The following is a 72,089-nucleotide window of genomic DNA, read 5'->3' as shown; positions in this document are numbered from 1 at the left end:
CCGACGAGCTCCGTCGTTAAAGATCGAGAGCCGCGTCGACCGGCTATAAATATCCGCGCCGACGAGCTCCGTCGTTAAAGATCGAGCGCCGCGCCATAAATATCGCGCCGACGAGCTCCGTCGTGCCGTTCGGCTATAAATATCCGCGCCGACGAGCTCCGTCGTTAAAGATCGAGAGCCGCGCCGTCCGGCTATAAATATCCGCGCCGACGAGCCCCGTCGTTAAAGCTCGAGAGCCGAGCCGGCGTCTATAAATAATCCGAGCGGACGATCGTCTAAATCGAGAGCCGCGTCGTCGGCTATAAATATCCATGCCGTCGAGCTCCGACGTTAAATATCGAGAGACGCTAAGTTCCGCTCAGGCTCGAGGTATATAGGTCCTGATCGGCTTATGACGAGCGATTCTTACTAGCAACACAGAATGATATGCGGCCGAATGGAAGGGCTGGGGAAAACAGTGATAGCAGACGAGCGGACAGCACAAGTATTAGCAAGGGGACAGTGCAAAAAGGTCGAACACACGAAAGGAAAGCATTTCATTAAAATTAAAACCTTAGGCCGAGTGGCCTAAGTACAAAAAGGTTCATGTTCGTCCGAGCGACGATATTACAAGAATTACTCGATGTAGTCGTAGAGGTCCCTCGGAATGTTGTTGAGGAGCTCCACCTGATCGCCGGCCGGAATATTGGTGGAATCCGGAAGAAGGCCCTTCGTAATGGCCAAGTCGAAAGCCGAGTACATCCGCTCGCAAATTTTCTCCGAGAACTCGGGCGATCGGATGTGGCTTTGTCGGAGAGCGGCGACTCGGCCCGGCTCGGCATCCTGGTATTCTTTGAAGGTCGCCTGGGAGCTTGTGAGGGCCTCATTCAGACGTTCAATCTTCTCCGCATCGGCCGAGCGGCCTGCCTTCTCCCGGTCAAGCTTCTCCGTCAGCTCCTTTATCCTCAACTCCAAGCCCCGGGCCTCCACGTTTTTCTTCTCCAGATCGGAGATGGCTGTGTTCTTCCGAGTGGTGGCCAGAGTTATCTTTGTGTCAAGCGACTTGACTTGTCGCTCGGACTCGGCTAGGGCGTGGGCCTGGTTTGCTCGCCAGCAGAGTTTGAGCTTTCTTTAGTTCTTTTGCAGCTCGAGTAGGAAGGGACTTGGGAGCCGCTCGGACCGCCTGCCGCCCTCAGTTGCCTTATCTCGGCTGGCAACTGCTATCTCTTCCACCCATCTCTGAAACAAGGCGCAATTGTTAAAAGCCGAGCGGAAATATTCAGGCAAAACTTCAAAAACAACAAACTTACCCCGTAGCCGCTGGGGGATCATTGCTACGTGCGCCCGAGTGTCAGCCCACATCTCGGCGAGGGCCCTTTCAAAGTAATGGTGTGCTCGGGCGCGGTGGGGGCTTCTGGTAGCAACTCTTCAATTGGAAGATGAAGAGTAACTCGTACCGTGCGGCCATAGCTGGCGCAGAAATTCGCGAATGGATGGTTGAGCGTTGGGTGAGCAGCTAGCGGGGAGAGTGTCGGCGGAGTGGCCTCGACCGAGTAGGCTCGTCCAGTAAGGAGTCGGTCGGACGAGATGGTCTCGCATGGCGCCTTGCCTTTAGCCATGTCGGAAGGTTGGACCATGGAGGTAGCCGTGAGTCTCCAGACGTCTCTTTTGCTGTCCTCCTCCCGACGGACCCTTCCTCTGGGCCGTTGGTTCCCTGGAGGGGAGCTCCGCTGGCCACCTGCCGTTGAGAGGCGGAGCGGCCGATTCAGCCTGGGTGCCGCTCTCTCCTTCGTGTCAGAACGCCGGCCATCACCGAGTCCATGGCGATGTCAGTGCATGAAAAGGAGAAGAAATCGGTTAGCAATTAAAGCAAGCGCCCAAGCAAAATTCTTACCGAAGCCGGTCGGAAGTGGGGTCCGTATAGGACTCAGCCAAAATGTACATCACTCCCTCGTGGAGAAGTTTGTTGATGTCAAGCCGTAGACCGGCTAGTACATTTCTGGCGTGAAGATAATCCGGTCGGGTCTTGAATTTCTTCAACTCGGGAGTAGGAGGTAGATTGACCTGCCACTGGGTCGGAAAGTTGGGCTGACCGGGCATGCGAATATAGAAATAATAGTCCTTCCAGTGTTTATTGGAAGTGGGTAGTTTATTGAAGAAGACTGGCCGAGCTTGGAACATAAAGGTGCCCGACTCGGCTTGCTTAGGATAATAGAAATAAAAGAAGACCTCCGGTTGGAGGGAATGTTGTGAATCTTAAACAAAACGACAACGCCGCAGAGGAGACGGAAGGTATTTGGTACTAAACTTCCGAGCGACACGCAAAAATAATTACGGACGTCTGCTATAAAGGGATGCACGGGAACCGCATGGAATTGGTCGCGAAGACACGAAACCACCACGCGTGGCGGCGGCGGGGACCACTAGGCGAACTCGATATCCTCGGGATTTGAAATTGTCGACCAGAAGATCAAAATCGAAACGGGATCGCATGGTAGTATACCATGGGCCTAAGGATTGTTCTTCGGGATGAGAGGAACTGGCCATGATCCGGATAGGGGAAATCAAAAAAGGAAGTTCCAAAGACGAAGAAAGGGAATTTCAAAGACTGAAGCTAGGGGAAGAAAGGCGAATTAGATACCGGAAAGGAAGGAGGAAAGACCTAAAACCTTACTGAGGGGAGATGGATCGCCGGAGCTCCAAAGCGCAGAGAGCAGCAGCAGAGGTAATGGGGGCGTGTGAAGGTGAGAAGGAAACGAAGAGTTTTTAGGGTGAGGGCCGGGCGGCCTCCACCGTCGGATCCAGGTCACGGGAATCAAAGCATACATCTAGCCGTTTATTTCGAATTGCTTCGATCACATCAAAATATCATGCAACCGCCTCCGTACTCTGGTGGCATTGCTCCACGTGGCAGTCAATCATTCGGAGCATTTAATGAAGGTATGATCGACCTTGATGTCGAAGATTGGCGCAGAACGCGAGGAGATCCGGTGAAGGCCATCGTTGATTCATTCAAGGATATTTCCTCGGCTGACCGAGCGGAGAGTATTAGCATGGAGGAGCCGTTCGGCTAGACTCACAGTCCAGTCAGTCGGACTATTCGCCTCCTTCGACTAGACTTGAAAGGGAGGCAAGTGATCCGGTGGTAAGAGCGGGCCCCCCCTCTCTCTTGCAATGTCAACGCCGAGTGGAATTCACCGAAGTAGCCGCCCATCCGGGAGGAGTGGGCCGGCCGATGGAATCGAATACCCGGACGGGTCTGGCCGGCTCGCACTTATGGTTGGAAGGCACCCTGTCAAATCGGGGTTCCGACGCTCAGTTAAAAAGGTCATGGACCGAACTGACCTTTTGACTGACCACAGTCATAAAGCACCCCTGTTTATTAGTCTCCACAAAGCACAAGTAAACCACTGCGGATGTCCGGCCGGATGTTGAGGGAGTTGTCCGCCCGGACGCTAGATCTGAAGCAAAGGGGAAAAGGACAAGGGAGGTCTTTTTCTGACAGCAGGTATGTTTTACGTGTAGGCCATGCTCCAAATCTTGTGACAGGGGATTCTGCTGTCCCATCGAGGACATGCTTTGACTGTAGCGGTATGGGTCAGGTGAGCTTTTTGACAACTGCATACCGAGGAAAGGACAGAGGACACATATGCACCTCGGTATGCGTGCTCTAACCCTTCACAACTCTATATAAAGAGCCTCAGACTTCGCCGGAGGTACGCATTCAGGGACTTTGGAAGCCACTTCGTTCATCGTAGCTTACCTGACTTGAGCGTCGGAGGGTCGCCGCCGGGAACCCCTTCCCGGCTCGACTTCTGTGCAGGCTAGCCGGAGCGTCGCGCCACCAGTGGGAGGTCTACATCAGCGAGCCGAAGAGCGCCACATGCCCAGCGTCTGTTGACTTCTGGTTCGGACAGGATCATTTGTATTAGTGCCTGATAAAATAAGTATAGTAACGTCCTAGAGTAGAAAGGTTCTTACCTATATCAATCGATTGGTTGAATCGATAGTGAGATGATATAGGGAACACTACTCTAAATCATTCCTAGTCGAGTATTAACATTCAGGGACAATGTTAATACAATAAGACTAGCATGTAGGTCAACTCGATGACTTGATCTCACAAGTCATGGATATAGAGATATCAAGCTGACACATGGGTATACATTAGAGAATGTATACTGAATGACCCGCCATGAGAAAGTATCATGGATCGTTATATGAGTGTCATATACTTTCTCATGTGGCTATTAGTATAACTATTAGTCCTTTGACCTGAAGTCACCATGGATCCCTACATAAGGAGTTATGTACTTTGGTTTCGTCAAACGTCACCCGTAACAGGGTGGACTATAAAGGCGATTACTGAGTATGTAATAAATTATGCAGAGGGATGTGAGTGATGTAGATGGGATCTATCCCTCCCATATGACGGGAGCCACATCAATATTCTTGATAGAGTTAGACCACGAAGTGCATGGCCATGCCCAAATGAGTCAACATGAGATGTTGAGCTCATATGATCGAGTGAGTCTACTTGGAGTTCAAGATTTAGATTGATTAGAGGATGACACGGTCTATGCCTCACATTGATCAATCTAGATGTCAAGGATAGAAGGACATTTGACATATTTTGTGAGGAGTCACAATTGGTAGTCACAAGGTGATGTCGGATCTCGACATTCTTGTAACTTGGGTAGTAATGATGTGTTGCTAGATACCGCTCATTACTTATGCTCCTAAATGGGTTTAGGGCATTGCCAACGTTACAAGAACCTATAGGGTCACACACTAAGGACAATTAGATGGAGATTTGGTTCATATAATGAACCAAGAGGATTAGATTCATTTGATGAATCATATTGGATTAAGAGTAATCCAAATTGGGCTAATTGAGTTGGACTCAAGTTGATTCATGTATTCAATGAGTCTAATTTAGATTATGACTCTTTAAATCAACTTAATTTAATGAATTAGATTCATTATATTAAGTTGGCTTGAATCATATGGTTGGATTAGATCAACCATGAGAGAGATTTGATCAAGTTTGACTTGATTTGAGAGGAAGAGAAAAAGTCATGTTTGACTTGACTTTTTGCCACATCACTAGTGAGTTGGCAAGATGTGGACCAATAGGATTGCTCCACATCATCAATGTGTGCCACCTCATGGAGGTTACAAGCCTCCATAGCATTTAATGTGTCCGGCCCACATTAAATGAGGAGGTTACACTTGTTGCCATGTCATTTAGTGAGGTGGCAAGATGTGGACCAATAGTGTTGATCCACATCATCCTAGAGTGCCACCTCATGGGGGTTACAACTCTTAATGGTCTCCACATTAATTGGAATTAATGTGGGGGTTACACCTCCTAGAGTGGCCGGCCACTTGATGGCTAAGGTGTTTTTTGAATTTCCTCTCAATTGATTCATTCACTCTTCTTCTCCCTTGGGTGCTCTCTCTTCTCCTTCTCCCATTCCTTGGCCGAACACTCCATTGGTGCTAGCACACCTTGTGTTTTGGTCATCTCCTTCTACTTGTGTCTGTGTGGATACATATAGAGGTTGTCTACTTTGACAACTAGAGATCCGGCGACATCTTGGACAAGCGGGAACGCGAAGGGCTTCGCTACAAGGGTAATGATATTAACTTTAGTGTAGATCTAAAGTTTTACAAACTCGTACAAGAAAAGGTTTTTCGAAAATTTTGTTTACGAATCTTTGCACGAGATCCATGGCTTTGGGTGACTCGGGGTTTCCGCGACGCGAAAAAGCGGTGTTATCGAGCCACGTGCAAAGACTTGTACGAGTTCGTTTGTATTTTTATGAAAATATACCTTCTGTGATTTTCTGTAAAAATTGAGTTTTATGAGTAATTTTTCCGTAGAAGCGAAGCACGTGTCGGCTACCGGAAAGTTTTCTTTAAACGGCTTCGTTTTACCCCAAATCCGTTTGGGACAGCGGGGTCGGGTGCCATTAGATCGCAAAGGAGCAACTCACGATGGTTAGATCATGGGTAGGGGCATTGCCCCTACCCCGCAAGGGAATTTGCTCGCTAAAAACGAACCCGCCGGGAAGATTTTTCCGAAACGGCAATGTCTCGACCCAAATCGTTTTGGGACAGTGGGTTTAAGCGCTGGATCGCAAAGGAACCCTCGCGATGGTTAGATCGGCGGCGCTGCCCTGGGCCCCCAAGGGATCCGTTCCACGAAACCGCTAAACGGGACCCGAGAAATTTTACTCATAAAAATTATAAAATTATTTTAAAATTACAAAAAATTATGAAAATATATAATTTTGAATTATATATTAATTTGTGATAGTCATGGTCAAAATACCCAATAAGATTGGATTTGTGTTGTAATTTATAATACGGCCTGTAAATCGTATTCGTATTTTATTTTTATTTTTTCCACGGCCGTCGTGCCTTTCTCTTATTCTGGTTGTAAATTAGATTTAGACTCGAATGTAACTCGAGTTTCAAATTGTAATGTACAAATTGGAGCGGTGGAGGGTCCACACGAGACGGAGTTTCGAGGCGGGCACGAGCAACACAAGATTGTCAAAGGGAGGAGCTTGGAGAAGTTGTTGACCCTAGGTTGACCATTCGATCTTCTCATTGGCTTGAGAAGATCGTAGTAGGGCCATGACTAAATCACAAATAGATTAATTAATTAATTGTTATGTATCTGATGCATGTTTAATAATTAATTAATTAATTAGTGCCTTAACGATTAGATTAGATCTAAGTCATGCACATGATGCACCCTTGCGATTAGATTAGATCTAAGTCGTGCACAAGATGCATCCTTCTCGATTAGATTAGATCTAGATCGAACCAACTCTAAATGCCTAACCGTGCCGTGATACCTATCACTACCTCGATCACATGTATTGTTGAATCTGCCAAAGCAGAGCAATACATATTATCTTGGTAGGGTACGGAGGGACAATCTTGGTCCCGCCTATCAACGCATGGGTGAATACAAACTCAATTAGATTGAGTATTCCTAGTTACTCGGTTGGATCGAGTCAACTATAGGCATTCTTCCAATAGTTGGAAAGGTAGGACAAAATCACGTTTATATTAACTCTCGGGCGTATTAGCCAAAGCTAACTCGAGTTTTAATATAAATGCGGATATTGATTCTATAAACAAGAGTTGCATAGAGATGTAATTGGTAATCGTTACCTACTGATCATACTAAGCCTTGGACGTATTAGCCAAAGCTAACTCAAGGGTTAGTATGATATGGATCTTGTCCCACAAGAATTATAGAATTCAGTGGGAGCATCATTTAATTAAAGGCCTAATTAAATGATTTTTAATGAATATGATATTTATTTCTGCAAATTTTCTGTTGTAGATAACCATGACGTCGAACACGAATTCCTTCTCTCTGCGATCTGTCCTGGACTGGTACAGGAACCTGAGAATAGTTCTCACTCAGGAACGTAAATTGTACGTTCTGGAGCAGCTCATTCCGGAGGCTCCTCCTTCTACTGCCACGCGAGCTGACCGGGATGCTTACAAGAAGCATCAAGATGACGCATTAGATATGTCCTGTCTAATGCTCGCAACCATGAACTCTGAGCTTCAGAAGCAACATGAGTTGATGGGTGCTTACGATATGGTTGCACATCTTCGTCAACTATATCAAGGACAAGCAGGGCACTGGAAGAGGAACTTCACAGGACACCTGGAAGATCTTAACAAGAAGAGAAATAAGATTTCTACTTCAGGTATAAATGTTATAAAAGTCAACCTCTCTATTTCTTCGTCGTGGGTATTAGATACCGGATGTGCTTCGCACATTTGTACTAATGTACAAGCACTGAGAAATAGCAGACCTACGAGTAGACAATGGAGCACGGGTTGCTGCTGTTGCTGTAGGGACTTATTTTCTATCTCTGCCCTCTGGGCTTATACTAGAGTTAGACGATTGTTGTTATGTGCCTGCATTGACTAAGAACATTATATCAGTTTCTTGTTTGGACAAGAAATGATTCTCGTTTATAATAAAGAACAAATGTTGTTCTGTCTATTTAAACGATATGTTCTATTGTAGTGCACCTCTGATGAATGGACTCTATATTCTAGACCTTGAGAGCTCTATCTATAACGTTAGTACTAAGAGGTTCAAATTGAACGATATGAACTACACCTATCTCTGGCACTGTCGCTTAGGTCATATAAATGACAAGCGCTTATCCCAGCTCCATAAGGATGGTTTGCTGGACTCATTTGATTTAGAATCATATGAGATATACGAGTCATGCCTACAAGGCAAGATGACCAAGACTCCCTTTAGTGGGCACAGCGAGAGAGCGACTGATCTGTTAGAACTCATATATAGTGATGTATGTGGCCCTTTCAATGTCGCTGCTAGAGGCGGTTATAGGTACTTCATCACATTTACTGATGATTTCAGTAGATACGGTTATGTGTACTTGATAACACATAAGTCGGAATCCTTTGAAAAGTTCAAAGAATTCAAGAATGAAGTACAGAACCAGCTTGGCTAGAGTATTAAGATACTTCGATCAGATCGAGGTGGTGAATACTTAAGCCATGAGTTTCGTGACTATTTAGCTGAGTGTGGAATTCTATCCCAACTCACTCCTCCTAGAACACCACAGTGGAATGGTGTATCCGAAAGGAGGAATCGTACCTTATTAGATATGGTACGATCTATGATGAGTCACACAGATCTTCCGACATACCTTTGGGGCTATGCTCTAGACACGGCAGCTTTCATTCTCAACCGAGTTCCATCCAAGGCCGTGATAAAGACACCATATAGGATATGGACTGGGAGAGATGCTCAGGTGTCTTTCATGAGGATTTGGGGCTGTGAGGCTTACGTACGACGTCAAGTCTCAGACAAATTAGGACCCAAATCCAACAAGTGCTATTTCATCGGATATCCCAAGGAAACTAAGGGATATTACTTCTACACTCCCAGTCACCACAAGGTTGTTGTGGCAAAGACTAGAGTCTTTCTAGAAAGGGACTTTGTTTCTAGAAAGACTAGTGGGAGCACGTTCGATCTTGAAGAAGTTCAAGATGCGAACAATAGAACTGATGCCTCGATGGAAATTGAACTGGAACCACAAAGTGTTGTGGATGATGTTCCACAAGGAGTTGAGGAACAACAACCAGTTCAAGTAGACATACCTCTTCGCAGGTCTGATAGGGTACGTCGTCAGCCTGAGAGATACTCTTTTCTCTTGTCTGACCATGATGACATTGTGCTCATAGAGGATGAGCCTACCACCTATCAAGAAGCTGTGATGAGACCAGATTCCGAGAAATGGCTAGAAGCCATGAGATCCGAGATGGAATCCATGTACACCAACCAAGTATGGACTTTGGTTGATCCACCTGAAGGGGTAAAATTCATTGGGTGCAAGTGGGTCTTTAAGAGAAAGACTGACATGGATGGACTTATCTATAAGGGTCGCTTGGTAGCTAAAGGTTTCAAGTAGATTCATGGTATTGACTATGATGAAACCTTTTCTCCAGTGGTGATGTTTAAGTCCATTCGGATCATGCTTGCTATTGCAGCCTACCATGACTATGAGATATGGCAGATGGATGTCAAAACCGCGTTTCTGAATGGAAACCTACTCGAGGATGTGTACATGACACAACCTGAGGGTTTTGTAGATCCACAGCATATTAGTAGAGTATGCAAGCTGCATAGGTCCATTTATGGACTAAAGCAAGCTTCTCGGAGCTGGAATCTTCGATTCGATGATGCGATCAAATAGTTTGGTTTCATCAAGAACGAAGATGAGCCTTGTGTCTACAAGAAGGTTGTAGAAAACATAGTTATCTTCCTCATATTGTATGTGGATGACATACTACTCATTGGGAAGGACATCCCTATGCTTCAGTCTGTCAAGACCTGGCTAGGGAGTTGCTTCTCAATGAAGGACTTAGGTGAGGCATCCCGCATTCTTGGGATACAGATCTATTGAGATAGATCTAAGAGATTGTTTGGCCTAAGTCAGAGTACATACATTGATGAGGTACTCCTACGGTTTGCCATGCAGAACTCCAAGAAGGGATTTCTGCCGATGTCACATGGCGTGAGTCTTTCGAAGACTCAAGGTCCCTCTTCTAGAGAGGAGAGAGATCGCATGGATCAGATCCTTTATGCCTCAGCCATAGGATCGATCATGTACGCCATGCTATGTACTCGACCTGATGTCTCGTATGCTTTGAGCATGACTAGCAGATACCAGTCAGATCTAGGTGAAAGTCACTGGATAGCGGTCAAGAATATTCTTAAGTACTTAAGAAGGACTAAAGAATATTTCTTGATATATGGAGGCAATGATAAGCTAGCTGTAAAGGGTTGCAGTGATGCTAGCTTCCAGACCGATCAGGATGATTAAAGATCACAGTCGAGGTTCGTGTTTTGCTTGAATGGTAGTGCTATGAGCTGGCAGAGTTCACAGCAATTCTACAACGTTTCCATCTCATTCGATAGATTATCGATAGAGGAGATGTGAAGATTTGCAGAGTACCTACAGAGACTAACATCGCAGATCCCTTGACCAAGGCTTTGGCACAGAGGAAGCATGATGGTCACACTAGGTCATTAGGCCTTAGAGCCTATACTGATTGGCACTAGTGCTAGTGGGAGATTGTTAGTTAGAGCCCTAGAGCCAATCATTTGATGATTGTATGGACTCATGTATATCATATTCATGTATATATATTAACGCATTTGGTTTTTGGTTATTATGCTTATTTGTATTAGTGCCAGATAAAATAAGTATAGTAACGTCCTAGAGTAGAAAGGTTCTTACCTATATCAATCGATTGGTTGAATCGATAGTGAGATGATATAGGGAACACTACTCTAAATCATTCCTAGTCGAGTATTAACATTCAGGGACAATGTTAATACAATAAGACTAGCATGTAGGTCAGCTCGATGACTTGATCTCACAAGTCATGGATATAGAGATATCAAACTGACACATGGGTATGCATTAGAGAATGCATACTTAATGACCCGCCATGAGAAAGTATCATGGATCGTTATATGAGTGTCATATACTTTCTCATGTGGCTATTAGTATGACTATTAGTCCTTTGACCTGAAGTCACCATGGATCCCTACATAAGGAGTTATGTACTTTGGTTTCGTCAAACGTCACCCGTAACAGGGTGGACTATAAAGGCGATTACTAGGTATGTAATAAATTATGCAGAGGGATGTGAGTGATGTAGATGGGATCTATCCCTCCCATATGACGGGAGCCACATCAATATTCTTGATAGAGTTAGACCACGAAGTGCATGGCCATGCCCAAATGAGTCAACATGAGATGTTGAGCTCATTTGATCGAGTAAGTCTACTTGGAGTTCAAGATTTAGATTGATTAGAGGATGACACGGTCTATGCCTCACATTGATCAATCTAGATGTCAAGGATAGAAGGACATTTGACATATTTTGTGAGGAGTCACAATTGGTAGTCACAAGGTGATGTCGGATCTCGACATTCTTGTAACTTGGGTAGTAATGATGTGTTGCTAGATACCGCTCATTACTTATGCTCCTAAATGGGTTTAGGGCATTGCCAACGTTACAAGAACCTATAGGGTCACACACTAAGGACAATTGGATGGAGATTTGGTTCATATGATGAACCAAGAGGATTAGATTCATTTGATGAATCATATTGGATTAAGAGTAATCCAAATTGGGCTAATTGAGTTTGACTCAAGTTGATTCATGTATTCAATGAGTCTAAGTTAGATTATGACTCTTTAAATCAACTTAATTTAATGAATTAGATTCATTATATTAAGTTGGCTTGAATCATATGGCCGGATTAGATCAACCATGAGAGAGATTTGATCAAGTTTGACTTGATTTGAGAGGAAGAGAAAAAGTCATGTTTGACTTGACTTTTTGCCACATCACTAGTGAGTTGGCAAGATGTGGACCAATAGGATTGCTCCACATCATCAATGTGCCACCTCATGGAGGTTACAAGCCTCCATAGCATTTAATGTGGCCGGCCCACATTAAATGAGGAGGTTACACTTGTTGCCATGTCATTTAGTGAGGTGGCAAGATGTGGACCAATAGTGTTGATCCACATCATCCTAGAGTGCCACCTCATGGGGGTTACAACTCTTAATGGTCTCCACATTAATTGGAATTAATGTGGGGGTTACACCTCCTAGAGTGGCCGGCCACTTGATGGCTAAGGTGTTTTTTGCATTTCCTCTCAATTGATTCATTCACTCTTCTTCTCCCTTGGGTGCTCTCTCTTCTCCTTCTCCCATTCCTTGGCCGAACACTCCATTGGTGCTAGCACACCTTGTATTTTGGTCATCTCCTTCTACTTGTGTCCGTGTGGATACATATAAAGGTTGTCTACTTTGACAACTAGAGATCCGGCGACATCTTGGACAAGCGGGAACGCGAAGGGCTTCGCTACAAGGGTAATGATCTTAACTTTAGTGTAGATCTAAAATTTTTACAAACTCGTACAAGAAAAGGTTTTTCGAAAATTTTGTTTACGAATCTTTGCACGAGATCCATGGCTTTGGGTGACTCGGGGTTTCCGCGACGCGAAAAAGCGGTTTTCGCGGCCCGAAGAACCCAACATTCTCCACCTTCAATGTTGTTCCGAGAAGGGGAGTTTATAGTGGAATATGTGATTACTGATATAGACCCTTATATTAGTCATCTCAAGGAGGTGGATTCTAAGTAAATCAAGGTGTTAGCATTGTGGTGTGCTCAACTTCAAATATCTGCTATAAAATCAAGAAGGATCAAAGTGAACTATTCACTCCCCTATAGCTCTCAAGTGTTATAGCAAGTGGTATCAAAGTAAGGTTGCTTTGGAGGACTTACATCCAAAGGAGTAAACTTTTTGAGTTGCAAAGATGTTTTTGAAAGAGAGTCATAACACTACCTGACCGCCCTACTATGAAGGAAACAATTTCACCTAATGGAAGAGTTGTATCGAGAACTACCTTATAACTAAAATTAGCAACTGGTTCTCTATGACTGAGGGCTTTATTGTGTCAACTCAAGATGGGATATTCTGGAATTTTCAAAATGGTTTGAAGATCAAAAGTGGAAGGCACAAACAATCGCTAAGACTACCATAATCCTTCAATGCAAACTGATTTCGGAGTAACTAAACAAAGTTGGTTCATTTAAAAGTGCCAAAGAATTGTGAGACAATTGTATGATTGATGATGAGCTAGAGGGGGGGGGGGGGGGAATAACACTCGTGGCTAATTCATTCATTTCGAAAAACTCAGAATAATGCAGAAGAATAAAGAAAAGAAACAAACACAATCACTAACTTGTTTCTTTTACTTGGTTTGGGCAATAACTAATAGCTCAGAAATTATTTACAAGTAAGTAATTGAAGGCGCTAGAATTCTGTTCTGTTTCAATTTCCCCTGTACAAAAATTGTACAAGTACAGAACTTTTCCTAGCAACCTGTATGTTCGATCAGACATGTATTTGATCAGTCGAGCAAGTACTTGACGGATCAAAGCACACCTTGATCGAAATACAAGATCGCTGGCCTCTTGTGTTGGTATTCAGGATCGATACAAAGAAAACTAAACTAATTACACAGCGGAATCAAAGAACTAGTTGTATCTTTCTTTTGTAGCCAAAGACCTTTTGATCTTCTGTTGTATTCCTCAGCTCTTCTTGGACGTCGTGTGGGTGACGATCTACCAAGACAACAAACATCCTTCCCTTCTTTTCTCCCAAACTGCCGGCCACCAAGAGAGGCTCTAGGATGGGGCTCCTTCTCCTCTTCTTCCTCTTTTCCAAGCCGCCACCCACAAGGAGAAGAAGAGGCGCCGACCCTAGCAAGGAGGACGCGCCGACCCTAGCAAGGAAGAGAAGAGAATTGTGGGAAAATTATATTTTAGGGGGCACCACCTACTCCCTTTTATAACCCTTGCCACCGACCCTAGGAAAGTAAGATTAACCAAATTGTGGATGGGTGGATGTGAGACTTTATATAGAGGCTACAACAGAGACCTAGAGGAGGAATTGATTTAGGCCTCCTGATGGGTTTGGGCTTCCTGTGTTTGACCCGAACACTCAACTCAAGTCCATCAATAATAACTCATACCACTAAAGGGTTTTAATTGAACTACCAATCCCATATTATAATATGGGTTTCTTCTTATCATGAGTGTGTTAATCTCCCTGTGTTTAAAATATCGTATATCCGTTAATTAAATGAGTTACTGACAACTCAATTAATTAACATCTGATTCCAAGAGTAATACCACTCAACTTTATTATCATGCCGGACTAAGTCCACTTGCTGAGTTTACATGATAATCCTTATGAGCTCCTCAAGGGGACATCATCAGCCTAAATAATTAGGACACAGATTCCTTCTATAATCAACAACACACCATATAAACAGTACTATCTCCCAACTCATCGGACCTATTGATTTAACGAATAAATCTCACCCATTGATAAATTAAAGAAATAAATACTAAGTATACGTGCTTGCTATTATATAGGGATTAAGAGGACGCACATCTATAATAACAGAGGTTTTGTTCTTTTATTTAGTCAATACAAATCAAACAACCTCAAACGGTCCTGCTCAATACACACATAGTGTACTAGTATAATTTTATAGTCAAGATAGACTAATACCAAATTACACTACAACTGTTCCAATGGTTTATCCCAATCCATCTTGGTTGTGAGCTACTATTTATAATTTATAAGGAACCGATAACATGATCTTCTGTGTGACACCACACACCATGTTATCTACAATATAAATTAAATGGACAACTGCATTGACATATATATAAATATAAAATGTAAACATTTGACCAAAGTGATTCTCATTTCAAAATATTTCAAAATATATGTTCATACAAAAGCTATGCTTATAGTATATATCCCAACAATCTCTCACTTATACTAAAAGACTATGCTGTCATAAATGCTGCCATACATCTGATTCTCATCCCCTCAACATGCCTATCAAAAGCTCTCTTCGGAAGGGCCTTAGTGAAAGGATCTGCCAGGTTATCTGCTGATGTAATCTTGGCGACAACAACCTCTCCTCGTTTTACGATGTCTCGTATCAGGTGGTACTTACGCTCAATGTGTTTACTTGCCTTATGGGCTCGTGGTTCCTTCGAGTTTGCTATTGAACCACTGTTATCACAATAAATTGTGATAACTTTGGGCAAACCAGGAATCACATCTAAGTCCATCAAGAAGTTTCTAAGCCATACAGCTTCTTGGCTGCCACAGAGACTGCCACATACTCAGCTTCCATGGTGGAGTTTGAAATGCATTTCTGTTTAACACTCCTCCATGCTATGACTGAACCTCCCAAAGAAAACACATACCCCGAGGTTGATTTACTATTATCCCTATCTGATTAGAAGTCCGAATTCGTATAACCCACAAGGAGCAAATCATCTACCTAGTAAACCAGCATATAATCTCTAGTCCTTTTCAGGTACTTTAATATATGCTTTACGTCAGTCCAATCTCCCTGTCTTGGGTTACTTTGATATCTGCTAACCATGCCCATGACAAAATAGATATCTGCTCTCGTACATAGCATCGGATACATTAGGCTTCCTACAGTCGAATCATAATGAACTGCCTTCATCTCCTCTATCTCCTTTGGTATCTTAGGACATATCTTTTTATATAAAGGTACTCCATACTGAAAAGGTAGAAAACCTTTCTTGGAGTTTTGCTTGCTAAAATGAGCTAGGATAATATCGATGTATGAAGCTTGGGATAAACACAACATCCTTTTCTTGCGATTCCTTATTACTTTGATCCCAAGAATATGTCCACATTCTCCCAAGTCCTTCATATTAAACTGCTTGGGTATCCATACCCTTACGTCTGACAACACTTTAACATTGTTGCCAATGAGCAAAATGTCATCTACGTATAGTACAAGAAATACCACCATATTTTCATCACTTTTCTTGTATACACAAGACTCATCCGGATACTGAATGAATCCATGAGACTGGATCACTTCATCAAACCGGATGTTCCAAGATCTCGAAGCTTACTTCGGTCCATAAATGGACCGATTGAGCTTACATTCAAGATACTCTTTGCCCTTCGCAATTAATCCCTCTGGTTGCTTCATGTAGATATTTTCTTCAAGACTTCCGTTAAGGAAAGCTGTCTTGACATCCATTTGCCAAACCTCATAATCTATATGAGAAGCAATAGATAAAAGAATCTGGATCACTTAAGCATGACTACCGGCGAAAAAATTTCCTCATAATCGATTCCCTCTTTCTGAGTATACCCCTTCACAATAAGCCTCGCTTTAAAGGTTTCCACCTTCCCGTCTATTCCTCTTTTCCTTTTGTAGACCCATTTACATCCAATGGCTTTTGCACCATTTGGTGGTTCTACAAGCTCCCAGACCTGATTAGAATGGATAGATTTTATTTCAGAGTTCATTGCACTTTGCCAAGATGCTACATCTTTATCTTGGAGTGCTTCATCATATGTCCAGGGATCAGCTTCATGTTCACCAGGGATCAAGTCCAAAGACTCTCCCAAAAACATGAATCTATCAGGTTGTCTAATAACCCTCCCACTACGATGAGGCACTACCTGTAATTGTGCATCATTTGTGACACATGTTGCAGTTACTTATGGTATCTCATCTTGTACCGTTGGTACTAAAGTAGAAGTGCCCTATCTTATTTCCTCAAGAACAATTTTACTCATGGGCCTGTGGTTCATTACATAGTCCTCTTCTAAAAATCGGACATTGGTGCTAACAATGACCTTCTGATCTTTAGGACTATAAAATAAACCACCTTTCTTTCCTCTAGGATATCCCACGAACAAGAGAACTTCTATATGTGATTCCAACTTATCAGCGTCTCCCTTCAGTACATGTGCTAGACTACCCCAAATCTGAATGTGTTTCAAACTAGGCTTACTCTCATTCCATAATTCTATGGGAGTAGAGGGTACTGACTTAGAATGTATCAAGTTCAGAATGTATGCCGCCGTTTCCAGAGCATATCCCCCAAAAAAATTTGGTAATTCTGAATAACTCATCATTGATCTAACCATTTCCATAAGAGTCCTATTCCTTCATTCCGCCACACCATTCTGTTGGAGTGTACCAGGTGCAGACAATTGGGATTGAATCTCAGCCTCTGATATGTAACTCCTAAACTCAACTAAGAGGTGCTCTCCACCATGATCAGAACATAGTGTCTTGAAACTTTTACCATGACATTTCTCCACATCAGTCTTGTACTCTTTGAACTTATCAAAGCACTCAGACTTGCGGCGCATCAAGTAAATATACCCATATCTCGAATAGTCATCTATAAAAGAGACAAAATATTCGAAACCACCTCTTGCCTGGATAGTCATAGGCCCATATAAATCAGAATGAACCAATTCCAACACTTCTTTAGCTCTATAACCCTTTACCTTAAAAGGCCTCTTAGTCATTTTTCCTTCCAAGAAAGACTCGCAGGTCGGAAAGTTTTCCACTACCAATGAACCCAAAGGTCCATCAGCTATTAACCTTTGAATCCTACTCAAGTTAATATGCCCCAACCTTAGATGCCAAAGATGTGTTTGGTTCATTTCCGAAGGTTGCTTTCTCTTATTAGAATTAGAAGATGTGTTATTAATTTCCATTTGTTACATCGTGGGAGTTATTGGATTAAGAGTATATAAATTGTCAACCAACGCACCAGAACAGATAACCACCCTATTTTTCTTGACAACCACTTTGTCATCAAAAGAAATAGAATATCCATCCATAAATAATTTATAAACTGAAATCAAGTTCTTTCTAAAACATAGTATGCAAAGATAATTTTTCAAAATCAAAGTTTTATTCCTATCAAAAGATAAATAAACATCTCCCACTGCAACAACCGCCACTCTTGTAGCATTGCCCATGTAGACGATGATCTCCCCTTCATGTAGTCGTCTGGTTTCCTGGAACCCTTGCAATGAATGGTAGACATGATCAGTGGCTCCCGTATCTATACACCAGGTACCGGTAGATAACACCGCTAAATATGTTTCAACAACTAATGAATAAGATATACCTTTATTATTCTCCTTTCTGCGAGGACAACCCACCTTCCAATGTCCAGACTACTTGCATGTGAAGCACTTGCCCTTCGTCTTCTTCACACCTGCCTGCGGCCCAGTCCCTTGAGGTTGAATCACTTTCTTTGCCGAACCAACTTGTTTCTTCTTGTTCTTTTCATCTTTCAGCTTAGAGGTAGAAACGTTTTCAGCAATGTGAACTTGAGAACTTTGATGAAATAGCACTACAACAAAAACCCTCATAGACATCGGTTTTCCACCGATGTCTATTACATTTTCGACCGATGTCTATGAAGGCGATGTAAAAGGTCTGCCATTTTAGACATCGGGTTAAAACCGATGTAGTATCACTTAATGACATCGGGTGTAAAATCGATGTAATATTATATGTTAATAACACCAGTTTTGACAACGGTATACGACCGATGTAATATTAGTTAAGGACACCGGTTTTGCAGCGGTGGAAAATCGATGTAATATCAGTATTGTTTAACGACATAAATTCGATTTCCGAAATAGTGAAACACCAATATTATCTCCAAGAAAATCATAAAATTAAGTTAATATTATTAATTCACTAAGAAAATCACAAATAAAAATGCACCGATGTATTTAAACACACCAAGTCAATATCCATATAACCAACACATAAATATTCTTCTTACAACATAAAAAGATAATAGATATTGTGCACATCAAGTCAGTATCCACAAATTACACATAACTATTCTTCTTACAACATCAAAAGGTAATAGATAGTACACAAAAATTCTTCTTACTGGTGCCAACGTTATCCTTCTTGCTCTGTGCAGAGATTTAACTAAATCTTCCCCAGTAATTTTATTTGTTAATAGACAATTCTCTTTATCTATTACTGGATGGGCACCTCTGCTTGTTTGATGTCCTGAGGGTGACAACTGATTGATGATTCTTTGTAAAGGAGACATCCATCTTAAAGGAGCCACTAGAGGCTTTGGGAACTTTACAACATCCTTCATGGTTGTCCTCTCACCATTTAATTGATTCTCCAAAACAATTCAAGTTTATCCAGTTCTGCATATAATACAAATAATCATTTAAGTAATCTTCATCATGAAATCTTTGTAAACACGAATAAAGAGATTAAATAAAGTAGCTTGCATGTGAAATTTTCCTACTGCAATAGAGTAATGGAGATTCGAAAAGGTTGCATTTACCATCGATTAAGCAACAGCCAAGCATGTTGCGATTGAATTTAGGATCATCAGAATAACTATTTGTCAGCAGGTTAGGTAAGATAAGATGTCCACACCAAGTTTCCCTTGCTTGGCAAGAGGAGATAGTATCTTTTGCAGCTCGCATATAACCCGTTCAATATAGAGAGTATATAGCCCATTCCTTGACTCGAACAACTCTGAAGCCTTGTGTGTTTGTATAACTGATCTTATCCACTCTTCAAGAAGTCCTGCAAAACATAATGATAAGTCAGGAAATTTTCCTTCAACAACACAAGATGACAAGAATGCAAGAAAAAAAACACAATGATTTCTGTGTTCTGCTTTTGTGTAATGTAGGAAACCAAGTATATTTACGATATTGGAGTAAAAACATTGTAAAGCTTCGATAAGACATTGCACAAGATATGGAAAAAAGGAAGCTATCATCCCCGAAAACTATAAAAAAAATAATATAAAGATTAAGAAACTTAGGTGCAATCCATATCAAACCTTTAAACGATTGCACACAATCATGACATCAGAAATCAGAAAGGTTGCAAAATGTGATTGATTTGATAATCTAATAAAAAAGGAATATCAAACTACATTTAGTCAGCCAGTGTCGTATAAAACCACCTACTTGTGTCAAAAACTTCAATACTTATCCAGCTTCTCACATAATCTGATATAAAAAACTCCATGAGTTCAATCCTGCATTTGGGCAGGCATGTTAGAAATATTTTCATTTAAATCAGGAATGAGAAGTGCATTATTTTTGCTAAGCAGGAACCAAAAATTTCCAAAACGTTAAAAAAAAGGTATTCAAGTATTGCATGTAAGCAATCAAAAGCCTGACTCCTGTAAGGCATTCAAGCAAATGCACTAGGAACTCAGAAAAAGTACTAGTTCACCTTGACCAAACATAAAAAATCTAAGGGAACTTTAGAGAGAATACAATATTTGCATCTTCCTTTTTGAATCTTTGGTTAATTGCAAGAAAACCTTATTTCAACACAAACAAACAAATAAGAAATTGTGTGTTTGTAAACTTGCATAATCAACAAAAGAAAGAAGGAAGAAGGCTTACCGCCCATGTCCAGAATCAGATATTGACCCACAAGAAAGAAGGCTTACCGCCCAACTATGCAATCTAATAATATCCAATATCTAGCTTGTTCATATTCATATAGTTCTCATGCGTGTTCAATATTCTCCCAGATATGATGAGTACAATAATTCAAACTACATGTCATAATCATGCGATCGAAAAAATCAAGATCTTTGTTTGCACAACATGGAATTACTGTATAATAAGACACCTGAAAGAACAGAAAATGATTAAGCAACATATGTTGGCATCAATCACATCATATGGTAATGCTCAAATACTCAGCATTAAATCCATAAAACCATCACATTTTAAAGCAATAAACTTATGTTTACAGAGTGCTATTACAACTTGCTAAGTTGTTAGTAACGGGGCCAGCAATAGCATACCTTTTCTATATTGTCCATCATTATTCCTTTAACCTCAGTTATATGAGCTTTCAGTTTTGAAAGTTTGCTCATTTCCTCTGGATGATTTATGCAATACTCCATATGCTCCTTCAGCCTTGGACTGTAAAAAGCAGTCACATGTTAAAGTATGACCAAACAACTACAACTAAACTAACAAACTGTAAAATCCCACTATTTCTAGTTGCAAATATTTTTAACTGAAAATTCCAATCAACCCTGTGAAGATCATCTCATGTTATACCAAGGGCAAAGAAATTGATAAACTGGAAGCTTAAGTGCAACAATGTTATACAGGTGGGTATTTTACTATTGTACTTATATTAGATTTCTGATCATTTAGACTTGCAAAATTTAATTTGATGGTAGGACATAACTACTTTTTAAATGATTCTATATAGTTTATCAGGAAAATTGATATATATCTATGTGTGTGTGTATCACAAAATGCGTGTAACATTTGGCTACATAATGTGAATTTGGCCCAAGTGCTTAAACTAAAAAAGTTAGCAAATTATAATCAGATGACTTGTACATCTTATAAGCAAGATTGCATCGTTGGGAAATCCTAAAAATTCCAAATCATAGACTAAATCTCCATGAACTCTAATAGAAACACCAAGTCTGGATATTTAATGACAACATACCACAGCAATGATAATAACAAGATCATTCCAATGAGATTCTGGGGCAAGGGGAACTGCAATGCTATCACTTCCGCTAGCATCCTGAAAAATAGCACTATCAAGTCATCAACTGATAAAATTTGAACATACCATCAACTGAAACATCCTGACTTATCATTTTTAACTTACATCACCCATCGCCCATTTAACAAAACCACCATACAGACTACGACACGCGCTACCTGATCCCTGCCTACACAACAATGTCACACAAATTTGCACCATGTATTACATGTCTACTGTAATTGGCATTTCACCATATTACTAAGCCCTGGATTCTTTTACACAAGATAGCAGTAGAATAAATCTACAGTGGAGGCCAATGAACAAACATTTACACTATGAGCACCACAGGTAAATGAGATCATTGACAACTGTAAATTCATAGTAGGAACACAAACCTCGCTATAGATTAAAGCTTTCCATGATCCTGGTCTACGTTCATTAGCTTTGCCAGGGTGAAAACTATCATAAATACATTTCATTAGAGCCATTTTCGAAGCAATAATCATACACTGCAGGGAAGACAAGTTCTAACCAAGGCAAGCAAAGCCAGCAGCTGAAGAAGCCAACCCTGCAGTAGTGGGGAAGTTATTATAAGAAGCAATGTGGACATGCAGTTTATGCCAATCTTCCTTCTTGATCAGGACGCCTTTGTCCACATCCTCCACATCTCTCACAAGCTTCCTGATTTCCCTCAAACAATTCTGGAACCTGTCCTCGGAAACAGAAATCTCTACAAAATCAGAAAAAAGTTACTAGATTTAATCCCATCAAAATCATCAGCTCACTCAGACTAAGAGTTGCAGACCAAGATTTAAGTGGGGGGAGTTTACCTGGCCATTAAGCCACATCCGATCGCGATCGAAGGTGGGGCTAACGGCAACGGTGGTAGTGGTAGAGAGGTGGTTGGGATCGAGGGTGACGCTGATGCTATCGTTCCCGGGGAGGATGAGGGCCTCGTCGCGCTTCCCCTAGCAATCAAAATGAAAAAAAAATTAAGCACTCGTCTCGGCGCACCCACCTGTAGGGGTCCTCCTCCTCCGGGTCGGTGGGCTCGATGCCGGTGTTTTCATGGGAAGCCGGAGGGAGACTGCGGAAGATATTGATGTCCACAGTACGGACAAGCTCTTCCTGTACCTGCTCGTTGAGCCGACCGGAGCCGGATTGCACGAAGTCGATGAGCTCCGACAGCGTCTGCCGCTTCACCTCCTTCTCGCGGGCCGACTTAAGCATGTCAGAGAAGTCAAAGAGCATAGAGCAGATCTGGAGTTTGTGGAGAAAGAGCGCCTGGCGCTCGAGTACGGGCACATCGCGAAAGAGCGGGAGGGACTCGATTTGCGGGACGACACCGGGGGCTGTGGAGGAGTGTAGTTGGCGGGGGGAGCTGGGATCGGCGCCTGAGGAGCGGGAGGCAAAAGAAAGCGCCTGAGGAGTGAGATCGATGCCTTGAGGATTAGGGTTTCGATTTATGATGGGTGAGGAGAAGCCCAAAAGAAAGCGCGCTAAGAAAGTCCGCCAGAATTTTGGTTCATAGACACCGAATTTTAAAAACCGCTGTTAAAATCGATGTCTATTAACTAAAAAAAGGCGCTCATAGACATCGCCTAAAAACCCGATGTCTATGAGCGAAAATCTACGCTCATAGACATTGGTTTTTGGAAAAATCGGTGTAAAATACTCAAAGACATCGATTTTTGCTTAAAACCGTTGTTGTTCCACCGATGTCTATGAGGATTTTTCTTGTAGTGTAGCCCTTCTGCCACTTGGAGTTCTGTCAGAAGTTCCACCAACGAATAAACCCTTTTGTTCATGTTGTAGTTCAGGCGGAACTGCTCAAAACTCTTGGGCAGCGTTTGCAGAATGATATCGACCTGGGTTTCCCCATCGATTTCAGCTCCAAGGACTTCCATCTCATTCAAATGAGCCATCATCTTGAGGATATGATCCCTTATGGGTGTCCCCTCAGTCATGGTGGTCGTCATTAAGTTTCTCATGGCCTCTTGCCTGGCAGCCCGATTCTGGTGTCCGAAGAGTTCCTTGAGATTGAGCATCATGTCATAGGCAGTGGGTATGGCCTGATGCTAATGTTGCAGCACATTTGACATATAAGCCAAAATGTAACACCGCGCCATCTCATCTGCCTTAACCCATTTCCTATGTCTCTCTATCTCCTCTTCACTAGAATCCTTATCAGACACGCTAGGGCAAACCTCAAAAAGTATGAACTTGTATTCTTCAGTAGTTAAGACAATGTCCAAGTTCCGTTTCCAATCAATATAATTTGGACCAGTAAGTTTGTTTTCTTTTAAAATAATAACAAGAGGGTTGAAAGCCATTTTGAAATCCTGAGAATCACAAAATAAAATATTTGGTCAAAACTTTAGAATTTAAAATAATATTGATTTTTCAAGTAATATAATTTAAATTCACCAACACCTTAAAACACCGTGAATTTCGTATGCCATGATAGTGTGGACGTATACTAATTCAAATATTTGTAAGAGGAGGTTTTACCCATTAATTTTATTATCTTATCAACCTAACTTTATGACAAATAAAATTAATAGTTGGTTTATCTTCGACCACACAAATAATAGCAGTGACTCTGATGGGGAGGATACTATTAAATGTGCCTAAGTGTATACCATTACTTGATACTTAGTCCATTAATTAGGATTGTGCCCCTTCTGATGGAGAAGATCACACATACCTAAATAATTTCCTATAATCATCCATAGAGGAAGTTTGATCTAGTGATCCGCAAACAAACTCATCCGATATGGAGGAAGGCACTTAAAGCCAACGGACAAGTTTTAATGCATCACTTACAAACCAATAATGGAGACCGTGGAATTTATTTAAATAATTCCTCTCCTACTTAGTTATTTAAATTGAGGAATTTTAACATGCACACACATCACAACACATAAAAATAGCATATAAAGGCAATAAATATGAAAATAAAATTTCCAACTATTATGGCTTCATCCATCGCTGTCCTCTAATATCCTGCCAATGTCAATGGATCAAATCGTCACGTCTATCTTGCTTCCTTCTTTGCCGTGCCTTCGATCTTCAAAATAGCACCACGCATAGCAATGATACAAGCCGCAACAAAAAAAATAAAAATTTACATTTATCGATCCTATATTCCACAAAGGAATTTACATGTACTCTAGATCGAATAGAATGTAAAAAATAATACAGCAACCGGTTGTATTTAATTATTACAATCATGCACAACACAAAACAACCTCGACATGCTCAAGGGTTCAAATCATACATAAACACAAAAAGCCATAATAGTTGGACCTAGGACGTCTGTAACCACAGAGTTAATCTTTCTTGCACATCCTACTATTATTCTACCTACACTTATATATGAGCAATGCATAATTTAACCGAAAATCAATCATAAAGAGCCAGAACCCTCGCTCTGATACCACTTGAAGGCATTGAAATTATGTTCTGTTTCAATTTCTCCTATATAAAAATTATACAAGTACAGAACTTTTCCTAGCAACCCGCATGTTCGATCAGACATGCGTTTGATCAATCGAGCAAGTACTTGACGGATCAAAGCACACCTTGATTGAATACAAGATCGCTGGCCTCTTGTGTTGGTATTTAGGATCGATACAAATAAAACTAAACTAATTACACAGCGGAATCAAAGAACTAGTTGTACCTTTCTTTTGTAGTCAATGACCGCTTGATCTTCTATTGTATTCCTCTCCTCTTCTTGGACGTCGTGTGAGCAACGATCTACCAAGACAACAAACACCCTTCCCTTCTTTTCTCTCAAACCGTCGGCCACCAAGAGAGGCTCTAGGATGGGGCTCCTTCTCCTCTTCTTCCTCTTTTCCAAGCCGCCGCCCACAAGGAGAAGAAGAGGCGCTGGCCCTAGCAAGGAGGAGGCGCCGACCCTAGCAAGGAGGAGGCGCCGACCCTAGCAAAGTAGAAAAGAGAATTGTGGGAAAATTAGGTTTTAGGGGGCGCCACCTACTCCCTTTTATAACCCTTTCCGCCGGCCCTAGGAAAGCAAGATTAACCAAATTATGGATGGGTGGATGCGAGGCTTAATATAGAGGCTACAATAGAGACCTAGAGGAGGAATTGGTTTAGGCCTCCTGATGGGCTTGGGCTTCCTGTGTTCGGCCCGAACACTTAACTCAAGTCCATCAATAATAACTCATACCACTAAAGAGTTATTATTGAACTACCGCACCAATCCCATATTATAATATGGTCTCATTCTTATCGTGAGTGCGTTAATCTCCCTGTGTTTAAGATATCGTATGTTCATTAATTAAATGAGTTACTAACAACTCAATTAATTAACATCTGATTCCAAGATTAGTACCACTCAACTTTATTATCATGCCGGACTAAGTCCACCTGCAGGGTTTACATGATAATCCTTATGAGCTTCTCAAGGGGACATCATTAGCCTAAATAATTAGGACACATATTCCTTTTATAATCAACAACACACCATATAAACAGTATGATCTCTCAACTCATCGGGCCTATTGATTTAACGAATAAATCTCACACATTGATAAGTCAAAGAAATAAATATTAAGTATACAAGCTTGCTATTATATAGGGATTAAGAGGGCGCACATCCATAATGACAGAGGTTTTATTCTTTTATGCAGTCAGTACAAATCAAACAACCTCAAAGGTCCTGCTCAATACACACATAGTGTACTAGTGTAATTTTATAGTCAAGATAGACTAATACCAAATTACACTACAACCGTTCCAATGGTTTGTCCCAATCCATCTTGGTTGTGGGCTACTATTTATAATTTATAAAGAATCGATAACATGATCTTTTGTGTGGCACCACACACCATGTTATCTACAATATAAATTAAATAGACAACTGCATTGACATATATATAAATAGAAAATGCAAACATTTGAGCAAAGTGATTCTCATTTCAAAATATTTCAAAACAGATGTTCATACAAAAGCTAGGCTTATAGTATATATCCCAAAAGTAATTACAAGTATAAAACTAAACAAAGTATACTAACAATATAAGGATGAGTAAAAGATGTTAGTTAGAGCCCTAGGGCCAATCATATGATGATTGCTGTATGACTCGATGTATCATATTCCTATATATTTATAAAGGCATTTCTTTATGAAGCATGTACTTGTTTATATTTTATTTTTTTTGAAAAGATATCAGATCTGTAAGTTTCTGTAAGTTTATTATTTTTATGGATTTTGTGAGTATTTTTCTCGTAGAGGCGAAGTAACAAGTGTTTGGACACTTGTAGGCTTCAACTACCGAGAAAAACCTTCCGAAACGGCAAGGTCTCGCCCAAATTGTTTTGGGACAGCGGCTTAAGGTACTGTTAGATCAAGATGGGACACTCGCGATATTTATTTCACGAGAAGGGGCACTGCCCCTAACCCCACAAGGGGCATTGTCCCGCGATCGCGCCCGAAAATCGCTAAATGGGACCGCCGGGAAGTTGTGACTCATAAAATTGATAAAAATAGTAGTAAAATTATAGAAATTTATGTAAAATACATAATTTAGAATTATGTGTGATATTGTGATGGTCATGGCCCAAAACCCCCAATTTGATTGGATAAAATGTGTTGTAATTCATAATATGGCATGCGCGCCATTTTTGTGTTGTGCGTGTTGTATTGATATGCGACCTGCGCGTCGCACCTTCTTTTTATGTTCCTGTTGTAAATAGTTTTTAGACTCGAATGTAACTTGAGTTTCATATTTGTAATGTACAAAATAAAGCGGTGGAAGGTCCATTCAAAAGGAGTTACGAGGAGGGTGCGATCAACACATGGCGGTCAAAAGGAGGCGCTTTAATAAGCCGTTTACCCTAGGTTGACCGTCCGATCTTCTCATTGGCTTGAGAAGATCGTAGTAGGGCCATGACCTCATCACAATATATATATATATATATATATATATATATATATATATATATATATATATATATATATATATATATATATATATATATATATATATATATATATCTTGATATATTTGCTTGTGTGTATGTGATGCATGCTAGTGTAGGGTAATTAGTGCCTTAATGTGTATATGATACACATTCATGATTAGATTAGATCTTAATCAAATCAACTCGAAATTCCTACCAAGTTTTGATACCCATCACTACCTCGATTATTTATTGTTGTTGAATCTGTCAAAGTAGAACAACACATATTATCTTGGTAGGGTGCAGAGGGACAATCCTGGTCCCGCCTATCAAAGCTTGGGTGAGTACAAATTTAATTAGATTGAGTATAACTAGTTAACTTAATTTGATCGGGTATATCTATAGGTATTTTTCCAACGGTTGGAAGATAGGATAAAAAACACATTTATACTAAATCTTGGGTGATTTAGCCAAAGCTAACTCAAGTTTTAATATAAATGACGATCTTGATCCTATAAACAAGAGTTGCATAGAGATGTAATTGATAATTAGTTATCTACCGATCATACTAAGTCTTGGGTGGTTTAGCCAAAGCTAACTCAAGACATAGTATGATGTGGATCTTGTCCAGCGAGAATTATAGCTAATCGGTATGAATCTAGTAGTGTGGTTTGACCACATCCATGACTTGATTCTACAAAAGTTCTATAATTCAGTAAGAGCATCATTTAGTTAAAGGCCTAATTAAATGATAAATGGAATATGATATTTATTCTCTGCTTTATTTATGTTGTAGATTGTCATGTCGACAAACACGAACACTTTCTCCCTGCGTTCTGTCCTTGACAAGGATAAGCTCAATGGAGCTAATTTCCTGGACTGGTACAGGAATCTGAGAATCATTCTCACACAAGAAAGAAAACTGTACGTCCTGGAGCAGCCCATTCGTGAGGCACCTCCTGCCACTGCCACGCGAGCTGACCGAGATGCTTATAAGAAGTATCAAGATGATGTATTAGATGTGTCATGCCTCATGCTCGCGACCATGAACTCTGAGCTTCAGAAGCAACATGAATTGATGTCTTCTTATGATATGGTTGAACATCTTCGTCAAATATATCAAGGACAAGCGAGGAACGAGAGATTCGAGATCTCCTAGGCACTGTTTCAGTGCAAGATGCAAGATGGGACTCCCGTAGGTCCATATGTGCTCAAGATGATTGGGTACATAGAGAACCTACAGAGGTTGGGATTCCCACTTGGCCAAGAGCTGGCCACTAACTTGATCTTGCAATCCTTGCCAGAGAGCTACAGTCAATTTGTCATGAATTACAACATGAACAAAATTGACAAGCCACTGCCTGAGCTGCTAAGCATGTTGAGAAATGCTGAGCTCAACCTTAAGAAGGTAAAGCCCAACTCCAATTTGATGGTGCAAAAGCATAAAGGCAAGGGTAAGCCTAAAGGTAAGGGAAAGTCCCAAGCCAAGGGCAAAAGCAAGATAATGAAACCTAAAGGAGGGGTTGCCAAGGATGCTACCTGCTTCCACTGCGTCAGACCGGGCATTGGAAGAGGAACTGCAAAGTATATCTAGAAGATCTTAAGAAGAAAAGAAGTGAGACTTCTACTTCAGGTATATATGTTATAGAAGTCAATCTATCTATTTCTGCATCGTGGGTATTGGATACCGGATGTGCTTATCACATTTGTACTAATGTGTAGGCACTGAGAAATAGCAGGGCATTGACGAAGGGCGATGTGGACCTACGAGTAGGCAATGGAGCACGGGTTGCTGCTGTTGCTGTAGGAACTTACTATCTATCTCTGCCCTCTGGGCTTGTACTAGAATTAGATGAATGTTGTTATGTGCCTGCTCTTACAAAGAACATCATTTCAGTCTCTTGTTTGGACAAGGAAGACTTTTCTTTTGTAATAAAGAACAAATGTTATTCCATTTACTTAAATGATATGTTCTATTATAGTGCACCTCTGATAAATGGACTCTACATTCTAGACTTAGAGAACCCCATCTATAACATAAGTGCCAAAAGGTTCAAGTCAAATGATATGAATCGAACCTATCTCTGGCATTGTCACTTAGGTCATATAAATGAGAATCACTTATCCCAGCTCTATAAAGATGGTTTGTTGGACTCATTTGATTTTGAATCATATGAGACATGCGAGTCATGCCTACTGGGCAAGATGACCAAGATTCCCTTTAGTGGACACAGCGAAAGAGCGACTGACTTGTTAGGACTTATACATAGTGATGTATGTGGCCCTTTCAATGTCACTGCCAGAGGTGGTTATAGGTACTTCATTACATTTACTAATGATTTTAGTAGATATGGTTATGTGTATCTGATGACATATAAGTCACAATCCTTTAAAAAGTTCAAAGAATTCAAGAATGAAGTACAAAACCAGCTAGGTAAGAGTATTAAGATACTTCGATTAGATCGAGGTGGTGAATACCTTAGCCATGAGTTTCATGACTATCTAGCTGAGTGTGGGATTCTATTCCAACTCACTCCTCCTGGAACGCCACAGTGGAATGGTGTATCCGAAAGGAGGAATCGTACCCTACTAGATATGGTACGGTCTATGATGAGTCACACGGATCTTCCTATGTCTTTTTGGGGATATACTCTAGATACAACAACCTTCACACTTAACTGTGTTCCATCCAAGGCTGTGATAAAGACACCATATAGGATCTTGACTGGGAGAGATTCCCAGATGTCTTTTATAAGGATTTGGGGTTGTGAGGCTTACGTTCGACGTCACGTCTCGGATAAACTGGGACCCAAATATGATAAGTGCTATTTTATTGGATATCCCAAGAAAACGAAGGGATATTACTTCTACATTCCCAGTCAACACAAAGTGTTTGTGGCTAAGACTGGGGTATTTCTAGAAAAGGACTTTGCTTCTAGAAAAATTAGTGGGAGTACGTTCGATCTTGAAGAAGTTCACGATATGGACCATAGCACTGAAGCCTTGATGGAAGTTGAATTGGAACCACAAAGTGTTGTGGATGATGACATTGTTCCACAAAGAGTTGAGGAACAACAACCAGTTTAAGTAGAGCTACCTCTTCGCAGGTCTGATAGGGTACGTCGTCATCCTGAGAGATACTCATTTCTCTTGTCTGACCATGATGACATTATACTCATTGAGAATGAGCCCATCTCCTATCAGGAAGCTGTGATGAGCCCAGATTCTGAGTCATGGCTAGAGACTATGAGATCCGAGATGGAATCCATGTACACCAACCAAGTATGAACTTTGGTTGATCCACCTGAAGGCGTCAAACCTATTGGGTGTAAGTGGGTCTTTAAGAGAAAGATTGACATGGATGGACTTATTACTTATAAGGGTCGCTTGGTAGCTAAAGGTTTCAAGCAAATTTATGGTATTGACTATGATGAAACCTTTTTTCCAATAGCGATGTTTAAGTCCATTCGGATCATGCTTACTATTGCAGCATACCATGATTATGAGATCTGGCAGATGGATGTCAAAATCGCGTTTCTGAATGAAAACTTGCTCAAGGATGTGTACATGACACAACCTGAGGGTTTTATAGATCCACAGCATATTGGTAGAGTATGCAAGCTGCATAAGTCCATATATGGACTAAAGCAAGCTTCTCGGATCTGGAATCTTCAATTCAATGATGCGATCAAACAGTTTGGTTTCATCAAGAATGAAGATGAACCATGTGTCTATAAGAAGGTTGTTGGGAACACAGTTATCTTCCTTGTATTAAATGTGGATGACATACTACTCATTGGAAATGACATCCCTTTGCTGCAGTCTGTAAAGACTTGGCTAGGGAATTGTTTCTCAATGAAGGACTTAAGTGAAGCAGCCTGTATTTTAGGCATAAAGATCTATAGAGATAGATTTAAGAGATTGCTTGGCCTAAGTCAAAGTACATATATTGACACGGTATTACTACGGTTTGCTATGCAGAATTCCAAGAAAGGATTTCTACCGATGTCACATGGTGTGAGTCTTTCGAAGACTCAAAGTCCCTCTTCTAGAGAGGAGAGAGACCGCATGGATAAGATCCCTTATGCCTCAGCCATAGGATCTATTATGTACGCCATGCTATGTACTCGTCCTGATGTTTCGTATGCTTTGAGCATGACGAGCAGATACCAGTCAGATCCAGGTGAGCGTCACTGGATAGTGGTCAAGAATATTCTTAAGTATCTGAGAAGGATTAAAGACTATTTCTTGATATTTGGAGGCGATGACGAGCTAGCTGTAAAGGGTTACAGTGATGTCAGCTTCCAAACTGACCAGGATGATTATAGATTGCAGTCTGGGTTCGTGTTTTATTTGAATGGTGGTGTTGTGAGCTGGAAGAGTTCGAAGCAGGACACAGTTACTGATTCTACAACAGAGGCCGAGTATATTGCTGCATCAGAAGCAGCAAAGGAGGCAGTTTGGATTCGTAAGTTCATTACTGAGCTTGGGGTAGTTACTAGCATAGCCGATCCTATAGAGCTCTATTGTGACAACAATGGAGCAATTGCACAAGCTAAGGAACCTCGCTCACACCAGCGGACCAAACACATACTACGACGCTTCCATCTCATTCGAGAGATCATCGATAGAGGAGATATGAAGATTTGTAGAGTACCCACAGAGGCTAATGTCGCTGATCCCTTGACCAAGGCTTTGGCACAAAGAAAGCATGATGGTCACACAAGGTCATTGGGCCTTAGAGCCTACACTGATTGGCACTTGTCCAAGTGGGAGATTGTTAGTTAGAGACCTAGGGCCAATCCTATGATGATTGTTGTATGGACTCGATGTATCATATTCCTATATATTTATAAAGGCATTTCTTTATGGTTATTATACTTACTTGTATTGGTGTCAAATAACTAAGTATAATAGCGTCCTTGAGTAGAAGGTTCTTATCTATATCAATCGATTGGTTGAATTGATAGTGAGATGATATAGAGAACACTACTCTTAATCATTCCTAGTCAAGTATTAACATTCAGGGACAATGTTAATGCGATGAGACTAGCATGTAGGTCAACTCGATGACTTGATCTCACAAGTCATGGATATAGAGATATCAAGTTGACACATGGGTATGCATTGGAGAATGTATATTGAATGACCCACCATGAGAAAGTATCATAGATCGTTATATGAGTGTCATATACTTTCTCATGTGACTATTAGTATGATTATGAGTCCTTGGACCTGAAGTCACCATGTTTCCCTACATAAGGAGTTGCATACTTTGGCTTCATTAAATGTCATCCGTAACTGGGTGGACTATAAAGGTGATTACTGGGTATGTAACAAATTATGCGGAGGGATGTGAGTGATGTAGATGGGATCTATCCCTCCTATATGACGGGAGTGACATCATGATTCTTGATAGAGTGAGACCACAAAGTGCATGGTCATGCCCAAATGAGTCAATATAAGATATTGAGCTCATTTGTTTAGAGTAAGTCTACTTGGAGTTCAAGATATAGATTGATTAGAGGATGACACGGTCTATGCCTCAATTGATCAATCTAGATGTCAAGGATAGAAGGACACTGTCACATATTGTGAGAGTCACAATTAGTAGTCACAAAGGTGATGTTGGATCTCAACATTCTTGTAACTTGGGTAGTAATGATGTGTTGCTAGATACCGCTCATTACTTATGTTTCTAAATGGGTTTAGGAGCATTTCCAATGTTACAAGAACCTATAGGGTCATACACAAAGAGAAATTAGATGGAGAATAGGTTCATATGATGAACCAAGAGGATTAGGTTCATGTGATGAACCAAATTGGATTAAGAGTAATCCAATTTAGACTAATTGAGTTGGACTTAATTTGATTCATGTGTCCAATGAGTCTAATTTAGATTATGACTCATTGAATCAATTTAATTTAATGGATAGAGATTCACTAAATTAAATTGACTTGAATCAAAGGTTGGATTTGATCAACCATAGGAGATAAGAAGTCAAGTTTGACTTGACTTGAGAGGGAAGATGAAGGGTCAAGTTTGACTTGACCAAATGCCACCTCATTTGTGAATTGACATGGGCCGGCCAATGATGGTGTTCGACATCATCAAGGCCACATCATTGTGTGCCACCTCATGAGGAAGACCAAGAGCCATGACTCTTGGTATTACATGGAGGTTTAAAACCCCTCCATTAAGTGGTCGGCCACATTAGTGAGGCATTAAGCAATTTGTGTGCTAATTCAAGTCTTCTTCTTCCTCTCTACATTCTCTTCTCCCTCTCATCCTCCATTGCCGTGACCACCAAGAGTCCTAGCACACTCTAAGTGATTTTTCTCCACCTTTTGTCCGTGTGGATACATATAGAGGGGTGTACACTTGACACCCTACGAGATCCGACAACTCTTGGACGAGCGGGATAAGCGAAGGGCTTCGCTACAAGGGTAACTCTCTTTTCATATAGATCTAAGGTAGATATAGGGTAGAAACATGTACATGATTTAATTTTTAAATATATCTTCGCACGGATCCATGGCTAGCTTCGGGATTTTAGCAACGCAAAAAGTGGTTTTTGCGGCTCGAATTGCTAACAAAAGAGTCGTCGATTGTCGGAGCAACTGTTGAGCGTTGTTGAAGAGTTTTAGAGCAGCACACAGGAGCACAAGTAGTTTGATTTTCGGTGTTCCTGAAATGCTGACCACACCCCCTTTTTATAGCCTCTTCAAACTTGATCCAAATCCTCTGATCTCGGGATCAAATTTTGACTCAACCCGGATCGGTCGATCAATCCCCAGGTTCAGTCGACCGAACCTACTGAATCCACCCGACCTTCTGTCCAGATGCAGTCACTCTGGATGAGACTTCATTTGGTAGACCAATCCTCCGTTTTGTCGACCAATCAGCTGATGGTCTCCGCCTTATCTAATCTGATCAACCTAGCTTGATCCAGTCACCGCTTATCCTCGGTTTGATCGACCGATCCCTCGATCAAATCCGGTCTGATCTTTAGAAATCTGATCCTATTGTACTGGGGTTCGGTCGACCGATCCAGCCGTTCAGTCGTCCGATCAAGGCTATGTCTGGCCCTGTAAAACTTATTAGTTTCCTGCAAAATAGAGTTAGACAAATAGAAATTAATATGTAAATAAGTAACTTGATAGTCTTCGGGTTGTCCAGTTACGACTTCGGGTTTCCTCTGGAAATTCTATGTCGAATCGACGCCTATTGTTCCCTCAGAAGGGAACGTGTCCGCACCTACTTCTCTCAAGAGAAGTTGCTTGTTGCCAGATCGATCCTCTAGACTGACTGAGTTTTTGCTATGTGCCCGAGATTTCAAGTTTTCATGCTAGATGCTCGCTCCATGACTCGTCCAGACTCACCTGATCCACGACCACCAGGGTTTTTATTTAGAGTCCTCGACTCTAGGGTTTTTCCTAAAGCGCTTGACCCGCCAAGACTTTCCGCCTAAGGTTACCACCCCTAGGGTTTTCCACCTGCCTAACCGCAGCTAGGACTTTCCATCACCTAGAGTTACCGCCCCCTAGAACCTAGGGTTACCACCCCCTAGGACCTAGGATTACCACCCCTTAGAGTTTTCCACTTGCCTAGAATCCACTAGGAGTTTTGCCTAAGACAACTTAAGACTTTCCTGCAAGCTCAATCAACCTTGTTAGATCACAAGACAACTTAACTTTGAACCCTTTGACATAATCAAAATCCAGGTTTGATCGTCTGGTGCTTCCTACACCAACAACAATCTCATTGAGTTGAATGAAGACACAAAGGAATCAAGAATCATAAAGAGGGACCTTCTCGTAAATCAAATGTAAATTTTGTAATGAAGGAAGGAGAAATGGTAATTCAACTACATGTGAGGTTTAAGGAACTTCTAAATGGTCTCCATTCTATTGGAGAAAGTGTGGAGAATTGGGACCTCATCAGGTATGCACTCAAATTCTTACCAAAAAAATTATTATGGTTATCAATGGTTGATGTCTATAAGGTTTCAAGAGACTTGTCAATTGGTAAGCTAGATAAATTATTTTATGAACTTGAATTGTATGAATAAGCTAATGCAAGCCATAAGGATAAAGATATAGCTTTGGTTGTAGGTGAAAGGGGCAAGAAGAAAAATAAAGAGAAGAAGAAGGAGAAGAAGGAAGAGTCCTCCTTCGAATCTGAACAGGATACTGATAGTGATGAGGAGCTATCATTCAATGAGATGACAAACTTTGTTCGAAAGATGATAATACCTCTAGGAGGTTCAAAAAGAAGGATGTCAAGAAGATGTTCAATGACAACAAAAGTAGGGATAAGCCTTTGAAAAGATCAAAATCAAAATCTGATGTGGCTTGCTTCTAGTGCAATATGAAAGGACACTTCAAAGCCAATTGTATGAAGTTGAAGAAACAAGATGATAAATCAAATAAAAAAAATACCTTGAAGGCTACATGGGATGATTCATCTTCTAGCTCCTCAAAATAAGAATAAATTGAGAGAAAGACTTTAAGACACTTAACACTCATGACATTGGACAATGTTGAGAGTGTGAGGTCCTTGAACCTTTGGATTTGCTCCTCGGTATTTGACATAGTTAATTTTAGTCGACTGTCGGGGCTTCTGGGAGATTACTGCCGGGAGGAAGCAAACTGAGTTATCATCAAGGCTAGTGTTGAACATTATCTTTGTAAAATGATATTGCTCCTCTACAGTACTCACGGATAGCAGCAATTCGTTCCCAAGATACAACGACGACGTCTTGAAATAGTAGCACTTCAAATTTCGAGACCGACGAACCTTCTCGTAGGCTTTTTGAACTCTTCTTATGCAAGAGATGGACGAATGGTTTGAATGCAAATGCTTTTTGAATGACTGATTTCCAAGAAGGAGAGAGATCTATTTATATTGGGTGAAGAGGTAAGTAACCCTTGGTTTCGACTAATCTGGATCATTCATTTTGAAAGGGTATAACCCTTTAAAGGTCTTTTGATCTCAGCCATCAGATTTGAAGAGATATAACTCTTCAGATGGCTTTTAATCTCAACCATCAGATCTGAAGAGATATAACTCTTCAAATTCTGATATGATCTCGTCCCTTGATCTGAAGAGTTATAACTCTTCATATCTCATCTTGATCTCAGCCGTCAGATTACAACATTTAATCCGATGCTTCAGATCAAGCCTTCCTCTTCAACGCCATATTAGAATCTGACACTCCAAATCACATTTACTTGCGATCTGTCCTCATCTTTGATCCGACGGTCACCATCAGTTCGCCCAATCCAGTCATTGCTCTCTACACAGTCACGTGCCACATAGGCACTGCCTCGTCACCCGACATGCCACATCACCGCCACATGGTGTCACCCGACCATGCCACACCACTGTCACGTGGAGCATAAATCAAAGCTCCTCGCGACGATGCGAAGTGCAAAGTGCGCCAACAAAGCGCCCATTGCGCGCATGGCAAGTTCGCAGGTGCGAGCACCTGCTCGCCCAAGGGTAGAAAGCACCTATACTTTTGTATTAACAATATTAACATAGCAACATATATAAGGAAATGATGGCTCTCACCGGTTAACGACGTGGGACTAAAACCCCATCTTTTTCCTTAATGTTAATTTGAGCACATCTTTGAACAATTAATTTCTCATTCATCCGTAATCAGTTTTGAGCAAATTAATAGTCCAGATTTATCAACGTGAAACGTTGATTTCAATTTTGAAGTCAAACTTGACTTTCAACGATCAATGGCACCAAGATTTTAGTTTGTAAAATCATATCCAACAATCCCCCACATGAATGAAAATTAATGCATGTATTGCATGTATGCATGCTGACACTTTACAAGAGTCCAATCGATAAGTCAATGCATCGGGAAAGGTAGCTTGTGGCTTTGAACCTTCCGTAGTGGAATGTTATCGAGCATACTATGTTGCGCAGTGAACGTGATGTCTTGAATTGCTCAGCTGTTGGTGTATACTAAGACAATAACACCCACACAGAGACTTATCTCACCCACTTTTGGTTCTCATGGTTGGTTCCGTTTCGGCCATGGACACCATCTTGGATTCATGAGTGTTTCATTTAAGCGGCCTGTCTTCACACTCACATAGGTGACACTTCTATCAAGAGTATCCCACCATACTCCACCTTTATAAGGCATAGAAGTCATTAAAAGCATAAGCTTATCCTTACTATATGTGGTAAGACAGTACAAAATCATCCTAGGATTGGGATAGTAGAGATAATCATTTCTCTTGTGCTGTTACACAACTTCTGTAACTTCGTTATCTCATTGAACCAAGATCTTAGGATCTCCAGTCAACAAGGTTGGGTTACCGCTACAGTCATTTTTAGTTATAGATTTTTAATCTCATTCCTCTTAATGAGCAGTATACTTGATCTCAACTTAACTCCTTCGTAAGGGGATCTGCCAAATTATCCTTAGATTTGACATAATCGATTGCAATCATTCTGTTCGAGATCAACTACCTAATGGTATTATGTCGACGACGTATATATCGTGACTTACCATTATACATACTACTCTGTGCCCTTCCAATTGCCGATTGACTATCACAGTGGATAAGTACGATGGGCACAGGTTTCGTCCAGATCGAAACATCTTCTAAGAAATTTTGCAGCCATTCAGCTTCTTCAGCTGCTTTGTCAGGTGCTATAAACTTGGATTCCATTGTTGACCGAGCTATGCATGTCTGCTTAGTGGATTTCCAAGATACTGCTCCCCCACCGATCGTGAATACATATATCCACTAGTGGATTTGGAGTCTTTTGTATCTGATATCCAATTAGCATCACAATATCCCTCAAAGACCGCGAGATACTTTCCGTAATGTAATCCATAGTTCATAATATATTTTAAATATCTAAGAACTCGTATCAGTGCTTTCCAATGAGTGTCATTTGGATTGCTCATAAAATAACTCAGTTTGTTGACCACACAGGCAATATCTGGATGTGTGCAGTTTGTGAGATACATCAAACTACCAATTATCCGAGAATATTCTAATTATGATATGGGCTCACCATGATTTTTTGCTAAGTGTTGACTTAGATCCATAGGAGTTTCTACAGTAGAGAGATCGTATGCATTGAATCTTTTCAATACTGACTCTACATAATGGGATTGTGTTAAAACTATCCCATCAGATGTCCTGAGAATTTTAATTCCCAATATGACATCTGCTACATCCATATCTTTCATATCGAAATTATTGGTCAACATTTTCTTAGTACTCATGATTACATCATGATTATTTCCCATTATGAGCATGTCATCTACATGTAGACAGATGATTACATAACTTTCAGGTGTGCTTTTGACATAAATGCATTTGTCACATTCATTTATTTTGAATTCGTTTGACAACATTATTTTGTCAAATTTTTCGTGCCATTGTTTTGGCACTTGTTTAAGTCCGTACAATGACTTAACAAGTAGACACACCTTTCCCTCATTTCCAAGAGCTACGAACCCCTCGGGTTGCTCCATGTAAATTTCTTCTTTCAACTCACCATTTAAGAACGCTGTCTTAACATCCATTTGGTGTATTTCAAGGTCATACAATGCTGCAATAGTTATCAGCACTCGTATGGACATAATCCTTGTCACCGGTGAGTAGGTATCGAAGTAATCAAGGCCTTCCTTTTGCTTGTATCCTTTGGCTACAAGTCTGGCCTTATACTTGTTAATCGATCCATCATCTTTATACTTGAATTTTAGTATCCATTTACAACCTAATGGTTTAATACTAGAAGGAAGGTCTACTAATTCCCAAGTATGGTTATTCATGATGGATTCGATTTCATTATTGACAACTTCCTTCCACAGTGGGGTGTCGTGTTGGGCTTTTCGGGCCGCGAAAACCGCTTTTCGCGTCGCGGAAACCCCGAATCACCCATGCCACCGGATCCGTGCAAAGGAAAAATTTCGAGTACGAGTTAGAAAACTTCGATTTACACTAAATCTACAAAGGTTAAGATGTATATACCCTTGATGCGCGCCCTACGCGAATCTCGCTCGTCCAAAATGCCGGATCTCTAGACCGTCAAGCGTACGGTCCTCTAGAAGTATCCACACGGACAACTTAGGTGGAGAAGACCTAAACAAAGGTGTGCTAGCACCTTGATAGGCCACGGCAAGAAGAGTTGAGGGAGAGAGCAAGAAGAACTCAAGGAGGAAGAAGAAGGAATGAATGAGAGAATAATTTTCAAAATGAAAAGTTATTCTTCTCATTCAAGTGGCCGGCCACCATCATGTGTGTAACTCTTCACATTAATGCATTAAGTGTCATTAATGTGAAGCCATTAAAGAGAATGACTTTGTAACTTCCATGAGGTGGCACCCAATGATGATGTGGAGTAACATCATTAGTCCACATCAATGCCAACTCACCAATGAGGTGGCATAAAGTCAAGTCTAACTTGACTTTTCATCTTCCTCTCAAGTCAAGTCAAACTTGACCAAATCTCTTCCATGGTTGATCTAATATAACCATTTGATTCAAGCCAACTTAATATAATGAATCTAATTCATTAAATTAAATTGATCTAATGAGTCATAATCTAAATTAGACTCATTGTATACATGAATCAACTTGAGTCTAACTCAATTAGCCCAATTTAGATTACTCTTAATCCAATTGTATCCATCAAATGAATCAAGTCCTCTTGGTTCATCATATGAACCTAATCTCCATCTAATTGTCCTTAGTGTGTGACCCTATAGGTTCTTGTAACGTTGGCAATGCCCCTAAACCCATTTAGGAGCATAAGTAATGAGCGGTATCTAGCAACACATCATTACTACCCAAGTTACAAGAATGTTGAGATCCAACATCACCTTGTGACTACTAGTTGTGACTCCTCACAATATATGACAAGTGTCCTTCTATCCTAGACATCTAGATTGGCCAATGTGAGGCATATAGACCGTGTCATCCTCTGACCAATCTAAATCTTGAACTCCAAGTAGACTCACTAAATCAAATGAGCTCAATATCCTATATTGACTCATTTGGGCACGACCATGCACTTCGTGGTCTCACTCTATCAAGAATACTGATGTCACTCCCGTCATATAGGAGGGATAGATCCCATCTACATCACTCACATCCCTCTGCATAATTTGTTACATACCCAGTAATCGCCTTTATAGTCCACCCAGTTATGGGTGACGTTTGACGAAACTAAAGTACATAACTCCTTATGTAGGGAACCATGGTGACTTCAGGTCTAAGGACTAGTAGTCATACTAATAGCCACATGAGAAAGTATATGACACTCATATAATGATCCATGATACTTTCTTATGGCGGGTCATTCAGTATACATTCTCTAATGCATACCCATGTGTCAACTTGATATCTCTATATCCATGACTTGTGAGATCAAGTCATCGAGTTGACCTACATGCTAGTCTTATTGCATTAACATTGTCCCTGAATGTTAATACTCGACTAGGAATGATTAAGAGTAGTGTTCCCTATATCATCTCACTATCGGTTCAACTAACCGATTGATATATGTGAGAACCATCTACTCAAGGACATTATTATACTTAGTTTATTTGGCACCAATACAAGTAAGTATAATAACCAAAATCCAAATGCCTTTATTTATATAGAATATGATACAATAAGTCCAAAATACAATCATCAAATGATTGGCTCTAGGGCTCTAGCTAACAATCTCCCACTAGCACTAGTGCCAATCAGTGTAGGCTCTAAGCCCAAATGACCTAGTGTGACCATCATGCTTCTTCTGTGCCAAAGCCTTGGTCAAGGGATCTGCGATGTTAGCCTCTGTAGGTACTCTGCAAATCTTCACATCTCCTCTCTCGATGATCTCTCGAATGAGATGGAAGCGCCGTAGTATGTGTTTGGTCCGCTGGTGTGAGCGAGGTTCCTTTGCCTGTGCTATAGCTCCATTGTTGTCACAATAGAGCTCAATGGGGTCAGCAATGCTAGGAACCACCCCAAGTTCAGTGATGAACTTGCGGATCCAAATTGCCTCCTTTGCTACCTCTGATGCAGCAATGTACTCGGCTTCTGTTGTAGAATCAGCTACTGTATCCTGCTTCGAACTCTTCCAGCTGACAGCACCACCATTAATGCAAAATACAAACCCCGACTGCGATCTATAATCATCTTGGTCGGTCTGGAAGCTAGCATCACTGTAACCCTTTACAGCTAGCTCATCATTGCCTCCATATATCAAGAAATATTCTTTAGTCCTTCTTAAGTACTTAAGAATATTCTTGACCGCTATCCAGTGACTTTCACCTGGATCTGACTGGTATCTGCTCGTCATGCTCAAAGCATACGAGGCATCAGGTCGAGTACATAGCATGGCGTACATGATCGATCCTATGGCTGAAGCATAAGGGATCTGATCCATGCGGTCTCTCTCCTCTATAGAAGAGGGACCTTGAGTCTTCGAAAGACTCACGCCATGTGACATCGGCAGAAATCCCTTCTTGGAGTTCTGCATGGCAAACCGAAGGAGTACCTTGTCAATGTATGTACTCTGACTTAGGCCAAGCAATCTCTTAGATCTATCTCTATAGATCTGTATCCCTAGAATACGGGATGCCTCACCTAAGTCCTTCATTGAGAAGCAACTCCCTAGCCAGGTCTTGACAGACTGAAGCATAGGGATGTCCTTCCCAATGAGCAGTATGCCATCCACATACAATATGAGGAAGACAACTATGTCCCCTACAACCTTCTTGTAGACACAAGGTTCATCTTCGTTCTTGATGAAACCAAACTGTTTGATTGCATCATCGAATCGAAGATTCCAGCTCCGAGAAGCTTGCTTTAGTCCATAAATGGACCTATGCAGCTTGCATACTCTGCTAGTATGCTGTGGATCTACAAAACCCTCAGGTTGTGTCATGTACACATCCTCGAGTAAGTTTCCAATCAGAAACGCGGTTTTGACATCCATCTGTCATATCTCATAGTCATGGTAGGCTGCAATAGCAAGCATGATCCGAATGGACTTAAACATCGCTACTGGAGAAAAGGTTTCATCATAGTCAATACCATGAATCTGCTTGAAACCTTTAGCTACCAAGCGACCCTTATAGATAAATCCATCTATGTCAGTTTTTCTCTTAAAGACCCACTTGCACCCAATGGGTTTTACCCCTTCAGGTGGATCAACCAAAGTCCATACTTGGTTGGTGTACATGGATTCCATTTCGGATCTCATGGCCTCTAGCCATTTCTCGGAATCTGGTCTCATCACAGCTTCCTAATAGGTGGTAGGCTCATCCTCTATGAGCACAATGTCATCATGGTCAGATAAGAGAAATGAGTATCTCTCAGGCTGACGACGTACCCTATCAGACCTGCGAAGAGGTATGTCTACTTGAACTGGTTGTTGTTCCTCAACTCCTTTTGGAACAACATCATCCACAACACTTTGTGGTTCCAGTTCAATTTCCATCGAGGCATCAGTGCTATTGTTCGCATCTTGAACTTCTTCAAGATCGAACGCGCTCCCACTAGTCTTTCTAGAAACAAAGCCCCTTTCTAGAAAGACCCCAGTCTTTGCCACAACTACCTTGTGCTGACTGGGAATGTAGAAGTAATATCCCTTAGTTTCCTTGGGATATCCAATAAAGTAGCACTTGTCAGATATGGGTCCTAACTTGTCTGAGACTTGACGTCGAACGTATGCCTCACAACCCTAAATCCTCATGAAAGACACCTGGGCATCTCTCCCAGTCCATATCCTATATGGTGTCATTATCATGGCCTTGGATGGAACTCGGTTGAGAATGAAAACTGTCGTGTCTAGAGCATATCCCCATAGATATGTCGGAAGATCTGTGTGACTCATCATAGATCGTACCATATCTAATAAGGTACGATTCCTCCGTTCGGATACACCATTCCACTGTGGTGTTCCAGGAGAAGTGAGTTGGGATAGAATCCCACACTCAGCTAGGTAGTCACGAAACTCATGGCTAAGGTATTCTCCACCTCGATCAGATTGAAGTATCTTAATACTCTTGCCAAGCTGGTTCTGTACTTCATTCTTGAATTCTTTGAACTTTTCAAAGGATTCAGACTTATGTGTCATCAAGTACACATAACCATATCTACTGAAGTCATCAGTAAATGTGATGAAGTATCTATAACCGCCTCTAGCAGCAACATTGAAAGGGCCACATACATCACTATGTATGAGTCCTAACAAATCAGTCGCCCTTTCGTTGTGCCCACTAAAAGGAGTCTTGGTCATCTTGCCTCGCAGGCATGACTCGCATATCTCATATGATTCTAAATCAAATGAGTCCAGCAAACCATCTTATGGAGCTGGGATAAGCGCTTGTCATTTATATGACCTAAGCGACAGTGCCAGAGATAGGTGTGGTTCATATCGTTCGATTTGAACCTCTTGGTACTAACGTTATAGATAGAGCTCTCAAGGTCTAGAATATAGAGTCCGTTCATCATAGGTGCACTACAATAGAACATATCGTTTAAATAGACAGAACAACATTTGTTCTTTATTATAAACGAGAATCCTTTCTTGTCCAAACAAGAAACTGATATAATGTTCTTAGTCAATGCAGGCACATAACAACAATCGTCTAACTCTAGTATAAGCCCAGAGGGCAGAGATAGAAAATAAGTCCGTACAGCAACAGCAGCAACCCGTGCTCCATTGCCTACTCGTAGGTCTATCTCACCCTTTGTCAATGCTCTGCTAATTCTCAGTGCTTGTACATTAGTACAAATGTACGAAGCACATCCGGTATCTAATACCCACGACGAAGAAATAGAGAGGTTGACTTCTTTAACATTTATACCTGAAGTAGAAATCTTATTTCTCTTCTTGTTAAGATCTTCCAAGTATCCTGTGAAGTCCCTCTTCCAGTGCCCTGCTTGTCCTTAATATAGTTGACGAAGATGTTCAACCATATCGTAAGCGCCCATTAACTCGTGTTGCTTTTGAAGCTCAGAGTTCATGGTCGCGAGCATTAGACAGGACACATCTAATGCGTCATCTTGATGCTTCTTGAAAGCATCTCGGTCAGCTCGCGGGGCAGTGGCAGGAGGAGCCTCCGGAATGGGCTTCTCCAAAACGTACAGTTTACGTTCCTGAGTGAGAACTATTCTCAGGTTCCTGTACCAGTCCAGGAAATTTGCTTCGTTGAGCTTGTCCTTCTTAAGGACAGAACGCAGGGAGAAAGAGTTCGTATTCGACGTCATGGTTATCTACAACAGAAAATTTGCAGAAATAAATATCATATTCTTTTAAAATCATTTAATTAGGCCTTTAATTAAATGATGCTCCCACTGAATTCTATAATTCTTGTGGGACAAGATCCACATCATACTAACCCTTGAGTTAGCTTTGGCTAATACGCCCAAGGCTTAGTATGATCGGTAGGTAACGATTACCAATTACATCTCTATGTAACTCTTGTTTATAAAATCAATATCTGCATTTATATTAAAACTCGAGTTAGCTTTGGCTAATACGCCCGAGAGTTAATATAGATGTGATTTTGACCTATATTTTCCAACCGTTGGAAGAATGCCTATAGTTGACTCGATCTAACCGAGCAACTAGGAATACTCAATCTAATTGAGTTTTATATTCACCCATGCGTTGATAGGCGGGACCAAAATTGTCCCTCCGTACCCTACCAAGATAATATGTATTGCTCTGCTTTGGCAGATTCAACAATACATGTGATCGAGGTAGTGATAGGTATCACGGCACGGTTAGGCATTTAGAGTTGGTTCGATCAAGATCTAATCTAATCGAAAAGGATGCATCTTGTGCACGACTTAGATCTAATCTAATCGCAAGGGTGCATCATGTGCACGACTTAGATCTAATCTAATCGTAAGGCACTAATTAATTAATTACTTATTAAACATGCATCATATACATAAGCAATTAACTAATTAATCTATTTGTGATTTAGTCATGGCCCTACTACGATCTTCTCAAACCAATGAGAAGATCGAATGGTCAACCTAGGGTCAACAGCTTCTCCAAGCTCCTCCCTTTGACCGCCTTGTGTTGCTCGTGCCCGCCTCGGAACTCCGTCTCGTGTGGACCCTCCACCGCTCCAATTTGTACATTACAATTTGAAACTCGAGTTACATTCGAGTCTAAATCTAATTTACAACCAGAATATATGAGAAAGGCACGACGCGCAGGTCGCGGAAAAATAAAAATAAAAATACAGCACACACAATCATATGACGGCACGCAGACCGTATTATGAATTACAACACAAATCCAATCTTATTGGGTATTTTGGGCCATGACTATCACAAAATTAATATATAATTCAAAATTATATATTTTCATAATTTTCTATAATTTTAAAATTAATTTTTACGAGTAAAATTTCCCGGCGGTTCCGTTTAGCGGTTTGGTAATCATGAACGGATCCTTGCGGGGCCAGGCAGCGCCCTACCCGAGATCTAACCATCGCGAGGGTTCCTTTGCGATCCAACAGCTTAAACTCGCTGTCCCAAAATGATTTGGGACGAAACCTTTGAGAAGAATTTTCCGGTCCCGATTAGCGATTTTGAGCGCAATCGCCAAGCAAATCGAGTGCCCCTACCCACAATCTAACCATCGTGAGTTGCTCCTAAGCGATCCTACAGCGCCTTCGCCCGCTGTCCCAAACTGATTTGGGTCGAAACATCACCGTTTTGAAAAATCTTCGAGTCGAAGCCTACAAGCGTCTAAACACTTGTGCTTCGATTACTCGAGAAAAATACTCATAAAAACCCAAAAATCATAATTTTACAGAAAATTAAAGAAACTTTAGTTTTCATAAAACCAAAAATTAAACTCGGACAAGCCTTGCACGTGGCTCTGATACCACTGTTGGGTTTTTTGGGCCGCGAAAACCGCTTTTCGCGTCGCGGAAACCCCGAATCACCCATGCCACCGGATCTGTGCAAAGGAAAAATTTCGAGTACGAGTTAGAAAACTTCGATTTACACTAAATCTACAAAGGTTAAGATGTATATACCCTTGATGCGCGCCCTACGCAAATCCCGCTCGTCCAAAATGCCTGATCTCTAGACCGTCAAGCGTACGGTCCTCTAGAAGTATCCACACGGACAACTTAGGTGGAGAAGACCTAAACAAAGGTGTGCTAGCACCTTGATAGGCCACGGCAAGAAGAGGAGAGGGAGAGAGCAAGAAGAACTCAAGGAGGAAGAAGGAATGAATGAGAGAATAATTTTCAAAATGAAAAGTTATTCTTCACATTCAAGTGGCCGGCCACCATCATGTGTGTAACTCTTCACATTAATGCATTAAGTGTCATTAATGTGAAGCCATTAAAGAGAATGGCTTTGTAACTTCCATGAGGTGGCACCCAATGATGATGTGGAGTAACATCATTAGTCCACATCAATGCCAACTCACCAATGAGGTGGCATAAAGTCAAGTCTAACTTGACTTTTCATCTTCCTCTCAAGTCAAGTCAAACTTGACCAAATCTCTTCCATGGTTGATCTAATCTAACCATTTGATTCAAGCCAACTTAATATAATGAATCTAATTCATTAAATTAAATTGATCTAATGAGTCATAATCTAAATTAGACTCATTGTATACATGAATCAACTTGAGTCTAACTCAATTAGCCCAATTTAGATTACTCTTAATCCAATTGGATCCATCAAATGAATCAAGTCCTCTTGGTTCATCATATGAACCTAATCTCCATCTAATTGTCCTTAGTGTGTGACCCTACAGGTTCTTGTAACGTTGGCAATGCCCCTAAACCCATTTAGGAGCATAAGTAATGAGCAGTATCTAGCAACACATCATTACTACCCAAGTTACAAGAATGTTGAGATCCAACATCACCTTGTGACTACTAGTTGTGACTCCTCACAATATATGACAAGTGTCCTTCTATCCTAGACATCTAGATTGGCCAATGTGAGGCATATAGACCGTGTCATCCTCTGACCAATCTAAATCTTGAACTCCAAGTAGACTCACTAAATCAAATGAGCTCAATATCCTATATTGACTCATTTGGGCATGGTCATGCACTTCGTGGTCTCACTCTATCAAGAATACCGATGTCACTCCCGTCATATAGGAGGGATAGATCCCATCTACATTACTCACATCCCTCTGCATAATTTGTTACATACCCAGTAATCGCCTTTATAGTCCACCCAGTTATGGGTGACGTTTGATGAAACTAAAGTACATAACTCCTTATGTAGGGAACCATGGTGACTTCAGGTCTAAGGACTAGTAGTCATACTAATAGCCACATGAGAAAGTATATGACACTCATATAACGATCCATGATACTTTCTCATGGCGGGTCATTCAGTATACATTCTCTAATGCATACCCATGTGTCAACTTGATATCTCTATATCCATGACTTGTGAGATCAAGTCATCGAGTTGACCTACATGCTAGTCTTATTGCATTAACATTGTCCCTGAATGTTAATACTCGACTAGGAATGATTAAGAGTAGTGTTCCCTATATCATCTCACTATCGGTTCAACTAACCGATTGATATAGGTGAGAACCATCTACTCAAGGACATTATTATACTTAGTTTATTTGGCACCAATACAAGTAAGTATAATAACCAAAATCCAAATGCCTTTATTTATATAGAATATGATACAATAAGTCCAAAATACAATCATCAAATGATTGGCTCTAGGGCTCTAGCTAACATGTCGGGACAAGAGAGAGCTTCGCTTAATGTTCTTGGGTCCATTTCTGACATAAACGTCATGAAATCTGGCCCGAACGATTTCCCAACTCTAGCCCATTTGCTCCGATGTGGCTCTTCGCTTTGATTGTTAGTGGCCCTTTTCTGACAACTAAGTCCTGGAACATCATCTTTGTTAGAACTTCTATTGTCATTACTTTGAACGTTTCCCTTCTTATTTGGGAATACATCTTTAAAGAATATTGCATTCCGAGATTCTATGGTTGTACCCACATGAATATTAGGAATGTCTGACTTATAAACTATGAAACGATATACACTACTGTTTTGGGCATATCCGACAAATATTGTATCGAACGTTTTAGGTTTGATCCAACCCTTGTTTTTGCCCAAAAATAAGTCCAAAGTCCCCTAAACTAACACCCGGTCAACCATGACCTGTTGGTACATCATGCCTAGCATCCGGTCACCCTTGACCTGCTAGAACTCGCTCACCAAGTGTCCGGTCAATCCCTTTGACCCACTTGGACTTTTCTCCTCGTGCCAAGTATCCAGTCAATCCCTTTGACCTACTTGGACTTTCCTCCTCGTGCCAAGTATCCGGTCAATCCCTTTGACCTACTTGGACCTAAAACTCCAAATTAAACAAACAAAAGAAAGCATATACATTCATCAATTTAAATATGACAAAGAAATTTAGGATGAAAAATATCAAAGAAATATCTACTCCTATGACCACTAACACAAAATTAGACAATGATATTGAAGGCAAATAAGTTGACCCAAAGTTGTATCATAGTGCTATAGGTAGTCTCCTTATCTTATGGCTAGTAGACCTGATATATTATTTGCCATGGATATGTGTGTAAGATATCAATCTTGTGCCAAGAAGTCACATTTATGTGCGGTCAAACTAATTCTTTGACATCTTAAGGGAACTCAAAGTGTAGGTCTTTGATATCCTAGAATTGAAACTTTTGATCTTGTGAGATACTCCGATTCCGACTATGCAGGATGCAAATTAGATCGCAAAAGATAGTGTTGATTGTCAATTTTTGAGATCCTCTTTAGTTAGTTGGTCAAGTTAAAAATAACATTATATAGCAATCTCCACAACCAAAGCCGAATATATAGCTATTGGAGAGTGTATGTCACAATTGTTATAGATGACTCACATTTTAGAGGATTATAAACTCATCTACAAAAATATACAAGTTATTTATGATAATGTGAATACCGTAAACTTGACCAAAAATTTAGTTCATCAATCAAGGATAAAGCACATTGAGGTAAAATATCACTTTATTCGAGATCATATAGCCCGAGGTGATATTGTCTTAGTTATGTTGAGTCAAAATCTAACTTAGCCGATATCTTCACTAAACCACTTCTCAAAGCTAAATTTAGTTATTTATGAAGGGAATTGAGAATGTGCTTTGTTGAATAAACAAGCAACCCTTCATGATCACTTTAAAAATCAAATTCATTAAAAAAATATTTTACCTTCAAATTACATCTCATAAGAACATAAGTTTTACCTTGATTGTGTTCTTGGAATACCTAGTTGGGAGTGAGATGCTAGGGATATTCTTCTTGGCCATAATACTTGTCATGATGCATTACTTTGAGAAAGCAGATTGAAATCATTTATTAATCATTGAATTGACTAATGGTGAGGGAGACCAATACATAATTAATGTGTATTTGGTCTGAATATCACGATTGGATATTGCACCAAACGAAAATACACCAACACACTTCGCTTCACATATCCATTATAGTTATACTTCATACCCAAATTGACACAAATTGGACAAAATTGGGATTAATTAGGTTTCAATACTAATCCCAATTGATTAGTGTTAGTTACTATGATTTCTCTCAGAGAGGATCAGAATCAATTAGAGAAGTTGACAATCAATTACAAGTTTTCGTGGTTTACCACAAAATTATTTCTAATCGATTGAATCAATCAATTATGCATAAAATTTATGAACATAGAACCTCACCGAATCAATCATGATGAACGATTCTGCTCAACAAATTGATTGGTCTAGTTGATTGATACTAAGTTTTCATGAGCAAAAAACCTCGCTGAATCAATCACGGTGATCAATTTAGATATACCAATCTATTGGTGTTGATTTTCCTAGAGCACAGAACTGATTGGAATTGATTTCACTAATCAATTAAAACCTAACCAATCAATTAGTGAAACTCCCTAATCGATTGGTAGGTGCTATTTTAAATCCCATGCCCTAACTAATCAATTCAAAATCCAACTCTCTTCCACACAAACCTAACTCTATGAGAAACTCTCCGAGTGTCGCTCTTCGTCTCTTTGTTTCCGGCATCTCCTCTAACAACTTCATCACTTCGATATGCTCTATCTTAGTTGGTTCTTTAGGCTCCAGTCCTCTCAGTGGTCACTTACTCCATTGTCTGCAAACCTAGGGTTTCGGTGAAGGTTTGTCTCCGGCGACCTTCTTCTTCTTCGATGACTTCATGTTGACCTATCCTTCTCTCCAAACCTATCCAGCTCGTTGGACAATGATGTGGCCAAAGTAAAACTCTTAACCCTAGTTTCCATTAGATGATTTCATTCTTTATGACAACCTCGCTAATATGTTAAAGTGTTGCATTTCATTCATGCATCATACAGTATATTTGTTTTTATTGCTCATGCATTGTCAGTACATTCATTATTCATTACTTTTAGAAAGAAGCAAAACCATATTTCTTTTGGTGAGGGTTCATCCTGATCTCGCTCTCTACCACCAACAGATTCTGATTTTCCAAACGCTTTACTTCACCATGCATTCAATTCAAACAAATTCAAGCTTATTCCTGCTCAGTCGGTTGACCAACAGTTCTTCTAGGATCATTAATTTGATGTTATTAACATCATTCGACATTATCAATTGGAGTTCATAATCTTTTGTGAGCATGACATAAATAGGGGCTTGGTATATGAATTTTACAACAACTTGAATTCATTCGATGGGTTGCGATACTGAAGCCATGTTGCTAAGCAAAAACTAGACTTTGCTCCCAAGTTTTACAAGATTTTTTTTCGATGTCATCCATCCTCAAATGATTTTGTTGGCTACTCGACGTTGCCTGACCTATTGCCACCACCTTTTGAACATCTTTTCATCTCCTCCATGTATGAGCATTTTTATCAGCGACCTTGTTCTGATAGCCCTAATGCTAACATAAACACTTTTTTTGCCCTTGAAATATCTACTATAGATAACGACTTTTTTAAGGTTGTTATTAATTGTCTTCTTCCTACCGTGACTAGTGCTTTTGCTACCACTTGTCCTCCATACCTGTTCATGTTATATGCATTCCATCATTCCCTTAATATCAATGTGACTTTGAACATTTTTCATTACATCATCCACTTTATTAAACCGATCCATGGTACGGTTCATATACCATTTGGTCATATTATCATGGCATGGCTAGCATCTATATGCATCGACATTTCTCATGGAAAGTTGTAGCCGATGTCGAAGAAGTACTCCAGGGTTTTCGATCGATCCTTTTATTTATTCAACATCGATCCCCATGGCTATCACTTGAGATGGATTGATGGTCCATTGTTTGGGTGAGGGGTTGAGAGAATGACCATGAGTCGTGGGGCAGCTAGAGCTTTAGAGACAGCAGATCAGGCGGATGAGGTTGGGTATGATGCATACGGTCAAGATGATGATCTTTGATATTATATTCTTGAGTTCAAGGAGACTATGGATAAGTGACTTGAGGAGTTATACCAAGTGTAACACCCATAGGATCCCTAGAAATTTTACATGAAATTATGCATGGTTAAATAGGTTTTATGTGGACTCTTCTTTAAAAAGAAAAAAAAAAGAACCAAAAAGAGGCATGACCAAGGATTGAACCTTGGACCTCTTAGTAAGTGGTTCCATGTTATAATTAGTAGCCCCAGCAGGGGAGTGCTATTATGAAGAGAGGGAAATGTTAGTTAAAGGTAGGGAAAGAGAAGGCTCCTTTCACTTAGAAGAAAAGTTGGAGTTGCCCTCTTCCTCTCTAATGAAAAGATGATTTTTGCTTTCTCCCTTCATTAAGGATGAGTTAAAAGAAAAAGAGAAGGCAAAGTTAATTTTTCTTCTTCCTCTCACTTAGCCTAAATAAGAGAAAGGAGGGGAGAATTTCATTTTCTTTTCTTCCTCCTCCCTTCTTCCACCGAAATTCCAAGCCTCCTCTTCCTCCTTGCCGAGAACAAGCAAGAGGTCTTCTCCCTAGGAGAACTTCACAAGCAAGGTTTCTTTTCATTGTAAACCAAGCGAAAGGAGGTAAGTGTAGCCATGAGGTGGCACTCAATGATGTAGCCATGATGATGTGGAACATCATCATTGGCCAGCCCCCATGCCATGTCACAACGAAGTGGCATTTGGTCAAGTCAAACTTGACCCTTCATCTTCTCTCTCAAGTCAAGTCAAACTTGACTCATTTATCTCCCATGGTTGATCAAATCTAACCATTGATTCAAGTCAATTTGATTTAGTGAATCTCTATCCATTAAATTAAATTGATTCAATAAGTCATAATCTAAATTAGACTCATTGGACACAAGAATCAAATTGAGTCCAACTCAATTAGTCAAATTTGGATTACTCTTAATCTAATTTGGTTCATCACAAGAACCTAATCCTCTTGGTTCATCATATGAACATATTCTCCTTCTAATTGCCCTTTGTGTGTGACCCTATAGGTTCTTGTAATATTGGCAATGCTCCTAAACTCATTTAGAAGCATAAGTAATGAGCAGTATCTAGCAAAACATCATTACTACCCAAGTTACAAGAATGTTGAGATCTAACATCACCTTTGTGACTACTAATTGTGACTCGCACAATATGTGACAATGTCCTTCTATCTTTGACATCTAGATTGATCAATTGAGGCATAGACCGTGTCATCCTCTAATCAATCTATATCTTGAACTCCAAGTAGACTCACTCTAAACAAATGAGCTCAATATCTCATATTGACTCATTTGGGCATGACCATGCACTTAGTGGTCTCACTCTATCAAGAATCATGATGTCACTCCCATCATATAGGAGGGATAGATCCCATCTACATCACTCACATCCCTCCGCATAATTTGTTACACACCCAGTAATCGCCTTTATAGTACACCCAGGTACGGGTGACATTTGACGAAGCCAAAGTATGTAACTCCTTATGTAGCGAACCATGGTGACTTCAGGTCCAAGGACTCATAGTCATACTAATAGTCATATGAGAAAGTATATGACACTCATATAACGATCCATGGTACTTTCTCATGGCGGGTCATTCAGTATACATTCTCCAATGCATACCCATGTGTCAACTTGATATCTCTATATCCATGACTTGTGAGATTAAGTCATCGAGTTGACCTACATGCTAGTCTCAACGCATTAACATTATCCCTGAATGTTAATACTTGACTAGGAATGATTAAGAGTAGTGTTCTCTATATCATCTTACTATCAATTCAACCAATCAATTGATATAGATAAAAACCTTCTACTCAAGGACGCTATTATACTTAGTTATTTGGCACTAATACAAGTAAGTATAATAACCATAAAGAAATGCCTTTATAAATATATAGGAATATGATACATCGAGTCCATACAACAATCATCATATGATTGGCTCTAGGGCTCTAACTAACAGATTACACCAGTGGATGAGAAGGATGCACACGATGCTTTCGAGGGATGAGAAGCTAGAGAGGAAGACTGCTTGAAGAGAAGATCAGAGTTAGATTTGGGTGAGCTTAACTCTAGATGGCTGAAAAATCACCCAAGCAATCAGAGTAGAAGCTGAACAAGTCAACATGAAGTTGACTTATCCAGACTCCTAGACCAAGTCCAGGCACTCAAACTCCAGGTGCTTGGTCCAGGTCTGAGCGCCCGAACCAACTTGGTATAGAATAGGCGCCTTGTCGAGACGTTGTTGTGGATGACATTCGGAGTCCACGTCATCAACACTCCAGGCACTTGGACTGATCCATACTCCTAGGTGAGGATAAAATTTTATCCTAAAGTCATTGAAGAGTCATTGTGAAGTAGATAGAGTGCACTATTGGAGCGCCTGGACCTACTCTAGGCGCTCGGAGCTGCCATGTCAGCCAATGAATAAATTCAACCAGCAGGCTATAAATAGAGTCCTGGTCTTAGGAGTTTTGTACAACACTTTATATACTTCATTTTTCACTTTGTTTTTCATATTTACAATTCATGCTTTCAAACAATCATTACAACAAAAACCCTCATAGACATCAGTGGAACAACAACGGTTTTAAGCAAAAACTGATGTCTTTGAGTATTTTACACCGGTTTTTCTAAAAACCGATGTCTATGAGTGCAGATTTTAGCTCATAGACATCGGTTTTTTAGGCGATGTCTATGAGCGCCCTTTTTTTCGTTAATAGACATCGATTTTAACTGCGGTTTTTAAAATCCGGTGTTAAAGAACCAAAATAAAATATTTTAATATTCCCACAGCTAAAATTTGCAACATTGTGAAGTTCCCTCCAAACCTAAATCTATATCGCGCCCCTTCCTCCGCGCGACCATCTCTCTCGCCTAAGCCTAAACCTAAACCTAAACCTCCGACCATCTCTCTCAACCTCATCTCCCTCTTCTCCTTCCTAGATCGACGCCCCTTCCTCTCCCGATCAAGATCAAGACATGATGCCCTTACTTCTCCGTCCAACCACACCGCATCTCCTCCAACTCCACCCTTAGGTTGAGAAGAGGAGCCCTTCATTTTATAGAAATGCTCACAGTTAAAAGGGCAAGTTGGCGACAACAGCGGAGCTTTTACTCACTTAAGCTGTTTTCCCTGTCTCAGCCCTCGCCGGAAAGAAGCGAGGTGTAGAATCGAAGACAACGGTCGTTCCCGCCCCAGTTCGTATTTCACCGCCAATCCTCCTGGTGGTCGCCATCTCTAAACCCTAAAATCTCTTCTTTTGGTCGGCGCAATTCGATCTCTCTTCAAAACACGTTTTTTTTCCTTTGCGCTAGAGAATGAGAAGCCGGCTCCATCCGATGGCGGCGAGAGGAACAAATCCGTGATAAAATTCACCTTCAGAGATCTCGCCGCGCCCACTCACAACTTTAGGGAGTCGAATCTAATCGGAGAAGGCGGCTTCGGGAGAGTCTACAAAGGGCGACTCGATTCAGACCAGGCAAGTTGCTCACTCCTTCTCCCCTCCTTGCTTCTGCCATCTTGCGGCCTCGTCTGAACACCGGAACTCGGAAACCAGATTGTGGCCATCAAGCAGCTTAAGCAGGATGGTTATCAGGGGAGCAAGATCACTGTGACCTCAGAGGGCCCCTTCTCAAAGAGGTAGTTGCTTTTTCTTCTTATCCTTGGAATCTATTTAATTCGTTATTTTCCCTTTTTGTTTAAATTTTTTCCGTCGCATGAATTTCCATTCTGCCGAGATCTGTCTTTTGGTATTTTAGGTTAAAATTGCACTTACGCTGCATTGGTGAATAACCATCTTCATCTGTATTAGTTTCTCATCATTTGTGGCTGGAATTTGAGTAATTATTGTTTCAATATTCACTTTTAAGGCACTTTGCGCCGTGTTCTCAAGAAAAAGGTTTGTTTTTGCGTGTGAATAATGGAGCTGCACAACGCTCGATATATTATGTTTTATAGGTTGGACTCCTTATTTTGAGGCAGTGTTCATCTTTAATTTGTCTTGTTTTAGATAGTTTGGAGGTCAATACTATTCATCTTAGAAAGCCATTTGCTGCAGGGATTGTAAGTTGTGACAACATGAACTAGTGTTTGTAGGAGGCAAAAGTAGGTTCGAGATTTTGGTCTTTCCTGCATTTCCTTTTTCCATGGAAAACATTTTACCTAGTACAAATTTTAGGTTTCGATGTATGAAGTTGGTATCTCTGTGTGTGATTTATGTGTCTTTTGATTCCCCTGCTCATAGAAAAAACTAATTTGATTATTGTCTTATTCTCTAAGAATTTCGTCCTTGCCCCACCTTTTCTTATGCCTAACCTAAAACCTAAAACCTAAAATTGAAGTGTGAACTGACCAATCAAAAAATGGAATATGCAAAGGGGCTCACGTACTTGCACGATGTTGCAAACCCTCCCATAATTTACAGGGATATGAAGGCGGCAAACGTGTTGTTGGATGAAAACTTCAACCCCAAGCTGTTTGATTTTGGACTTGTGCCTAAACTTGGGCCTGTCGACGACAAAACACCTATTTATCTTAGCTTATAGTTTGGAAATCGAAACCTACTTCTGTGCCTTTGATGTTGAAATTCTTATTTGCTCTTCACCATTGTTTCTTCTTGTGTCGAAATTGAAACCGCGACTTGTATTTCTCTTTAGAAGATACACTTGAAATGCACTATATATGGTCGATTCTCATAACTGATTGTTTGCCAAGACTATAGAAGATGAATGTAGACTCCATTAAGTATCCAGTTTAAAGCAAAGGATCTCCATGTGTGTGTATTTTAATTGCATAATTTTAACCCTTCTAATACCATTTTGTCGCAGGTGTGGACACTACAAGAAACTTGCCCCTGAATATGAAAAGCTTGGATCGAGCTTTAAAAAGGCTAAATCTGTTTTGATCGGGAAGGTTAGCATCGTTCTAAATCAGGCCAAGAAGCATCATCTCTTTTACTGAATAAGACATGCTCAGATTCCTTTTTTGGTTTTATCTTTTCTGATCATTTTGAGTCTAAATGTAGCACACTACTAGTGTGCTATACTGCCATGTAGTGATTGAGTCTAAATGTAGCACACTACTAGCAACTATCCCTTCTAATGTAGTAGTATTGACTCCGGACATTTGATCATATTGTTCTTGTTGAATTCTATGATCCATGGTTAGTGTATTTGCTGAGGTTCTTTTTTTTTCTCTCCATTTGTAGCATTAGATACTTTTCCTTATCCACTGTAGACGACTAAGTTTCTTATCTTCAAACAGGTGTGGCCACTGCAAGCATCTTGCTCCTATGAGTATTTTTGTTGAGACAGGGCTTAAGACCTAGATTAGCCTAAGGTCATATTTGCCATGTTTTTAATTATGAGATTACTAGATCTAACCTGATTCATTGATGTGGATTTAGTCAATTGTGTACCTTGAATGCTTCATTAGTTCTGCTACCTATTTAGATTTTGGAGAAAATTATATGATGTTAATTTAGAGTAAGTTGAAAGTAGGTATCATTTATTGAATTATATGTATTTTGAAACTTACATATTGCTAAATAGTTGTCAAACTGAGAGTTCTGTATTTCTAATCACCTATGTACTAGATTTAGATTTGGGGAATTGTGGTAGTGTGATGTCAGTTGATACCTTAAATGCAGAATCAACATCTGATTGAGAGGAGGATCAGATTCACTCACAATTCTTATTTTCTACAAATTTAATATTTGAATTCGTTGATGTTTGAGAAGAAGTGTAATGCTAAAATGCTTCCAACCTTATCCAACATTCATCTGACATGAAAATTGTGTGAAAAATGTGCATTATGACCTACTATATTTTGTGCTTAATCATTATTGTTTCTCAAATTATCATGATGAAGTCCTCTTCAGTCATTTTTTTTGGTATATCATCCTTACTATGATAGGGTGTTAGCAATAATTTGGTTTGATATGAATGATTCCATCTAAAAATTCACTATACTAAAGACTATTTAGTCATTTCCTATATGGGAAGATCAGAATTTTCAACTTTGTCATTCTAAAATTAGTTTGTTATGCAGGATGCCTTCTGCATTTCAGGTATGGAGTTAGTGGTTATCCTACCTTGAAGTTTTTTCCCAAGGAAAACAAAGCTGGTGAAGATTATGAGGCTGAACGGGAGTTGGATGATTTTGTTAAATTTATTAATGTGAAATGTGGCACTAGCCGTGATGCGAATGGTCAACTTACTTTCCAGGTGAGTGATAGATTGTGAAGGATCATATTGACAAACTTTGTTCTTCAGTTCGTAGTTGTATATGATAGTTACTATCTTGTCTAACATTGCATACGTATCTTCATCAAGATATGTAAGCAAATCATAAATGCACATCTTAATTTAGGTCTTATGCTAGGCTAATTTGCTGTGTCATAGATTTCTCTATCCAATATATATCCACTTATCGGCATCGCAACAACGGCTTTCATTGATAGTTTCCTAGATCTTTTACTGTGTCACATATTTATCTATCCAATATATCCACTTATTTGCATTGTAGCAACTGCTATTATTGATAGTTTCTCGGATCTTTTTCGCAATAAGTATGCAGTGGAAGACTCATTGATTGTGATGGTATGTTCTCCCTTTCTTAATATGGTTCATTGTTTAAGCAAGTAACTATACTATGTTTGATTTCTTCTTGTCTATCTACACAGATTGCTAAGGGACTAAGACCCATTTTTCTTGGCCTTATATTGTGTGCATCCCATAGTCGTACGTTCTCTATACTTAATGAGTGATTTGTGCCTTTGGAAATATATAAACACTTGGGCCATCACGATGTTATTTGAAATGGTAATTTTTTTTTTATTTTGAACTAGAATATCCTGTTTGTAGTAAATTCAATATCAAGTTTTAAGATGCAACATCTCTACCTACTCTTTTCGAAGGATCATCATTACTTTTTCAACGTTCTTATGTACCTTTAATAGTGTTTAGAATAAAAGGAAACAAAACTGAAAAATAATTCTACATAATTGATGCTCAAGGTGATCAAATTTTTTCTTTATTCACAATTTTTGTTTTGAAAGTCTGGTTGATTACGCATATTGTTTGATTAGATTATAGTTTTAAATTTGATGGAATGCTTGCCTTTATGCACAGAGACTATGCTTTGCATCGGAAGTGAATGGCATCGTTATCCTTCTTCATTTTTTATGCCTTCGTACATTAAGGAAGTTCAATGGATAAATGAAGGATTTAGGGGTCTTCTCCCCTATCCTTTTAATTCAAGTTTGGGAGGCATGACAACTACCCCACCTTATTTCAATGACAAGATCAAGGGTTCTCATGGCCAATATGTGTCTATTAATGGGATTTTCAATGTCTTGCTTACCACGCTAATCCTACTTCTGATTGGATTTGCAGCTTCAAGATATCAAACTCTACACCTTCTATATGGAGCTAGATTTGCAAAAGCCATATCCAACTCGAGGAAGTGACTTATTGACATGGGAGGTAGGTGTACCTCTCTAGTTCCGCTTTTGACCAAATATCCCTATAAAGATTCATTTGTGTGCTCTTAACAGATCTATTCCTACAACGTTGTTATCTAGGATTAGCATTTATTCTGTTAAATGTGATTTATGCACCTATAATTATTCTGGTGAAGTTAGCATTCTATTAAACTAGATTATAACCTTTGCAGAGAACTTATTGGTAACCAAGGACTTTGTGAAGATAGCAAATTTTGGCCTTGCTCGTGAAGTTCATTTGAAGCCACCATTCACAGAATAGGTTTCAACACGCTGGTAAGCATGTTTATGACAAACACTTGTGATCTTATATTTTTTATTTGATACATATACACATTTGTTTTAGTTATTTGACATATGGTGGATTTATGTGTTTTTACAGTTTACAAATCTCAAGTACTCCAGAGTTGAAATTGATGAAGTGTGGTTCGAGTGGGCTGAATGCATGCTAGATTACATTTGAAGTGCGGTTCTACCTTGATGTGTTAAAATAATGTTCTACCTTGATTTTGATATCTATTAGCTAGCTTTTGATGTAAAAATAATGTTTGGGTATTTTATGGATATTGTTGTAAGAAGATTATTTATATAATTTGTGAATATTTGTGTATTTTATGGATATTATTGAATGAAGAATATTTGTATAATTTGTGAATATTTGTGTATTTTTTTTTGTTATTGTCGGTTTTTCATTGTTTCGAAAATCAAATTTGTGCTGTTAAAAAATATACATATTACATCGGTCTTCCACCGCTGCAAAATCGGTGTTATTAACTAATATTACATCGGTCATTTACCGTTGCCAAAACTGGTGTTATTAACATACAATATTACATCGGTTTTACAACGTTGATGAAACGGTGTCGTTAAGTGATACTACACCGGTTAATAACCGATTCGAAGACCGGTGTCGTTAAGTGATACTACACCGGTTTTAACCCGATGTCTAAAATGGTAGACTTTTAACATCGGCTTCATAGACATCGGTCGAAAATGAAATAGACACCGGTGGAAAACCGATGTCTATGAAGGTTTTTGTTGTAGTGAATGTATGAGGCTTCTCCACCTTCGACTTTGCTCGAAGAAGAAGACTTTGCTAGTGCTTACATTACCTTAGATTAGTAACCTTCCTGCTTGTAAACCAAGTAAATCTCAATAGCCTTGTATTTATTTATATGCATTTTGTTTTTATTCATCTAGTGTTTGTCTAACTCAAGTCAAAAGAACGAGAAGGGTATAATTATATTTTAGGGCAATCCATCCCCCTCTTGATGACCACACCGGGACCAACCAATTCCGGGGTTTTGCATTACCAATCAATTAGTGTAAACCTATAATTTTGGGGTTAGCCAGATGGTGTACCAATCAAAACTCAAGTGCACAGAAGAATTCCAAATCGATCAAATAATCAATTAGAAATTACCTAATCAATTAGGAGCTTTGCAAACACAGAAGCATTTTAAATCTATTCACTAATCAATTAGGGGACTACTAATTGATTGACATAATCGATGGGAAGTTTTAGAAATCTCCCAAAACAATTGACCAATTGATTAGGACATGTTAATGTAGGACCATAAATCACTAGGGGGTTGGGGGTGAATAGCACGAGTCACTTTTTCTCGTTTTCAAAAATCACGAGAATGCATAGCGGAAGAAAGAAAGAAAGAATCAAACGCTAACACAAGTTTTTCTCGTTTAGAGCCTTCGACGACTCATACTCCAAGGCCCACACTCGTTGAGTGCTTTCATTGGAAAATACAAAGAATTAAGTACAATGTAGGAAAATAAAAGTATACCGACAACAAAAGGAATAGAACATCACTGGTTATCAGAGCATCCTTTCAGTGTCATAGGAGTCTTCTTGGAGTAGCGTGTGAGTATGAATGTAAGGTCTCACAAGCGTTAATCAAGGAATTTAGTTACAAAATTTTCTAAAGTCTCACGAGCATTAATTAAAGAATTTATCTATAAAATTTTCTACAAATTTTAGGAATTTCTCAAGATTTTTAATGAACTGGTATGACACGTTTCAAGGGGATAAAACTATTAAGCTTGATGAAAGTATATGATACCCAATTAAGTTAGGAGTTGATTAACCTTAATTACCCTAGGTTAGAGTTAATTGACCTAGTATAAAAGCTCAAATTCCATCGATTCCCTGGCTCTTCCCTCATTGTTCCTCCCCCAAATCACCGACTCCTTCCTCACTTTCACCTCGCTGTCGCTGACCCAGCTCACCATCGATTTTTGAGACTCGGCCAGGCGCCACCCCACGTGGACAATTCCTCCAAGGGCATCGTGACCGGAAGTGGAAGCTTGTGACCTCTGCACCGGTGGCAAGTAATTGGTGGGCGAGGGATTCCAGTGGTGGAACAAGGAAAGGAAAGGTAAGTACTCTCTATTATGTTGGTATGAGATCAGAGAGGTAAGGATTAGGTGCCTAGGAGGAGTCAATGAGCTTGTCTATTGTCCAATTGATGGAATGTGTCATGATTCAATTTCCTTTGTTGTTCTTTCTTCTTCTTGTGGCTTATATAAGGTTCTAGTAACGGATTTGGGTATTGGAGTTTCATTGCAAGGTTTCTCTATTTCATCTTGTTGAATTAAGTTTCTGGACAGAATTTTTAGAGATGTAGGCGTGATGTTCGCTTAGTTCTACAACTTTTGGAGGTTTTGGGACAGTGTGGACAGATTCAGGTATCGATCGGAGATGCTTTTGTTTTTCCTTCTTGCTTCCAAATTTGTGGAAAGGATGTTGTTGGACTTAGACTTGGGAAGATGATGATCTCCCTCTTTATGATTCTAGTTCTTCCTTTTATTTTAGATTTCTCAACCGATTAGGATTTATAGTGGATTTTGATGATGTCCTTCTTCTTCATTATGCTCTTCAGATTTCTTGATGGATGTGGGATTTGTAGTTCGAATATACTGATGCACTTCTTCTTTATATTGGTCTTGGGATTTTTGTCAGTTTTGGTTGGTTGCAATTAGATCTCAAGGTTGTTTTACGTTTCTGATATTGTTGTGTTAAGTAATTATTGATGACAGCTAGTTTCCTCTTGTTAATGGAATTGTCGGGACTGATCTCGATAGAATAAGAATGGATACGATTTTTAAGTAATTGGTCTACTTTACTTTCTCATGTTCGTAGCTCTATGCACCTTGTACTGTGAGGTATGATAAGAGTAGGATATGTTTTTTTTTCTATGTGGCTAATTGGATGTGTATGTCCGCTTGTGGTGACAGTACGGGATGGGCGCCTCGGGATGAGCTTCGAAGAGGACCCTTCCAAATATGATTGATAATGTGATTTATGTTGAGTTCGGCTATATGACTACATGTTCTCCTAGGAGATACCTTTAGGGTCATGATTATGGACTGAATGATTAGCTCAAATGGTGGTTACCACATGTATGACATATTCACCCTTAATAGTTGTGTAGACTCTTTTACCTATTGTGTTTTATTCTATACTATATTTTAGTTCATGTTCTTCGCCTACTAGCTACTATTCCTGCTTCTAGATGTCATATTTTTCATATTGATATGTACTTACTGGGTCCATAGACTCATGATGTATATGATACATGTAAGGGAGACACCTCTCAGGAAGTTATGGAAGGCATGTGTTGGATCGAAAGCGCTAGAGGGGGGGGGGGGGGGGGGGGAATAGCGCTCTTGGCTTTCACAATCGATTTCAGAATCGTAAAAGTAAATGCAGCGGAAAAGAAATAACACAAACACAGAAGACACAAGAAGTTACTTCGTTCAGAGCCTATCTCGACTCCTACTCGAAGGCCCGTGGTCGTTGACCGCTTCCGGTGGGCAACAACTATATAGCGCAAATCTTTACAAGTAGATGAGTACAAGTATGAGCTTAAAAAGAAAGATTATACCGACAAAATACAATATATTAAGAGTGGTCGCTGATTGTCGGAGCAGCAGGGCGTTGTTGAAGCGTACGGAGCAGCACACTAGAGCGCAGGAGATCTTCTGTTCGAGAGAGTTATATCTACAAGCTGCACCTCGAGGCCTCCTTTTATAGCTCTGCAAAGTCTGATCCAGATCCCAAAGCTTCGGGATCAAGTTTGACCCAACGCGGATCGATCGACCGATCCCAAGGTTCGGTCGACCAATCAGGCGATCCCTACTATCTTATCCGCCCGATCTTCTCGCTCCGTTTTGATCCGGTCAAACTCCATCCGAGGTTCGGTCAACCGATAAAAGGTCTGGTCGACCGATAAGCTCTTCTGACTCAGCCCAGTCAGCCTGATCCAGTCGACACCCAACCTAGGTTCGGTCAACCGATCCCCTGGTTGAGCCCAGTCCAACCTCTGGAGATCTGATCTGCTGATTTGTGGGTTCAGTCGACTGATCCCAAGGTTCGGTCGACCGATCCCGGTCACTTCTAACTCTGCATAAAAAATGTTAGTTGTCACGCCCCCAAAGGAGTCTCTGCTAGACAAAAATCCGGCAGCATCTCCCCTGTACGGGTGACAATATGAAGCATCACTACAAACAAAATATACATCAGCCACATGCGGCTGGAATATTTATATACACAACCACGCAATTATAATAACAGCCCACACGGCTGGAATGAAACAATCACAACCACGCAGTTATATATAAAACAGCCCACCAACACAGCGGAAAAACGAAAACGGAAAGCCCAATACAACACAATCAACACACTGCTAGCCGGCTAGGCTTTATACAACAACCACAACAACAAATACAACAACCCACCAAATACAACAAATACAAATAAAACATATACAAAACTAAAAACGACCTTCGGATGTGACGTAGGACCCGACAGACAGGATACTCCGAGCGACACCAACCATCTACAGGCTACCTGAAAACATAAATGTATACATGCGGTGGTGAGTATAGGTAACTCAGCGGGTAATAGAAAAGACAGTGCACGGTCTACAAATAAAACATGGAGATCAAAAGTATACAGTCTCAGTAGGGAATAAGAACATGATCATACTATCATAATCAATGCATCTGAACATACCTGACATAATAACCTGACATAAACTGTACAAACCACAACTAACATAATGACAGATACATACCCAATCTGGAATCGACACATGGTACAATGATTAGTAGACTCACCGGATCTGCAACAGATATACCCGTGACACCTGTGCAATATAAATACGACTGCATATACATGTAAAATAAATGACATGTATGCAGCATGACAACCAAATGCAACAACCATATCTCAATCAAGTGCAACAACGACAATCACATGCAACTAGTATCTACTAGGCATGTATGCAAATGCAGATGCACCGCGCATCAAATGCCAGAATAATAACTGCGTATGCATGCTCCATGGTCACCCCCGCCACCTCTCCAGACACCACGACCCCTGTATGGCCGAGAGGCTTGGGTCTGTGACAATACCCTCCAACCCACTATATAGTGGTCGAGGCGGACAGTCCACTAGTAACTATCTAGCTACATAGTATCAGGGTCCCTGACTGCTCACAACGCCGGATCTCACTAAACCTCGTGACCGGGTGGCACGACAGGACATAGCTCCACTCCCAGCTACCACTCTCCATCAGTGGTAGAGTGGACAGCTATAAAAACTGACAACCCTCTCAACTACAAAGGAGACGATAGTCGTCAGTATGCAATGAATGATGAACATGATATATATATATATAATCATGATACAGACACCGTCATCATCCATGCAAACTCTAACTCCACATAAGCACTCCACAACATGAATATAATCATCATGATAAATCCACACATCCCACCAAACACATATACACAACTATACGCGTATAATCAACCAAAAATCTCCAATAATCCACTAGACACATATGCACCGAACGTAAGTACAATCAACATGTATCCTCCAATAATAACCACATCAGACACGTGTATAAACCATAAACATACAATCAACACAACTCCTCCAAAAATACATAATCAAACACGTGTGTACATACAACATGCAAATGTAGGGTCAACATGATGACTCCTAAAATACATACCAAGCTACATACAATCAACATTATATGCATAAATCAGCATGATAAATCCAACAACTCGACAATTCCCCACTATACATACTCTACACGCGTAATCCCAACAGAGTAGAAATCAAGAGTAGAGACTGTATATGATATAACTAGGACATCTCAAAGATCAAGCATAAGGATCAAGCAGGAAGGCAACCAACAAATACGATATAAGGAAAAGTAGCCTAATCCATCACATAAAACCATGCACTAAGCTCAATAAAATCTACATAGAGTCAAGGAAGAAATACCCGCCTTAAATCTGTCGATCGTGATCCAGAAATCCCTCGTCGAGACACTCGTCTCAAACCAAAGTCCTGCAATCATATAATGTATTTAGCTAGCTACATATGAAGTAAATAACTAAACAACTTTCCCCCCACCTAATTAGGATAACCCTAATCAAACATGATTATGGATTAATCCTCCAACTAACCTTAATCATAATATAACCTAATTAGATTAGGTTGTGCATGATACATCACCAAAACTCCTCCAAAACAATAATCTAATTTTATCCAACATCATAACAATAATTCCAATAATGTTCAATCAACACATCTTGCACTCAACTCACATAATTCATCATCAATCGATCAACCGCCCATTAATCATCAACTAATCAAATCCAAAGTAGATATAAAATCGACTTAAAAACTCACCTATATCCGTGTACTTGCTGTTAACTCACCGATAGAGCACCCACTGCTAGAAAACTGTGGCTGGAACTAAAGTATCACATAGTCTTCAAATCTAACACCCTATATCACAAATCATAATTATTCCACAACTAAAATCGAATCCAATTCATATAGGAAATTACCTCCATGACTTATCCAAATCTGATGGCACTGTTGTTAAACCCACGGCCGGAGAAACTTGCCACAGCGATGCTACTACCGGCTGACCCAATAATTCAATCAGCAAATCTTCATATCCCCAAACAAATATGAAATCACAACTATACTAATCCATACCGAGAAGGACTTACCCCTGAACAATCTCCATGATCCCTCTCAGAGGAAATCAAGATGCTATGATGGCAGTGAGCCAGGGCAGAGAAGGAACGCCGACGGCTGGAATTGACACCATCAAAGGGGCAACATCGCCTGTGCTCATAGCGACCAGATGATGGATCGGCAGTGAAGACGCAATGGCTATTCGACCAATGGCAAGGAGGAACCAAGGTGGATGAGTAGGGCACGGACCTCAGCATTGGATAATCTCCACTGCGATTGGGAAAGAGGTGACGACGAGGTCAAGCTGCTTCAACCTCGATCAATCGGGAGAGATGGCGACCAACCAAAACCAAGAATCGGGAATCAGAGAAATCGCAAAGAAAGGGCAAAAGGCTCAAGAAACCTACTGTCACCGGCTCACGCGCTCGGTTTCCGGCGATTTCCTGGTGTCCCCGACTAGGCTGGAAAGACAACCGCCAGATCAGAGCTCGAGTGGTCCGCGCCGAGAATCTGAGATAACCGACATCGATCGGGCAAAAGATGGGAGAGGAGTCGGCGTGAGGGGGAAGAGGCTCCACACCTTGAGAGGGAGAGGGAGGAAGATTCCATGCCTAAGGAGGGAGAGTGGAGAGGAGGCGGTAGCGCGAGGAGATGGTCGTTGGCGTCGATGAGGTGAGGAATCGCCGGAGTGTGGGTTTCGGGCAGAGAAGTTGACGAGGGAGGAAAATGAATCGGGGGAAAGAAAATAAAGAGATGGGATTTAAACTTAGGTTAGACTAATTAAAGTCTAAGTTCATTCCCAAATCAACTTCCACTTAAATGGTGTTCCAAACAGGCCTTCACTGTACCCCGAATCCATCCCCTCTAAACGAGTCATACAGACTCCATTTAAATCCCGAAAAATTTCTAAAAATTCTTGAAAAATCCAATAAGATTTTTCGTCCAATAACGTTTATTATTTAATTTTATGGTAGCTTACATTAGTTACTTGCAAAACAGAGTTAGAACACAATGGAATATATAAACGAATAAACTGACAGCCTTCGGACTGTCCGGGTCTGACTTCGGGTTTCCGACCGGAAACCCTAGGTCGACCCGACGTCTACTGTTCCCTCTACGGGGAACGCGTCCTCACCTACTCCACTCAGGAGATTTACCTATTGCCAGTGCGATCCTCTAGATCGACTGGACTTTTGCTCGGCGCTCGTTGCCTCCGGACTTTCTGCTGGACGCCTGCTTCCCGACCCGTCCAGTCTTCCACCTGGTTCGCGACACCAGGACTTTCCACCTAGGGTTACCACCCCCTAGGACTTTTGCCTGAAGCACCCGACCCGCCAAGACTTTCCGCATAGGGTTATCACTCCCTATGACCTAGGGTTACCACCCCCTAGGATTTTTCCCTTACCTGACCGCAGCTAGGATTTTTCTGAGACACTCAATCATACACATTAGATAACAATTAAACATAACTTTGAATCCCTTTGCCATTATCAAAACTTGAGTTCGATCGTCGGATGCTTCCCACACCAACAATCTTCCCCTTTTTTATTATGACAACCGAAATTCAAAGTTAAGAAGAAATGTAATAAGGATACGCAAAAACATAAGTACATTAAAGCTCCCCCTTAATTGAACCTCCCCCTTAACAAAAAATTTTCTTTGAATAGTCTTTAAATTTTCTTTGAACAGTCTTTAAATTTTCTTTGAATTCTCCTATCCTCTCCCTTTGCCATTTATCAAAAATATGTTTGAGAAAATACCAACTTTTCAAAAAGATTTGATAATCAGAGAGATAATTTGGGGATAAAAATGTTTGGAAAATACTTGGCTTTTTATAATTAATAGAGTTTAATTTGGGGATAATTTTTGCTAAGTGAAAAATAGAGTTTAATAGAGTTTACTTAGCTCAATTTTGAATAAAATTTGAAAGATTATTTTTTCTTTGAAAGTTTGAAAAAATAAAATTTTCTCAAAAATTGACTAAGTTTAAAAGTATTTGCTAAAATATTTGTAGACAGCTATAGAGATCACGTAGCTAAGCATTTTGCAAATACTTTAGTTGAAAATATTGAATTTTGAAGGATCCTAAAAGGATATTATAAATTTGATAAGATGTTTTAATATAAAAATATAGCTAAAGTTGACTTATAAAAATTGGAAAGAGGGAGTAGTTAGACTTATAAAAATTTAAGTAAGGTTATTCATTCAAATTCAGTTGGTCCTTAAGTCCAAGCATGAGTCAAGTTAAATATGTTTCAAATTATCCAATTTACTTTAGAGAGGTATCAGAGCCCTAAAGTTCATGCCTGAGTAAACTTAAAACGGTTTAAATATCAAGCACATTGTTTTGCGACCACATGTCTAACCCTTTAGCTACTAGCTGATTACCTAGAGGGAAACAACTTTCACTTGGTTAGTCAAGTTAAGTCAATAGATCCAGTTAGATTTGACTAGTGCTGGAAGACTTAACTTGATTACTGTTGACTTGGTGTTTAACGCCCAGACTCATATTGATGCACAGATATAAGCATTCTTGAGTCCAGGCTGTACCCTATGCATCTCACGCCGTTCTATGTTTTTCAAATACAAGCAAGGTAAGCCTAGGTGTTTGTGAGATGCTCTGGCTGAAACTTAGGGGAGCAAGTTTTCTAGGGTAGAGCCTAAGCTAATTCCATATTTTGAAAATCTAGTAAAATTAGAATTTTAAAAACAATATTTTCCTAGAATGTTTAAAACCTTATTTTGAAAACAAGTAGAATAGGGAAGCTAGGAAACTGATTTGAAACTCAATACCTATTCCACCCAACACATTCCTATTTGTCTTCTAAGTGAGCTGAACTCAAGTTCAGGTAAGGGCTTTATGAAGATGTCAGCTAGGTTTGATTTTGACTCAACATAGTTGAGTTCAATATCACCCTTAGCTACGTGATCCCTTACAAAATGGTATTTCACTTCTATATGTTTAGTCCTTGAGTGATGAATTGGGTTTTTTGTTAGATTTATTGAGCTTATATCATCAATTGAGATTTTTGTTTTATGATACTCCAGTTGATAGTCTTTAAGGGTATGCATCATCCATAGCAACTGAGATGTGCATTCACCTAAGGCTATATATTCAGCTTCAGTGGTAGATAAAGCAACACAGTGTTGCTTTCTACTTGACCAACTTACTAGGCATTGTCCTAGAAATTGACAGCTACCACTTGTGCTTTTTCTATCTAGCTTGCATCCGGCATAGTTTGAGTCAGAGTAGCCGGTTAGGTCAAGGGTGCCAGATCTAGGGTACCATAGTCCTACATTTAGGGTTCCCTTAACATACCTAAGGATTCTTTTGACAAGGGTTAAGTGAGACTCTTTTGCACAAGATTGGTATCGTGCACACATACCTACTGCGAAAATAATGTCTGGTCGACTCGCAGTTAGGTACAGTAGACTTCCTATCGCACTTCGATAGTATTTCAAATTTACTTGTTTACCTTCTAAGTCTGAGTCAATTTTAGCATTTGTAGCCATTGGTGTATTAATTATTTCTGAGTTCTCCATGCCAAATTTTCTAACTAATTCCTTAGCATATTTAGTTTGATAAATATAAATTCCATCTTTAGTTTGCTTAATCTGTAAACCTAAGAAGAAATTAAGTTCTCCTACCAAACTCATTTCAAATTCATTTTCCATTAGTTTGGTGAATTCTTTTAGAAATTTAGAGTTTGTTGAACCGAAAATAATATCGTCGACGTAAATTTAGGCTATGAAAATGTCATTTTCTAAGGTTTTTACGAAAAGGGTTGGATCTATTTGACCTTGTTTAAACCCTTTTGATGTTAGATAATTGGACAGATGTTCATACCAAGCCCTAGGTGCTTGTTTTAGTTCGTATAGGGCCTTTTTTAGTCTGAAGACATAATTTGGTTGTTCTATGTCCTCAAATCATGGGGGTTGACCTACATATACTTCTTCTTTAATAAATCCGTTTAAAAATACAGATTTTATGTCCATTTGAAATAGTTTGAATCCCTTGTATGCTGCATAGGCCAGCAATATCCTAATGGATTCAAGTCTTGCTACAGGGGCATATGTCTCATCATAGTCTAACCCTTCTACTTGACTGAATCCTTTAGCTACTAACCTAGCTTTGTTCTGACTATTTCACCTTGATCATTTAATTTATTTCTAAAAACCCATTTAGTGTCAATTATGGATTTATTAACGGGTTTAGGCACTAATTCCTAGACTTGATTTCTTTCAAATTGGGCCAATTCTTCTTGCATTGCTAGAGTCCAATCTGGGTCTGGTAGGGCTTCTTCTATGCCTGCGATAAATATTATACCCTCAAAGCTTTTCAACTCTTAAAATAAAGTAACAATAATAAAATTAATAGCAGAAATAAAAGGAGACAGAAATTAACCTGGTTACAACCAAGAGGGTTGTTAATCCAGGGCAGTAAGAAAAGCGCAGTAAGGAAACTCCTTCTCTGAAGGCGGAGAAGCCTTTTACACTTTGACAGTACAGTAGTTGCCAAGAGAATGAGAGTACAAGAGTTGATATTTCGTTCGTATTCGTTCTACTTTGAATAGCTACCCGAGACCCCCTTTATATAGGGGTTCTAGAGCTTATCAGATAACCTGAACCTTCGGGATCTGGTTTGACTTGAGAGGGATCGGTCGACTGAACCCCGGGTTCGGTCAACCGAACCTGCTGTACCTGCCTAGTCTTCCGTCCAGGTGCAGTCTCTGTGGATCGAGCTTGGGTTCAGTCGACCGATCTTTATGTTCGGTCGACCGATCGGCCAACGACCTCTAACTGAGTTGGCCTGATCAAAATGCTCGACTGAGTCTCTGGATAAACTTGGGTTCGGTCGACCGATCATGAGGTTCGGTTGACCGATCACTTCACAGCTGGCTGATGTGATGCTGACGTGTCACCAACGGCTGTGCTCTGATGCAAAGGGGTTCGGTTGACCGATCAGGGTGTTCGGTCGACCGAACCATTGACAAGTCAACTTCCAGTTGACTTGTTCTGGTTCGGCTTCCTTGGGTGATTTCGGCCATCCGGAATAGGGCTCACCCGAACCCAGTTCCCGGCCTTCTCCTCGAGCAGTCTTCCGTCCCGGCTTTACGTCCCTCGAACACCGCGCATGTTCTTCACGCCCATCGGGTGTACTCTTCCGTAGCTCTCTCGTCCTTCGGACGCACCGAGCCCGTCAGCTCCCTTCCCGTACCGTCCTTCTCGCTAGCTGCGTCTTCCACTTGACTTCCTGCGCTCCTAAGCACCTGCACACTTAGACACAGGGATCAAACACAAAGCAGGACCTAACCTAAACTTGGTTGATCACATCAAAACTACCATGGGGTTCAACAATCTCCCCCTTTTTGATATGCATCAACCCATGTAAAATACCGAAAAAGGACAAAAAATAATAAGGGGAATTTTCCGAAATTTTTAAAAATTTTCTGGGAATTTTTCGGAGCTCGTGTGGATGAGTTTATGGGGATAAAAACTGGGCCCTGGGAAAGCCTGTTTAGTCTACCCTATTTTAGCGAGGAAATGTTTGAATTTTTCCTTTTTATTTTCTTTTCTTTTGTTTTTTTTTCTCCTTTTCTTTTATTCTTTCCCGTTTCTTTCTTTCTCCCTCGCGTGCCCGATTCCCT

General features: G+C 40.3%; 1 protein-coding gene, 2 long non-coding RNA genes and 1 pseudogene across 4 annotated transcripts; 3 read left to right on the top strand and 1 right to left on the bottom strand.

Moving 5' to 3' along the window:
* Positions 1 to 21,401: 21,401 nt before the first annotated feature.
* LOC122033995 lies at positions 21,402 to 22,736 on the bottom strand (annotated as a pseudogene).
* Positions 22,737 to 35,293: 12,557 nt separating this feature from the next.
* Positions 35,294 to 56,878, top strand: LOC122033994 (probable serine/threonine-protein kinase PBL21). Its single transcript, XM_042593133.1, has 8 exons — positions 35,294 to 35,382; positions 35,521 to 35,702; positions 55,234 to 55,397; positions 55,476 to 55,558; positions 55,789 to 55,817; positions 55,929 to 55,981; positions 56,260 to 56,393; positions 56,746 to 56,878. The coding sequence occupies exons 1-8, from the start codon at positions 35,294 to 35,296 to the stop codon at positions 56,876 to 56,878; spliced, it is 867 nt and encodes a 288-aa protein (XP_042449067.1).
* A 1,114-nt stretch (positions 56,879 to 57,992) lies between these two features.
* On the top strand, positions 57,993 to 59,123 carry LOC122034986. 2 transcript variants are annotated; one of them, XR_006126848.1, is made up of 3 exons: positions 58,373 to 58,518; positions 58,602 to 58,659; positions 59,050 to 59,123. It is a non-coding gene; the product is annotated as an uncharacterized LOC122034986 (long non-coding RNA). The 2 variants fall into 2 exon arrangements; XR_006126847.1 differs by lacking the exons at positions 58,373 to 58,518; positions 58,602 to 58,659 and adding an exon at positions 57,993 to 58,143.
* A 105-nt stretch (positions 59,124 to 59,228) lies between these two features.
* Positions 59,229 to 59,817, top strand: LOC122035208. The gene is made up of 3 exons (XR_006126929.1): positions 59,229 to 59,403; positions 59,594 to 59,696; positions 59,803 to 59,817. It is a non-coding gene; the product is annotated as an uncharacterized LOC122035208 (long non-coding RNA).
* Positions 59,818 to 72,089: the final 12,272 nt, after the last annotated feature.

This window comes from Zingiber officinale, chromosome 11B (genome assembly GCF_018446385.1).
Source record: "Zingiber officinale cultivar Zhangliang chromosome 11B, Zo_v1.1, whole genome shotgun sequence".
Classification (NCBI taxonomy): Eukaryota; Viridiplantae; Streptophyta; class Magnoliopsida; order Zingiberales; family Zingiberaceae; genus Zingiber; species Zingiber officinale.
This window is presented reverse-complemented; position numbering and strand designations above follow the sequence as displayed.

Bases quoted from the DNA above. Each gene is read 5' to 3' on its own strand.
- LOC122033994 (XM_042593133.1), top strand. From the start codon at position 35,294: ATGGTAATTCAACTACATGTGAGGTTTAAGGAACTTCTAAATGGTCTC. The intron at 35,703-55,233 runs GTTCAAAAAGAA...CCTTTGCGCTAG, and splicing joins GATGATAATACCTCTAGGAG to AGAATGAGAAGCCGGCTCCA. The intron at 55,398-55,475 runs GCAAGTTGCTCA...CTCGGAAACCAG, and splicing joins GGCGACTCGATTCAGACCAG to ATTGTGGCCATCAAGCAGCT.